This window comes from Cupressus sempervirens, chromosome 7, assembly GCF_028749045.1.
Source record: "Cupressus sempervirens isolate cs-2001-9-10 chromosome 7, ASM2874904v1, whole genome shotgun sequence".
NCBI classification, from domain to species: Eukaryota; Viridiplantae; Streptophyta; class Pinopsida; order Cupressales; family Cupressaceae; genus Cupressus; species Cupressus sempervirens.
Window position 1 is genome coordinate 262,388,707 of NC_143124.1, and position 72,089 is coordinate 262,460,795.

The window sequence follows — 72,089 nt, forward strand, 5'->3', positions numbered from 1 at the left end:
TAACCTGATCTTATTGATACCCAACCACGAGGCATCTTGAAGGAGAGCACACAAGAAAAATCAATAATTTTTTATATGTTTTCTAGAAAACATGTCTGAGAGCTATTTATAAACTCCAAACCTTTGGGTTGGATATCCAAGGCAAAACCAAGCCTTAGGCTTGGTTTTAATGTAAAAATTTTAGTAGCACGTGTGCCCTATAGTGTGTATGCACTATTAGAACCATTTGAATTCTTAGTAGTGCGTGTGTGCTATAGGGCACACACACTATTGAGGCCTAAATTGCAATGCAAGTGCAAGAGAGAGCTGGGGGGTGGGGGAATGGCTATGTGTGTGCGAGATAGAGAAAGAGATAGAGAGAAAGTAGGGGATGGGAGAGGGGAGAGAGTATGGGATGGGAGAGAGGGAGTGAGAATGAGTAGGGATAGTAGAGAGAGTACATGATGGGAGAGAGAGGAAGTGTGAGAGAGTAGGGGTGGTAGAGAGAGTACAAGATGGGAGCGAGAGGAAGTGTGAGAGAGAGTAGGGGTGGCAAAGAGAGAGTACAAGATGGGGGAGAGAGATTGAAAGTAGGGGATGAGAGAGAGAGGAAGTGAGAGAGAGAGAGAGTACAGGTTGGGAGAGAGAGATTGAGAGTAGGGGATCGAGGAGAGAGAGAGTAGGTGGTGGGAGACGAAGTGGGAGAGGGAGAGTGAGAGAAAGGATGATGGGAGTGCACATGTGTGAAAGAGAGTAGGGAATGGGAGAGGGGGGGACATAGTAGCTTGAGAGAGATTAGGGGATGGGAGAGAGAGTAGGTGATGGGAGAGGGAGTGGGAGAGGGGGAAATAGAGGGGATGGAAATGTGTGTAAGACAGAAAGAGAGAGAGAGTAGGGGGTAGAAGAGAGAGAGTAGAGAGGGAGAGAGTGAAAGTGTGAGAGAGAGTGATAATGAGAGAGAGTGAGAGAGAGAGAGAGTATGAGAGTGAGAGTGAGAGTGAGAGAGAGAGAGTGAGAGTTAGAGAGAGAGAGAGAGAGTAGGCTGTGGAGAGGGAGTGGGAGAGGGAGAGGGAGTGAGAGACAAAGTAGGGGATGGGAGAGGAGACAGGGGGGATGGGTGTGTGTGTGAAAGAGAGAGAGTAGGGAATGAGAGAGGGGAGAAAAAGATAAAGAGAGTAGGGGATGGGAGAGAAAGAGAGTAGGCAATGGTAGAGGAAGTGGGAGAGGGAGAGAGAGGGGGGATGGGATGTGTGTAAGAGTAAAGTTAGGGGATGGGAGAGAGTGTGAGAGTGTGAGAGAGAGTAGGAGTAGTAGAGAGAGAGTGAGAGTAGGGGATGGGAGAGAGAGGGAGAGAGTGTGTGTGAGAGAGAGAGAGAGAGAGAGAGAGAGAGAGAGAGAGAGAGAGAGAGTAGGTGGTGGGAGAGGGATTGGGAGGGAGAGAGAGGGGGAATGGAAGTGTGTAAGAGAGATAGAGTAGGGGATGGGAGAGAGTAGGGAGTGCGAGAGAGAGGGGGAATGGGAATGTGTATAAGAAAGATAGAGTAGGGGATGGAAGAGAGTGTGAGAGTTTGAGAGAGTAGGGGGTGGTTGAGAGAGCTTGTACAAGATGGGGGCAAGAGAGAGTAGGGGATGGGAGAGAGTGTGAGAGAGAGTAGGGTATGGAAGAGAGAGAGTGAGAGTAAGGGATGGGAGAGAGAAAATAGAGAGGGAGAGAGAGTACTTGAGAGAGAGAGATAGGAAGGGGTGCAAGAGGGAGTGGAAGAGGGAGAGGGAGGGAGGATGGGAGTGCGTGTGAAAAATCTAGAGAGTAGGGGATGGGAGAGGAGAGAGAGAGGGGGGGGGGATGGGAGTGTGTGTGTCTATTAAAGAGAGATAGTAGGGGATGGGAGAGGGGCAAGAGAGAATAGGATATGGGGGCGAGAGAGTAGGTGGTGGGAGAGGGAGTGGGAGAGGGAGAGAGAGAGGGGGAATGGGAATATGTGTAAGAGAGATAGAGTAGGGGATAGAAGAGAGCGTGAAAGTGTGAGAGAGAGTAGGTGGTGGCAGTGAGATCTTGTATGGGATGAGAGAGTGTGAGAGAGAGTAGGGGATGGGGGAGAGAGAGAGAGTGAGAGTAAGGGATGGGAGAGAGACTAGAGAGGGAGAGAGAGAACTTGAGAGAGAGAGATAGTAGGTGGTAGGAGAGGGAGAGAGAGGGGATGGGAGTGTTAGTGACAGATCTAGAGAGTAGGGGATGAGAGAGAAGAGTGTGGGGGGATAAGAGTGTGTGTGTGTGTGTGTGTCTATTAAAGAGAGAGAGTAGGTCATGGGAGAGGTCAGAGAGAGAGTAGGGGATGGAGGATAGAGAGTAGGCAGTGGGAGAGGGAGAGAGTGAGAGTAAAGGATGGGACAGAGTGAGAGAGAGAGTAGGGGATGGGAGAGAGTGAGAGAGAGTAGGGAGAGGGAGATAGAGAGAGGGGGATGTGAGTGTGTGTGATAGATCTAGAGAGTAGGGGATGGGAGGGAAGAGAGAGAGAGGGGAAAGGGAGTGTGTGTGTGTTTGTGAAAGAGAGAGAGTAGGGGATGGCAGAGAGAGAGAGAGTATGGGATGGGAGAGATAGAGTGAAAGTATTGGAGAGAGTGAGAGAGAGAGAGTAGGGAGTAGTAGAGAGAGAGTATGGGATGCGAGAGACAAAGTGAAAGGATGGGAGAGAATGAGAGAGAGAGCGTAGGGGGTGGCAAAGAGAGAGTATGAGATGGGAGAGATAGAGTGAAAGGATGGGAGAGAGTGTGAGAGAGGGTAGGGGATGGGAGAGAGTGTGAGAGAGAGTTGGGAATGGGAGAGAGAGAGTAAGAGTAGGGGATGGGAGAGAGAGAGTAAGAGTAGGGGATGGGAGAGAGAGAGTAGATAGGGAGAGAGGGATGGGAGTGTGTGTGAGAGATCTAGAGAGTAAGGGATGGGAGAGGGGAGAGAGAGGGGGGATGGGAGTGTGTATCTATAAAAGAGAGAGTTTAGGGGATGAGAGAGGGGAGAGAGAGTATAGCCTAAGAGAGAGAGAGAGTAGTAGATGGGAGAGAGAGACTAGTTAATGGGAGAGGGAGTGAGAGGGAGAGAGGGGGGGATGGGAGTGTGTGTAAGAGAGAGTAGGGGATGGGAGAGAGTGTGAGAGAGTAGGAGGTGGTAGAGAGAGAGAGAACGAGATGGGAGAGAGAGAGTGAGAGTAGGGGATGGGAGAGAGTGTGTGAGAGAGAGTAGGGGATGGGAGAGAGTGTGAGAGAGAGTAGGGAGAGGGAGATAAAGAGAGGGGGATGGGAGTGTGTGTGAAAAATATAGAGATTAGGGGATGGGAGAGAAGAGAGAGGGGGGATGGGAGTGTATGTGTGTGTTTCTATGAAAGAGAGAGAGAGTAAGGGATGGGAGAGAGTGTGTGAGAGAGTAGGGGGTGGTAGAGAGAGAATACAAGATGGGAGAGATAGAGTGAAAGGATGGGAAAGAGTGAGAGAGAGAGTAGGAGGTGGTAGAGAGAGAGAGAGTATAGGATGAGAGAGAGAGAGTGAAAGGATGGGAGAGAGTGTGAGAGAGAGTAGGGGAAGGGAGAGAGTGTGAGAGAGAGAGTTGGGGATTGGAGAGAGAGAGTAAGAGTAGGGGATGGTGGAGAGAGAGAGTAGAGAGGGAGAGAGAGAACTTGAGAGAGAGATAGTAGGTAGTGGGAGAGGGAGTGGGAGAGGGGGAGAGAGAGGGGGGATGGGAGTGTGTGAGAGATCTAGAAAGTAGGGGATGGGAGAGGAGAGAGAGAGGGGGGGATGGGAGTGAGTATCTATAAAAGAGAGAGTTTAGGGGATGGGAGAGGGGAGAGAGAGAGAGTAGTAGATGTGAGAGAGTGTGAGAGAGAGTAGGGGATGGAAGAGAGTAGGGGGTTGGGAGTCAGAGAGAGAGAGAGATAGTAGGAAGTGGAAGAGGGAGGATGGGTGTGTGTGTGTGAGAGATCTAAAGAGTAGGGGATGGGAGAGGAGAGAGGGGGAGAGAAGGAGAGAGAGTAGGCAGTGGGAAAGGGAGAGCGAGAGAGAAAGAGTGTAGGGGATGGGAGAGGGGAGAGAGAGTAGGGAGGATGGAGAGTGATATGTTTTCACATAGTGCGTACACACTATGTGAAATCACCTAAAAAGGTCAAAAAGCAACTTTGGGGCCCATTTCATCCATTCTTTGCTTTTAGTTTGTTATGCACTCTATTATTCTGATAGAAATCATGGGTTTTGTTACCACATTTTGTTCGCCTCGCCAAGTTTCAAAATTCAAATGTTACTCATCCAACGGCTAGTTCCCAAAGCTAATATTATTTTAATGCTGACCTTATAAAAGTTTCCATGGCCTGCAGGTTTTCTAGCCATCAGATCTGAGGAAGATCTACGGAGGGCACCATCTCGCTATGGTGAAGTTGTGCGAAAGTTATGTTAATGAAATCGCGCTCAGTTGACACATGTCCGGTGGGTCTAGTGGTAGGCAATCAGTTCACGAGTTGGAAAAGGTTTCACAGCAAAAAAAAGTTTCACGATGGACTGGAAAAGGTGTTTGGTGGGTGGTCAATTTTTGGGAAAGTTCATGATGGGCAGTCAGTTTTGTGGATCGGAAAATCAAAAAGGGGACATGGTGCCATGTCGCCATCAAAAAACTCATGAGTTTTTTGATAGTGAGATAGTGCCCAGCCGACCGAAAGATGTTTTACGGTGAGTCCCAATGGTGGCAGGGTTCGCAACGACAGAAAAAATCAGCAGCAGGAACTTTAGGCAAGCAGTTGGGTCCCAATTGTACTTCACCTGTACAGTCAGAAGCTCGGCACCATGGTGGTGAATCAGAAGGAGCCACGTGCAAATCAGAGGACATGTCATTGGCTGGGCACTAAAATCCTATGGGAATTTGACCTCAATTTTCTCATAGCGACATGGCACCTAGCCGACACATGGCCACTCCGTGGGGTCGAGTCTTGGATCTGCCAGGTCGATGTTTCAAATGACCAATAGGGGGGTGCCAAGTGTATGTGTCAGAATACAATGTTCATGGGCCCAACAGTTTTCAGAGGAGATGATGTGCAGAGTATGAGGTATTTCTCTACCATCAGATTTAAGTTGATTTACGATGGGCACCATCATGCTATGAGGAAGCTACGCGAGATTTACAACAGTGACATAGCGCCTGGGAGCCACGTGTCCCTCGATAGGGTCAAGCGATAAAAACCCTGTAGGTTGGTGCTTTGTCAGACCAAAGTTGTGCTTTGTTAGACCAATGAGAAACCACCACATATGCCAGGTCAGGACACAGTCAGCACATGGGACTAGATCTTCACCACCACTAGTAAAAGGAAAGGTTAATTTCTCTACCGTCAGATCTGAAGAGATCGACGGTCAACGCTATGTCGCTTATCCAAAATTGCACAAAGAATATGATGGTGACATAACACCCTTCGGTCACGTGTCCGGTGAATCTTAGATGTCAGTGCAGGAAATACAGATAGTTGGTACGTGGCCAGTTTCTATTTGTTGATGCACTGAGGGGCAGTATCCATCTTGCTTGCCGTTAGATTTAAGGCAAATCAATGGATGGTGCCATGTCACCATGGTGAAGTTGCACAATCTTTACCATAGTGACATGGCACCCTTTTGCCACGTGTCAGCGGGGCCTAATTGCAATAGGGTACACTAGTCAGTATCGCCAAGTGTCATTTGGGGTGGCACAGTCACTGAAGTGGTGCCAGATATGATGGCCCAAGGTGAAGGAAGTACGACACATGATGAGTCTTCGTGATCATTAGATCTGTAGAGATCGACGGCAGGCGTCATTTTGCTATGAAGAAGTTGCGTGATGTATGTGTTGGCGACATAGCAATTTGTCAACACGTGTCTCACTGGCCCAGTTAGGGTTGGTGGTTAGTGGCTGACCGTCATAGTTAGTGATAACAGATCAAAGGTGGTGCGGTTAGCCCAACATAAGGAAAGGTCAACCATGGAAGACTCCCTAGGTGGAAAAATGAAGAGAGATGATTGGCCCGCATGGCCCAGCTGGCTCGTATAGCCTATTTGACTTGCTTCGACCCTATTGATTCATGAACTAGGAAGCAAATGTAGTCAATTTTATCCTGCGATCCGATCTTCATGATCAATCTCGACCTACCCAAAATGAATGCAGGGCAAAAAAGAACACTCCACCATCTTAGTCAATCCATCTACTATGTCAAGATCATTCATTGGTGCCATTTTTGTCTACTCGAGGCATCTCTTCAGTCAAATATCTGATTTTGTACCTCAGAACCATACTCAAGTGTGATCTTTGATCAGACATTTTTGTATGGGAGCTTGATGGTAGTAGTTGAGCAGTTAATGCAGAGCCAATTTCCTCTGTTATGCCTGAACTATAAAGGCAATTTTGTAACCTTTTCTTAAGGTCGACTCTTTTCTGATTTCTCTAATATTGCTCTGCAACTCTCGGTGTAACATTCCCTGTGCCTCTGAACTGAATGATTCTCTACTTTATCTCCTTCAACCATTAATATGTATGTGCATCCCTTTTTCCTCTCATTAGTGTATTGTTGAGATCTATAGCCTACATACTGTATCTATTTTTGCCTACTGGGTAATATATGAGTGAGATTCCTCTTTCCTTGTGTTATTTAGTTTGGTTTCCTGATCTGCATGCGGTTATTAGATCAAAACAAGTCCGTATGTGTATATCCTTAGTTTCATTCTAGCTCAATAGCACATACATGGGCAGAAATGGGTCTGAACACTCTATTTTGGTGCATCACCTCCGTAGTTTAGGTAGGGTAGAGTTGTTTTCTGCATCTCCTTCTTCCCCTTTTTCTTCTGAGAGTAGTTAGGTGCGCCCTGATAGTAAGAGGAAGCTGGCCTTCTTTGGAGACTCAACCTCACAGTTCAAGTCCCACAGCTTGGAGGCATGTTTCACTAGGTTGTCCTCATGCATAGGCCTTGGACAAGGGTGAAAACTTAAGTGACAACAATTTTTGGCACGCCCAGTGGGACCACAACAAAAAGATCGAGAAAAGATTTAAAGTCTACTGGTGTCAAAGAGGAAAGAGTTTCAAGATTAATACTAAAGAGGTAGTGCTGGCTTCAGTATTCAAGCCTTCAAGAGGCTAATTCTTCAAAGTACTTGGCGAATCTGAACATCAACAAATCTGGTTCCAAGCCAAAGTTGCAGAAATTCATGCCCAGAGCTGAAACAAGGGTGTCTTCTAGAGGTAAATCTCAATATCAAGAGCTTTCTCTTTCAAATCCTAAAAGAAGGAGGACTAGAACTTCATTATCACCAGTTAGGGGTGTAATAATAGTTAATATACCTGTAAGGTCTATCTCTACTCCTCCTACTGTTTGAACTCAGCCTAGATTACCATCAACACTCATCAATAGAACACTTGTTTACATGGCACAACCAAGAGTTCATGCTTTTGCCACCTTGAATGGTGGGAGTCCTCTATTGTTAGCCCAAAAGCATGATATACCAGTATCTGCACTAAAAAGTATACCTAATTTTACTCATGAAACTTCGATCTCCCCTTTAGAGCATATCCAAGAAGAAGCAAATGTCTGTAATATTCATGGTATTATAGAGGATGATGTTGTTGTTAGACTTCTAGCCTCATCTTTAAAAGGAAAAGCATTACAGTGGTATAGAGGCTTAGCTCATGGTTCTATAACTAATTGGGATGAACTAGGAGCAGGATTATGCAAACATTTTGAGGATAGAAGTGACCATCTGTCACTATTAGAGTAGTTGACTACAATAAAAAGAGCCCCCCATGAGTGTATGACTGATTTTAATTATAGATTCCAAAAGACATGGGATAGAATACCTTTTGTAGTGAAACCTACGCTTGGTAATGCCTTCTTGCATTACCTTAGAGCTTTTAAAAATGATATTGCCACTACAATCCAAACTATGGGAGGAGATACCTTGCCTAATGCTTATGAGATAGCCATAAAAGCTAAGAACATCCTAATACAAGGAGGAAAATGGGCTCCAAGGCCCCCTATGCCTTTCTTTCCTGATGTTCCTAACCACCAACCAGCAATGGCCCCTCTTCCTACAACTTCTACATCACAAGCCCTTACTCCAATCCCTCAAGCTTCTACATCCTCAAATGGGATAGATGGGCTCAAAGAAATGCTCCAAGGTCTAGTGCTGAATATAGATAAAAGAGAGAAGACCCTGGATAAAAAATTGCAAGAGCAAGGGAGGGAGTTGAAGGACCAGGGGAAGAGATTAGAGGATAGTCTCAATATGATAAAAAAAATGAGTAACAAGGTGGTGGCCTTAGAAAGGTAGCAAACTCAAAGTGGCAAGCCTCCCCAACTACAATATCAAGCTCCAAGTGGTGGTAGGCTTCCTAATCAGTGGAATAGCTCCTTTGATTAGGGTAGGCAAAATAGTCATGCTTCTGCTTCAAGCTCAAATCAGAATAGAGCTATAGTCCCTCAAAATAAGTTGGCCTAAGATCAAGATTTCTATCCTTCTTGCAACTATTCTTATACCTATTGCATGTGCCAGAAGGAAGAATCTTATATGGCCCTAACTATCCAAGAACCTGCAACAAAGCAATCATACAAGGAGGATCATCCCAAGGAGGCCTCATATAATCAAGGATGTGATGATTGCTCTTTCATGAATCATCAGGTTGGGGAGCATTGTAATGTAAACCAAGATTCCGTTGCTCATAACACAAGAAGCAGGAAGAGAGCTATGGAACATGCTGCCCCTCATTCTTCTAAGCAGGCCTCAACTTCAAGTGCTACACCTCATATACAAGCAGCAAAGGAACAAACAAGTACTTCACAACAGCAAAAGCAAGATTCTAGAAAGAAAGATGCAAGTGATCCTTATGTTGCACCATCTCAACCTCTTATAAGTGCAGCTCCCAAAGTTTCTACCAAAGTTCCTAATGCACCTTTTAGTGTGGTAGAGAAAATGAAGAAGACCAATGTGAATATCTCCATGTGGGATGCTGTTGCTACCATACCAATGTAGAAGAGGATGCTGTAGCAAGAATTAGAGAAGATTGAACTCAAGGATCAGCCATCTATCATGGAGAATGCCACAAGTCTAGTACAACCAGCACGGGATGTGGAGACAAATAAAAAGGTTAGACCTCCTCCATTCTATGTTTCTTTGATTATAGGAGGCAAGTTAGTCCACAATTGCATGAGAGATTCAGGGGCTAGTAGCTCAGTAATTCCTAGGTGTGTTGTTGATGCTTTAGGAATGAAATATGAGCCCATTGTTAGGGATGTGTTACAATTAGATGGTAGTACTATCAAAACTGTAGGTATCCTTAAGAATGTGGAGGTGGCCCTACATGCATGCCCTAGTTGCATTGTGATTCAAGATATATTTGTTGCTAAAGTCAAGCCCTATTTTTCCACCTGTCTCTCAAGAGACTTCACTACTCAGATTGGTGGATTCATATCTGTTGATTGGTCATATATGTCATTTAAGACCAGATATGGAGCTAATGCCTCAATTAGAGCAGAACCTCAAGCCCTTCATCACACTAAATCTTACACCCCCAATTCCATCAACATGAATTGCCCTATTCTAGAGATGGATGAAAATGATATAGTAATTGAGCTTGTCACATCCATAGCAGAGATTCCTGATTTCTTCTTGGGTGAGTGGGAAAATGCATATCAGTTTGAGCCTATGTCAGAGACTCTTGAGACAGGCCTTAGTACACATTGCATAATAGAGAAAGATGACCAAGTTCTTGATCTTGTTGGGACTAATGATGATATAAATGGAATATGGAGTATGTACTTTGATGGCTCAAGGAATAGAAATAGGTCAGGGGCTGGTGTTATGTTGGTCTCTCTTGCACAAATAAGATACTACTTCTCCTTTAGGCTCCAATTCAGTTGCACCAATAATGTGGCCAAGTATGAATCCTTGATTCAAGGTCTCCTACTTTCCCAAAAGAGAGGAATTCAAGCCTTGAAAGTATATGGAGATAGTGAGTTGGTAGTCAGTTAGGTGAGGAATCAGAATATCACCAAAAATGGCTTGCTCAAGTCTTACAAACATAGAGCCTGGGATTTGCTTGAGGGTTTCAATGCATTCAATATTCAGAGCATTCCTAGGAAAGAAAATAAACATTTGATAGACTTGCAGCAATGGGTGCAACTTATGATGTATCAAGGAATCTTGAGGAGGAGAAGAAGCAAAAAATTAGGGTGGTAGTGAGGCTTGCCATCCCTGACAATAACACTCATTGGCAAGTGTTTGACTCTGATGAACAAATTGTGAGTTTCTTGCAGAATGAGGCAGAATTCTTAGATAGAAACCAGTCAAGGCTGCAAGATCAGTATGGTGATCAGATCATTCACCTTAGTTCTAACAAGTTGCCCAAGGGTCTCATTACCTTGGAGAGTGTCTTTAATCTTTATGATCAAACAAGAGGCAAAGGGATGAATCTAGCTACAGAGAAAGATGATTATGCCCCAGTTACAATTGCTGATGGAAAATCTCTGAATATGGGGAAGGTATGTTCTGAAACTGAGCAAGAAAAATTCATTCATTTATGTCAAGAATTTAATGATGTATTTTCTTGGACATATGATGACTTAAAAGGGGTTGACCCTAGTTTGTTTCAGCATACCATAAACCGGTAAGAGACAAATAGAGACCAGTGAATCCTAAGATTGAGACCCTAATGAGAAAAGAATTATCCATGTTGATAGAGACCAATATAATATTTCCTATCAAACACTCATCATGGGTAGCTAACCTTGTCCCTATAAGGAAGAAGAATGGGAAAATCAGATTGTGTGTGGACTTTAGGGATCTTAATCAGTCTTCTCTTAAAGATCACCATCCTCTCCCTTCCATGGAGAAAATTCTATCCAAGGTCAGTGGGTCAAGGAGATTCTCTTTTCTTGATGGATTCTCTGGTTACAACCAAGTGCTAGTTAAAGAATTTGATAGACATAAAACAACATTTACTACTAAATGGGGCACCTATGCTTATTGCAAGATGCCATTTGGACTAACAAATGTAGGTGCCACATTTCAGAAGGCAATGGAGATGGCCTTCAAAAAATTAATTGATAAGTTTGTCTTAGTATACCTTGATGATATAACTGTATACTCAAAAAATGTAGAAGATCATTTTGATCACTTAAGGTAGGTATTTCTAAGATGTAGAGAGTTTGGGGTTTCCTCAACCCAGCCAAGTGTGTCTTTGCTACATGCCAAGGAAAGTTATTAGGAAACATTGTATCTAAGGATGGGCTAACCATTGATCCAGAAAGAACAAAGGCAATACTTGCCCTTCCTCTTCCTAAACACAAGAAGGGGTTGCAAAGTTTCCTTGGTAGAATAAATTTTGTAAGAAGGTTTATTCTTAATCTTGCTACCATGGTGAAACCTCTTACAACCATGCTTAAGAAAGACACGGTCTTCTCATGGACCAAGGAGGGGAAGGAGAGTTTTGAAGAGATCAAGGCAGCCATAGCCTCAGCCCCTACTCTCATGAACCCAAATTTTGAGAAAGATTTAATCCTCTACACTTTAGGTGGTGAGTCAAGTATCTTTGCTATCTTGACTCAAACAAATGGCAAGGATGAGGAGTAGCCCATAGGCTTCTTTAGTGAAGGGCTCAAGGAATATGAAGATAAGTATAGCTTTGTTGAGAAGCAAGCCCTTGCAATCATCAGAGCCTTGATGAAATTCAAAAACCTCTTATCCCACAATAGGATCCATTTGTTGGTGCCCCATGCCAGTGTAAAAGACTTCCTGTTAAGCAAAGATATCAATGAAAGGAGAGCTGGATGGATCACTAGGGTAATGGAGTATGATGTTGATATTTAGATTACCAAGTTGGTAAGAGGGAGAGGATTGTACAAGGAAATGTTATCAGACCGAGACTCTGATGAAGAGACTACTATGGTATTAACAGAGCAACAGGAAGTAAGAAATGTTGATGGTCCAAAGAGCTGGATAAATGATATGAAGAGCTTCTTATCAGGGGATGGATACCCTCAAGGATTGGATAGAGCTAAAAGAAGACAATATAGACTGTAGTCCATTCCCTATGTTGTAATTGATGGTATCCTATTCAGGAGGGATTTTAATGGGACCCTGTTGAGATGCATTGAAGAGGATTAGGTTGAAAGGATGATTAAAGAACTTCATGATGGTCCTGATGGCGACCATTTCTCTGCAAGAACAAATGCCATGAAGATCATGAGGGCTGGTTATTATTGGCCATCTCTATTCCATGATTGTTATGGATATGTAAGAAAATGTGAGAAATGTGCTTTCTTTTCAGGCAAACAAAGGCTTGCAGCTCTCCCCCTTCATCCTATTCAGGTGGATCAGCTCTTTACCCAGTGGGGGTTGGATTTTATAGGCCCCATTAATCCTCCATCTAGTGCAGGTCATAAATGGATTTTGGTTGCTACTAATTATTTCACTAGGTGGACAAAGGCAGTTGCCTTGAAGGATGCCACAGAACCATCAGTTGTTGAATTCCTTGATGGGATTATATCTAGGTTTGGTGCTCCTTCTACTATCATCTCAGAAAATGCCAAGTCTTTTGTTGGAACCTAGATTTGTGCATGGGCAATGAATCACAATGTCTACCTAAGCACATCATCAAATTATTATCCCTAGGGTAATAGTTTGGCTAAGTCTTCCAACAAGAATCTAATCAGAATCATGAGGAAGACAATAGAAGACAATCAGAGGGTCTGGCATAAAAAAATAAGAACTGCTCTGTGGGCTGATAGGATAACACCCAAGAGATCTATTGGGAATTCACCTTTTCTGCTGGTATATGGTAGGGAGGCCAGACTCTCAATCTCATTGGAATTCCCATCCTTGGAGTTGGCTCATTAGCTGAAATTAATTGAAGATAGTGCCATGTCAGTAAGAATGGTAGAACTGATTGAACTAGAAGAAAAGAGAAACAAAGCCATGCAAACCTTGGAAATGCATTAGCAGTAGATGAAAAGGAGTTTTGATAAGAAGGCTAGGGTTAGAAACTTCAGAGAGGGAGATTTAGTTCTCAAGTGGGATTCAGACAGAGCAAAGCTAGGAAGACATTCTATGTTTGACCCACTATGGAGTGGCCCCTATCTAGTTGCCAGTTGCAAACAGGCTAATGCATTCCAATTGAGCAGACCCAACGGTGAAGTTCTGCCCATCCCAGTCAATGGGATTTATCTTAAAGTTTTCCTCTAATGAAGATTGTGAATCCATGTACATAGTTAGTCTAGTCGCTTCTCTGTTATTTCCTACTTTTCAAGAAGTGCGCATGCACAGGGTTCTCTTTTTTAGTTGCCATCTTCTAAAGTTTTGACAGTCTCAGGTTGCAGAGGAAGTTCTATTTTTGTTTCCAGTTGTAGTTGCAGAGCTAGGGTTTTCAATCTCTCATAGGATGGGTTAGGGTTTTACAATTCTCAGATTCACACTTTTTGACCCTGTAGCCCAATGGAATTTTTGTAGGCACTAGTCTTATGCATCAAGCAGGCTCGTGCCCCTTGTGAGTCGCCAAAAATGTTACCACATTTTGTTCACCCCGCCAAGTTTAAAAATTCAAATGTTACTTGTCCAATGGCTAGTTCCCAAAGCTAATATTATTTTAATGCCGACCTTATAAAATTTTCCATGACCGGTAGGTTTTCTGGCTGTCAGATCTGAGGAAGATCTACGGAGGGCGCCATCTCACTATGGTGAAGTTGTGCAAGAGTTACGTAATGAAATCACACCCAGTTGACGCGTGTCCGGTGGGTCCAGCGGTAGGCAATCAGTTCACGGGTCGAAAAAGGTTTCATAGCAGAAAAAAGTTTCACGATGGACCGAAAAAGGTGTTCGATGGGTGGTCAGTTGCTAGGAAAGTTCATGACGGGCAGTCAGTTTTGCGGATCGAAAAATCCAAAAGGGGACATGGCACCATGTTGCCATCAGAAAACTCACAAGTTTTTCGATAGTGACATAGCACCCGGCTAGCCGAAAGATGTTTTATGGTGAGTCCCAGTGGTGGTAGAGTTCGTGACGACAACAAAAATTAGCGATAGGAACTTCAGGCAAGTAGTTGGGTCCCAATTGTACTTCACCTGTACAGTCAGAAGCTCGGCACCATGGTGGCAAATCAGAAGGAGCCACATGCAAATCAGAGGACATGTCATCGGCTGGGTGCTATGGTGCTATGGGAATTTGACCTCGATTTTCTCATAGTGACATGGTGCCTAGCTGACACGTGGCCACTCTGTGGGGTCGAGTCTTGGATCTGCCAGGTCGACGTTTCAAATGACTAACAGGGGGTGCCAAGTGTACATGTCAAAATACAGCATTTCACAGGCCCAACAGTTTTCAGAGGAGATTATGTGCAGAGTACGAGGTATTTCTCTATCGTCAGATTTAAGTTGATCTACAATGGGCACCATCATGCTATGAGGAAGCTACACAAGATTTACAATAGTGACATAGCGCTTGGGCGCCACGTGTCCCTCGGTAGGGTCAAGCGGTACGAACCCTGTAGGTTGGTGCTTTGTCAGACCAAAGTTGTGCTTTGTTAGACCAATGAGGAACTACCACATATGCTAGGTTAGGATACAATCAGTGCATGGGACCAGATCTTCACCGCCACCAGTACAAGGAAAGGTTAATTTCTCTACCGTCAAATCTACAGAGATTGACGGTCAGCACTATGTCGCTTATTCGAAATTGCATGGAGAATATGATGGTGACATAATGCCCTTCGGCCACGTGTTTGGTGAATCTCAGATGTCAGCACAGGAAATACAGATAGTTGGTACATGGCCAATTTCTATTTGTCAATGCACTGAGGGGTAGTATCCATCTTGCTTACCATCAGATTTAAGGAAAATCAATGGATGGTGCCATGTCGCCATGGTGAAGTTGCACAATCTTTACCATAGCGACATGGCACCCTTTCGCCACATGTTAGCGGGGCTCGATTGCAACAGGATACATCGGTCAGTATCGCCAGGTGTCATTTGGGGTGGCGTAGTCACTGAAGTGGCGCCAGATATGATGGCTCGAGGTGAAGCAAGTATGACACATGACAAGTCTTCGCAATCATTAGATCTGCAGAGATCGACGGTAGGTGTCATCTCACTATGAAGAAGTTGCGTGATGTATATGTTGGCGACATAGCAATTTATCGACACGTGTCTCACTGGCCCGATCAGGGTTGGCGGTTAGCAGCTGACTATCACAGTTAATGATAACAGATCAAAGGTGGCACGGTTAGCCCGACGTAAGGAAAGGTCAACCACGAAAGACTCCCTAGGTGGAAAAATGAAGAGAGATGATTGGCCTGCATGGCCCAGCTGGCTCGTATAGCCTGTTTGACTTGCTTCGACCCTATTGATTCATGAACCAGGAAGCAAATGTAATCAATTTTATCCTGCGATCCAATCTTCATGATAATCCTGACCTACCCAAAATGAATGTAGGGAAAAAAAGAACACTCCACCATCTCAGTTGATCCATCTACTGTGTCAGGATCATTCATTGGCGCTGTTTCTGTCTACTCGAGGCATCTCTTTAGTCAAATATCTAATTTTGTACCTCAAAACCATACTCAAGTGTGATCTTTGATCGAATATTTTTGTATGGGAGCTTGATGGTAGTAGTTGAGCAGTTAATGCAGAGCCAATTTCCTCAGTTATGCCTGAACTATAAAGGCAATTTTGTAACCTTTTCTTAAGGTCAACTCTTTTCTGATTTCTCTGATATTGCTCTACAACTCTCGGTGTAACATTCCCTGTGCCTCTGAACTGAATGATTCTCTGTTTTATCTCCTTCAGCCATTAATGTGTATGTGCATCCCTTTTGCCTCTCATTGGTGTATTGTTGAGATCTATAGCCTACATATTGTATCTATTTTTACCTACTAGGTAATATATGAGTGAGATTCCTCTTTCCTTGTGTGATTTAGTTTGGTTTCCTGATTTGCATGCGGTTATTAGATCAAAACAAGTCTGTATGTGTATATCCTTAGTTTCATTCTGGACCAATAGCGCATACATGGGCAGAAATGGGTCTGAACACTCTATTTTGGTGCATCACCTCCGTAGTTTAGGTAGGGTAGAGTTGTTTTCAGCATCTCCTTCTTCCCCTTTTTCTTCTGAGAGTAGTTAGGTGCGCCCTGATAGTAAGAGGAAGCCGACCTTCTCTGGAGACTCAACCTCATAGTTCAAGTCCCACAACTTGGAGGTTGTTTCCATGTTTCACTAGGTTGTCCTCGCGCATAAGCATTGGACAGGGGTACAAACCTAAGTGACAATAGGTTTCAACATAGAAAACACTATTTCAACACTTTTCGAAGCTAGAAAACACCAAATTCAATCATTGGATCATGATTTGAAGATTTTTTGAAAATTCCTTGTATAGAAAAGGTTAGTGCAATCCATTTTAAATATTTTTTGCTAATATATAGATACAAATTTGATTATAATTTGACATGTTGTTTAATATATAGTGAATTCATTGAAAATTATATGTTTGAATAAAAAGTTATTTGAAAATGGTTAGAAATTTGACAAGTCATTTGATATATATTGTGTATTGATTCAAATAATTATAATTTTTATATGTATTTGAATAATTTTTAATTTACACATTTTAAGTAATTTAGATGTTTGAATAATTTGAAATGTAGAAATCATCATCATGCCAAGGAAGAAACCAAAAACTCAAACAAATGAAGATAGGGAGAGAGATTTGGCAATTAAAAGAGATAAAATAAAATTACTACGTGAACAACGAAAATTACAAAGAAATAATAAAGAATTTACTTTTGAAGAGGATCAAGAACCACTAGTACAAAGAAACAAAGAGGAAGAGTTAGAAAGACAAAGAGAATGAATGAGACTGTTACACTCAAGAAGACAATTGAATTGTGAAGCTACACCATCTTCCAATGTTGAAGTCATATCATCCGCTACACCATCTTCCAATGTTGAAGTCATATCATCCTCTCATGTTGAAGAGACACTTATTTGTAGATCTAATGATATATACACTCCATCATGTCATGTTGAAGGCACAACATCAACACATCAAGTAGGTGATATTCCATCTTTTGCATCTTATTGCCAAGGCACATCATCTTCGATTCAAGGTACGAAATACACTCAACCTTATGTTGATGTTCAAAATGTTGAGGGAATTGAAGAGATTATAACACCTTCTAGAATTCATTTTAGAAGACCAAAATATTTGATTGATATTGAGACTAACATTTTGAAATCAATGCCTAACAAGATTAGCAAGTGTACCTGTCAAAGAAAAGTTAATCGTATGTGGAGATTATTTTTTGAAGAATTAAATATTATAGGTCAATGCATTTTATTTATTGAAATGATGAGGAATTTGAAATTTAGGCCTATCATGGAGATTCTTGGACTAAGAATGATGGACGGTTCAAATGAAAAAAAGCGTTGTAAAGAATCTAATGAGTGCTTATGACAAAGTGGGTTCTAAATCATGCACCAAAGATAGTAATATCACAAGACAAGTACTTACATCACTAATAGTAATTAGCCAATTGATGAAATCTTGACTCATGGGAAAGACAACTAGAACATTAAAAATTGGTAGAGGTACTCTAAGGAGAGTCATGCTAAGGTGTGAGAGATTGGAAGATCCAAAAAAAAAAGAGTATTGGAAATTTAGTGGTAGACTACCACGAAAGGATAAAGAAATTAGTGAAGCTTTGAAATCATTGATCAAAGATTTTTGGAAAAATAACACGTGTTTTCCCTAATCAAAGAGATGTTGTAAGAAGGAGAATTGGTAGCCAAAATTGCGACCCACATGTGAAACATTTTTTGGACTCAACTCAAACACAATTTTTTGCAAAATTCATTGGTATGTATCCTCAAATTCAAATAAGTCAAAGCTTTTTTGAGATGGGTAAACCTTTTTATGTCAAGATAAATCACACATGCACAACTTGTTGTTGTAGGATAAATATTGAATTTTCTAACCATTTTGATGTTTTAAGGCATATATGTGTGTTTTTGCATTCTAAGTTTGTTTTTCAAGATTGTGACATGAATGAGCCACAAAGATCTTCAAGGGAATTCATATCCAGCATTTTATGTGAAATAAGGGATGGCCAAAAATTTTACAAGACATCATGCTTGGATGGTACGTGCTTATTTTGTGGTTCTTTACAACTTTTGTCAACTTGTCAACATATGGATAGTGCACATGCAATTGGAAATGTAATAGTAGATTATGGAAAATTTAAGACAGTGACATATGCTCTAAAAGATGGAAAATAGGGCAAAAGATGTGATTTAGTCATTGAAAAGATTCTAGTGTATGAGTTCATGAAGATTTTTCATGAAAAGATTATTTACGAGTATCCAAGGCATACACATAGAGCTCAATGGCTTGATTTTCAATTCAAGTTGTGCAAGGATATGTTTCCACTGGATACCATTGTTTTGGTTGTAGAGTTCGCAGAGAATTGTAGACTACAACCAAAAAATGAGGTGCAAGAAAAGTATTATACCTCTCAATAGGTTTCCATATTTGTTCACATAACATTCATGCATTCACCTACAAGTACAGAGGATGATAGGAAGATTTTGAGAGAGTACCATTTTTACATCAGTGATGATCGATCACATTCTATGAAGTTTGTACAGGGTTGTTTTCAACTATTTTATGGAGATTTGGCTAACATGGGCATCACATACCATCAACACATTATTTGGTCAGGCAATTACACATCTCAATTCAAGAATTCATGGATGTTCTATTGGTTAAGTAGGATGCACCGATTGTGTAGAGTTCTATATATGTGGAATTTCATAGAGGCTGGTCATGGAAAGGGAGAGCATGATGGTGTAGGCGAATGCATCAAAAGAGCCTTAGCTCATGAAGAACTAAAGTACAAAGATGGAGCAATATTGATAGAGGAAAAATTAATCATCTAGTGGTGTAACACTACAATGCGTCCAGGTAAGGAAGGTGAGTCTACGGTTCATAGATTTTTTTGGTTGATAGATAATACTAACATTGAACCATATCAGGATTTTTGCACACTAATAGGATCTAGTGAGTTGCATTCTTTTAGAAGCTTTGATATAGGTTTATGGAGTATCCACAAATAAAAAATGGCATGCTATTGTCCATCATGTGCAGAGGAAAATTGGGATGACTAAGAGTCGACTGAATGGGTGCACAAATGAGATATATAGGTTTTGGACCCAATTAACACCTATCGTCCCCCACAAGCATTGGAAATGGTAGAGATGGATTCTTCTATTGACTTTGACCACTTATCAGATCTAGTACAACCTAGTAACATATATATTTATGTATCTTTGTAATTTCAATATGTAACTTCATAACTTTTACCTAAGATTTTCTAAATTAATGACTGCATTTTGTACATTTGTCACTACAGGCCATGTTTTTATTGTTATTGCACTTGAAGATGATGAAGAAGGGACATATTATTATTTGTGTCATTGTGTCCAAGCCAAACAAAAATTGGATCACTTAGTTATAGATGGTGAAGGTTTAGAGTACCATGTCGGTGCAGTGGTTGTAACCAGCACATGGCTTAGATGATATTCTATGAAGAACCCTAACTTGTGGTTATTCAAGGATTGGGAAATAGAGAGGAAGATTCTTCATTATTCAAACCTTGTTGTCGCATCAAATGTCCACTTGATAAAATATGGTGGAAAACCACATAATAAGATTCTTTGGAAAGTTCGCAAGTTAGACCACAAGGCAATACTTGAGACATTAAAATGTCAAGTAGATCCAGTTGGCTCATTAGATTGAATAGGGAGAGAGGGAGAGAGAGATGATCAATTGGATCGAAATAAAATGTTGCAACCTCTTCCCTAAGACTGTCCACATTATTAAGGTGGACCATATTGTTATGATGTGTAAGTGAGGAGAATTAGTTTAAATCATAGATTTTATGTTTTGATTTGTTTAGAATCTAGATACATTATTTAAATTTATATTAGATTCTTTAATACGACCCATTTTTAGATTAGTCATTTGAATAAGTGAAAGTTTAGAATTTTTTGTTTAGATCAAAATATAATTAAAGAACATGAAAATTGTTAGAATGTGAATGCTTTGTGATGTAAAGTCATGATTGTGTGCATGTAACCAGAAACTTCAAACTGGTGAAAGCAAGGATACAATGGGAGAAGTTTTCAATACTCATCAAGAAAGGGTTATCATAAAACTCAGAAAGCAAGGATTTGTACAAATGGATAATTCTTAATCACAAGCCAAATTCAATTTTTGTCATTCTCTAATTTTAGTGGATTAATCTTATCTTAGATTTTTACTGTGCTAATTCTTCATTTGTAGGTCACCAAAGAAGAGGGCTAATAAAGTCAAAGCACTAGTGATAAAGGGTGAGAAGCCAAAATCATTTGCAAAACAATATTATCAATTCACATCCGCAATAATTATTAGTGCTTTTTGTTCAAGTACCATTGTGTGTTAATCATCTTATGCCTAGAATTATAGAGGATTTAGGTATAAAAAGGAAATGTGTTGAATTGGCAGTTGTTATATATATTCTTAGGTTCAACTTTGTTCACCTATTCATCATTTTCTATAGTAGCTCCCCCATTTACTTGAATAAACTATGTGCTTGAAGAATCACATGTTTAAGATTTTATTTTTTGAAGAGATGATCTTATAAAAATGACTAACAAAGTCATGTACTCTTGTTTCAAATGGCCCTCCATAAGATTTACATTCATGATGGTTGCATAACTATCTCCTATCATACAAACCACACCCTTCTAATACCCTAATTTTCCTAGTGTGAATAAAATATCTAATGAATAGCCAACATAGTGAAATAGAGGTTAGTTACATATTCTAGAGATACAAATATGATTATTTTGACACTAAAGAATATATATCATGATATAGATCTAATTTCTTTTATGTATACTTATCTTAAGAATCTGTTACTATGATGGAAAAAATTGTCATAAGAGAAGAAAATGGATAGTGTGGGTAGAGGAATGAACAAGTGAAGGAGACATTTTTAGAATATTTAGACATAAATCCAAAACTGTAGGAAGTCAATTGGGGCATACTTGAGCTATTAGATGGAGACTCCCCTAACTAAAGCTTGGAACTGTAAGAAAATAAATTTGAGGGAAAAAGCCACTCGTTATATGCCAAAGCTACATCCTTTGTTTTAAATATAGTTTCAATAAATCAAACATTGTAACTCCTCATTAAGTAGAAGACAAAAGATAAATAAAAAATGATCTAATATGGTCAATCTGGTCATGAACAAAATTCCTGAAACATTCTTCAAAAACCCTATTTACAATATTAAAACAGTGATCAAGCTGAAGAAAAATTGACTAAGAGTATACACAACTTGATCAAAAGATCTTGTGCCAAATCAATGATGGAGAAAAACAATTCCATGAATTTTTTCTTCTACACAAACTAATGATGGGAGGGATACATTATGAAGTGAAAATATATTTTTTGAAACAAGTCATTCCAAGATTTTGTATAGTGAATATTAAACCTAGTTATTATGCAAATTTTAAACATGTCATTCCAAGGTTTGAGTAAAGAAAATTGTATCTCGTCAGAAAAACCATAAACATAACAATATGATTTGAAAATTGACTATGCTTTTTGCATATATCTAATAAATCATATTAGATATTGCTAGCATATGTTTTCTATGTAACCCATGCTATTTTATATCGAAGAACAATATAAGATTTCTATGGTTATTGTAATTATTATAGATCATTCTTTAGACTAATCTATTACTATTGCTACATTAAATATTTTCCACCACTGTTATTTGTCCTTGGACAATCTATCAAATAAGACTTTATTCAAATTTTCTTGCATTTTGTAATGTTTGTTTTTCTATATTTCAAACTACATATATCAAGATACATGAAAAATTGATTAACAATTTCCAAAATGTTGTGCAAGTGAAGGGTCCAGATAAGTTCATCATTATTGGTGTTGGTTTGAAGAAAGAACCTTTAACATTGGATAGGTAATATTATAAATTTCATCTATAGAATCCTTTGTAAATTCATTTTTATATCTAAATCTTATGATAGGTTTGTTCAAGTGACATATGATGAGGTTTTCTGTATAATGTAATGATGGAGTTGAAGTAAGTTATGAAGTAAAGGGCTATTTAATGTAGCTATTTAAATCATGCATATTTGATGGCCATTTTCCTCTATTTTGTAGTCCTTTTTCACAACACTATTTCTAACATGGTGTTAGTTTTTCAAGTATATGAATGATCACAATATCTGTGACTATACCCAAGGAATCAAACTCTACTAGGGTTCAAGAGGAGGTGTCTAACTTAGTAACATCTTCCTACAACCATGTCTAAGAGGTTATAACCCAAATCTTCAGTTTGTCTTCTAAACACTCACATTGTTCACCATGCACCTAGTGTACCCTAGTGCCTCCAACATACCAAAAGTCATCCTTGGCTTCATACCATGAACCCAACACCTTGGATCATCTCAACACATCCCATATAACATGTTACAACTCCTTGCACACTCTTAGCAACTCATCTCTTACACTTTCTCAATTTTGCCTCTTCTAGGCTTGTTCCAACTAGCCCTTGCTAGTCACTAATTTGCTGTTTTATCCAAACTTTCCCATAGAAATTCCTAAAATATTGGGTGATTAAAATACCCTTTTCCTCACTCTAAAATATTCTCCAAATCCAACTACACTTGTTTAATAAAATATTTCTCAATACTGGCTATTTCAGTCTGCCAACTAGGCCTAGTTTAAGGTCATTTACAAAGAAACTCACAATCCCTTGACTCTTGGAACTCACATGACCCAAAAAAGTCTTAATAAATGACTCAAATGTAAGGATTCTTCTATTTTTTTTGTCTCATGATCAACTTTACAATGGTTTTTACAAAACCCTCCTTTTTAGCCCCTTTACCCTAGGGCTTTCTAGAAATCTTACTTCACAAGATCTCTAGAACCCCAAAATGGTTCAAACACCCTCAATTTGGTTATATTAGATGAATTCAAAAATAAAATTCAACTCTTTTTTGGAGAAAACACTAAATCAACCTTTGGAGTAGTCACATACCCCTTTTTATGCACCCTTTCTCACTCAACCCCATACCCTTGGGCATCAAAAATTCAACTCCAGGTTCTTCCCTACACATGAATGATTAAAAAAAATATTTTAAAATATTCTTGACCCATTCCACAAGCCCTAGTAATCACATAAAGTAGAATGGGTCAGATTCACAAAATGACTCTCAAACCCCTCTTAAACTGTCACCTACAGCAGATTTTAGGACAGTCAATATGAAAAATAAAAAATGATTGATTAAACCTTAATACCAATTCTAAATGAAAGTTAAAAAATTTCCCTATCACCTCCAAAAAGAATCAGATCAAAAGGTACTATGAAAATGAAATTACAATAGTTACAAGTTTAGATTTTTGATCAAAATTTTAGGGAAAACTATGCATTCATTGCTCAAACTTCAAAATTCTTACATTACCAATCAATTTTGACCATCCAAACTTGTCTCCCACATGTGGGAATGAGGTTTTAAACTCATTTAGACTTTCAAAACCAAATGAAACCTCTCTAACTGCCCCTCTAACCACCTTTGTACATTAATCACCTTATTTTGTTGTCAAATTGAGACTTTTAGTTGTCAATTGACAAGTTTTTGATCTTCCTTGCTACATGAATATCCCATTACATTACTATGGTCATTATAGACCTTATTAAACAAAAAAAATTAAAAAAAATTCATATCTACCCTTTGAACCCCTTAGATGACACCATTAAGCCCATTTTGGCTTATATTGCCAATGTTGGCAATTTTACAAAATATTGCACTTTTAGTGCCTTTTACATATTTTAGAGGCTTTGATAGCCTTATTACATTATTCAAGACCTTTATAGGTCTTTTATATCCACACCTAACCTAGGATGAATCCAAATCCATTCCTAGTGACCCCTAGGTACCTTGTAGGCTCAATAATGCCATTAAGGCTTACATTACAATATGATCAATCTATGATCAAAACAAGATAACATGTCCATGATTAAACTCATTACAAGTTTTAATGACCTTAGAAGGCCATTTTTCTTCCAATCCACCTAAGGATCCATCAATGTCCCAACTGCTCATCTTGCCTCCCGCTTGTGTCCTTGGTGCTCTTGCATCAGTGTTGGCCAACAATTGGAAAATTTGTGTTATTGATTGAGCTACTAGATCTTGTCATTTTCATTTTTTTCCTTGAGAAAATTCTTACACTTAACATAGTTACTATCTTTCAAAAGTTATTCCTTATCCTTATAAATATTGGATTTGAGTGTAGTTTCAATATTTGGTAGCTTATTACCAAGAGTAGTCATCTCAAAGAAAAAAGCTCTTCTAGCCTAAGCTTCTCTTGAAACTTGTTTTATAGTTCTTAATTTCAAAATAGATTGAATTTTTCATTGTAACATGTAGGAAAATATCTCATAATTTTACTCATGTTCATCATCATCGCTTAATGGTGTAGGGGCACCAAGGTCATTCTATGAAGATACATTAATTGAAGACACCAAGGACTAAGGAGGAGATCTTGACAACAAAGCCAATAAATTGGAATATTTTGAAAACTATTTCTTTGAATGATTTCATTGTATCTTCATTGACTATAGCATTTAACTCTTTTAGGGATGAATTAAGACTTTCATACAGTCATTTCATGGTTGTTTAAAGTGATCTTGAAGCATTAAAAGTCTCATTGTCTTGTTATTTACACTAACAGTGCTGTAATAGTCCCAAAAAATTAACTATTTTGAGGGGTTTTATGATGATCTGATGCATTCTTTGGGTATTTTCTTGTTGTTTCTTGGGTTATGGATCTATTATAACATGTTTCAAGTGCTAATAACTGATTTGAGTGTAGGAAGAAACATTTTATGGATCTCTACAATACATGTCACTATCTCTTGAAAAAATTTAAGTTATCCATGAAAAATAAGGCCCATCCTCCTATTCCATATTTCTCTAAGACAATGCTAATGGATCTACATTAATTCATACAACCAGACACTTAGCAAAGGGCCACACTATCTTTTCACCTCTTTAGACACCCTTTAACCACTTCTTATAGATTCCAAAAGATCAAACTCTGACTCTGTTCCAGCACCAACTAACACCCATGTTGAGTCACATACCTAATTGGATAGATTAGGTTGGGTTACAAAGGAAGTATGAGTACTACCAATCCATACATACCAACCATACCAAAATTTCACTACTACTAATCTGTACAAGCCATACAAAATTGAAACAACAGAGAAAAAGGTAGAAATTATAAGTTTTATTTAATGTTTGTATCTAGTATGGTTGGATAGCTTTGTGAATCTTCTTTTTGTTGCAATTGGAATGAGGTTCTAATTCACTCAACAACTCAAGATATTCCCATTTTAATAATTGTTGTCCCCATTTTGTGCCATTACCTAGGGTTTCATCTATTTTCCCTCATATCTTGAGATTCCATCATGGGAAATTAATGACCCTTGGTGGAATCTAAGTTAGGAAATTTTTTTTAATGTTCCTTTTGGTTTTAGGTAAAAATAATGAGGGTGGAGAGAAAAACATGATGCCCTAGGCATGCAAGGTCCATGTGCATGCTAGAAATTCATAGCAACATCTTCCATAACTTACTACAGAGAAGGTTTTGAGGCTTGAAAATTAGTATGTGATCATTTTACATGATCCCCCTCATGTTCCAATTTCTAGTTTTAATTTTTTCTCAAGGGGTAGGGTACTTCCTTTGTTAATGGATGCCTAATTGCCTACATTCCTAAGTGAACCTTAAAAAACTTAGTTGCTACATACTTCTCTTGGGATCCCAAGGCTTTAGTATGTTGTATAAAACCCAAAAGGGTATCCAAATTCATGATTATTTTCTTTGGGTTGTGAGGAGATGTTTTCAATTTTCCATGTTCAAGGCTAGAATCCTAGTCTTGAGTTTGTGAAGCAACTAGCCAATGAAAGTTGCATAGTTTGAATCTAATGTTGGAATCATGTTAGTTTTGACCTAAATAGACCCTTTCCATGCTTCGAAGTCACCCCTAGTCATTATTTGTATTTGTGGGGTTTTGTGTCAAATATGCCTATGGAACACTTTTTAGGCATAAAAAGGAGCAATATAGGTGATTTTCAAGGTAAAAAAGAACTTTATGTTTCTTAGAAGGTTATAAATGTCCTTAGGGTCATTAGGTTAAGTTTTAGGTATATAGGAGTTAAGATGTCAAAAATTGCAAAAAATTGCAAAAGTTGTCAAAGCAAAATTGCAAAAATGCTGACAACTTTGTCGAATTTTGGGAATTGGTTAAGGGATGAGCATTTGGAAATAATTTATTTTACTATTTCCAAACCTTTTCTAAGTCATAGAATTGGAATCAAGTGAAAAATGCAAAAATTGCACTTTTTGTGCAAAGTTGCATTGTTAAAAGTTGTAAAAGTTGCTCAAATTTGCAACTTAGTGGAAAAAGGGTTATGGGATCAAACTATTTGATCCATTAGCTCCGGGTGGCCAAATAAACCCTATCCCCAACCTTGTCCTATCCCCTTCAATGCTTGAACATTCTCAGGCATGCTGAACCAAAATGTCCCTAAGGGTCACTAAATGCCATAGGGCTATAATATTTGATGGGGCCTATCTCGAAGCTCGTGCGAGGTATGGATGTGATTCTAATTCCTACAAGACCATGTTGTAGAGACCTACAATAATCTTTCTCACTTTTTGGAGATCACACTCCATTTTCATTTTACGATGCCATCTCGGGTGATGCTGAAACTTGTAGTGTTGGCCAAGTACAAAGTTGCCAACTGCCAAATCTCTCTCACCTTTTGTCATGGGATCAAACTGTCTACTCTGTTAGCTCTAGGTGGTCAGGTAAGCCCTATCCCCAAGCTTATCTTGTCCCCTTCATTGCTCAAATGTTCTCAGGCATGCCGAACTGGAACGTCCCTAAGGGTCACTAAATGCCATAGGGCTGCGATCTTTGATGGGGCATATCTTAGAGCTTGTGTGAGGTATGGATGCAATTTTAGTTCCTATAGGACTATGTTGCAGAGAAATACAATAACCTCTCTCTCTTTTTGGAGATCACACTCTATTTTCATTTTATGATGCCATCTCGGATGATGTTGAAACTTGTAGTGTTGGCCAGTACAAACTTGCCAATTGCCAAATCTCTCTCACCTTTCATTATGGATTCAAACTATCTACTTTATTAGCTCTAGGTGGTTGGGTAAACCCTATCCCCAACCTTATCCTATCTCCTTTAGTGCTCAAACATTCTCAGGCACGCCGAACCGAAATGTCCCTAAGGGTCACTAAATGCCATAGGGCTACGATCTTTGACGGGGCATATCTCAGAGCTCATGTGAGGTATGGATGTGATTCTAGTTCCTATAGGACCATGTTGTAGAGACCTACAATAACCTCTCTCACTTTTTGGATAATTAGACTCCCTTTTCATTTTATGAAGCCATCTCGGGTGATGCTGAAACTTGTGTTGACCAGTGCAAAGTCGCCAACTGCCAAATCTCTCTCACCTTTCATCGTGGGATCAAACTGTTTGCATTGTTAGTTTTGGGTGTCTGGGTAAACCCTATCCCCAACCTTGTCCTATCCCCTTCAACACTTGAATGATCTTGGGCACATCAAACCGAAATATCCCTAAGGGTCACTAAATGCCATCAGGCTATAATATTTGAAGGGGCATATATTGGAGCTCATGTGAGGTATATATGCAATTCTAGTTCCTATAGGACCATGTTGTAGAGACCTACAATAACCTGTCTCACTTTTTGGAGATCACAAGTTCTGTTTTCATTTTACGATGCCATCTTAGTTGATGTTGAAACTTGTAGTGTTGGCCAGTACAAAGTTGTCAACTGCCAAATCTCTCTCACCTTTTGTTGTGGGATCAAATTGTCTACTTTGTTAGCTCTAGGTGGTTAGGTAAACCTTATCCCCAACCTCTTCCTATCTCCTTCAGTGCTCGAATGTTCTCAGGCATGCTAAACCGAAACATCCCTAAGGGTCACTAAATACCATAGGCCTGTGATCTTTGATGGGGCATATCTTAGAGCTTGTGCAAGGTATGGATGTGATTCTAGTTCCTACAAGACTATGTTATGAAGACCTACAATAACTTCTCACTTTTTGGAGATCACACTCCATTTTCATTTTATGACACCATCTCGAGTGATGCTGAAACTTGTAGTGTTGGCCAGTACAAAGTTGCCAACTACCAAATCTCTCTCACCTTTCGTCATGGGATCAAACTGTCTACACTGTTAGCTCTGGGTGGCCGATTAAAACCTATCCCAAACCTCATCATATCCCCTTTAGTGCTTGAATGATCTTGGGCATGCCAAATTGAAACATCCCTAAGGGTCATTTAATGCCATAGGGCTGTGATCTTTGATGAGTCATATCTTAGAGCTCATGTGAGGTATGGATGTGATTCTAGTTCCTACTAGACTATGTTGTAGAGACTTACAATAGACTCTCTTTCTTTTTAAAGATCACACTCCATTTTCATTTTACAATGCCATCTTGGGTGATGCTAAAACTTGTAGTGTTGGCCAGTACAAACTTGTTAACTGCCAAATCTCTCTCACCTTTCATTGTGGGATCAAACTATCTACTCCATTAGCTCTGACTAGCTAGGTAAACCCTATCCACAACCTCATCCTATCCCCTTCAGTGCTCAAACATTCTCGAGAAAGCCGAACTGAAACGTCCCTAAGTGTCACTAAATGCCATAGGGATGTGATCTTTGACAAGGAATATTTCAGAGCTCGTGCAAGGTATGGATGCGATTCTAGTTCCTATAGGACTATGTTGTAGAGACCTACAATAAAATCTCTCACTTTTTGGAGGTCACACTCTATTTTTATTTTACGATGCCATCTTAGGTGATGCTAAAACTTGTAGTGTTGGCTAGTACAAAGTTACAAACTACCAAATCTCTCTCACCTTTTGTCATCAGATCAAACTGTCTACACTGTTAGCTCTGGGTGGCTAGGTTAAACCCTATCCCCAACCTCATACTATCTCCTTTAGTGCTTGAATGATCTTGGGCACATCAAACTTGAATGTCCCTAAGGGTCACTAAATGCCATAGGGCTGTGATCTTTGACAGGGTATATCTTGGAGCTCATGTGAGATATGGATGCAATTCTAGTTCCTACAGGACCATGTTGTGGAGAGTTACAATAACCTCTCTAACTTCTTAGAGATCACACTCCATTTTTATTTTATGACGCCATCTTGAGTGATGTTGAAACTTGTAGTGTTGGCTAGTACAAAGTTGCCAACTACCAAATCTCTCTCACCTTTCCTTGTGGGATCAAATTATCTACTTTTTTAGCTTTGGGTGGTTGAGTAAACACTATCCCCAACCTCATCCTATCCCCTTCAGTGCTCAAACATTCTCGAGCATGCCGAACTAAAATGTCCTTAAGGGTCACTAAATGCCATAAGGCTGTGATCTTTGATGGGGTATATCTTGGAGCTCATCCAAGTTATGGATGCAATTCTAGTTTTGACAAGACCACGTTGCAGATTGTCATGTCCCCTTTTCAAATAATAAAAAAAAAAAACTTTGCTAAGGTAGGCAGGCCCCTAAAAGGTGAAGTTTCAGAAAAAGGGGCTAATCTTTGGAAACCAATGGACTAATAAATAAAAATTATTATTAAATTATATTTTATTAACCCCTCTTGGACGTGAGTTAGGGTTATGCCCTCTTTTAAGGGGTTTGGAGGCATTTTGGGCTCATTCTAGAACTTGATTTTTGCTCATTTCTTTGTTGTTCTTCAGAGGCTGCCAAACCTGTAGAGAAGGAGACCCAAGAATAAGATTTTGAAGGTTTATAGGAAGGATAAGGATGGTAGTTTGAAGCCATTCCATGTGCATGCTCATGCAGAGTTTGCCTTTGTGCTGAACAGTGCAGATTTGTGGGTTTTTGGATGTGTTTTTTTGTAAGAGTTTAGTGTTTCTGGTTGAGTATTTCATATCAGTCTGGGTTGATGCTGTACAGAAGACTTTAAAATGTTAAAATAGAGTTGAATATATTTATTTGGATATTATTATACTTCTATGATAGATTATTAAGTTTTTATTGGTGATTCCGAGCTATTTTGTGCTATTTTCGGGAGCCTGATGAGCATTGTTTTTGTCCTCCGTTTGGGAGCTATTGTGTGCATGTTATAAAGATTTGTAAATATCATTTTATAGGCTATTATTCTACTCAAATTTCTATAAAAATTTCCAATTTCAAATTTATTAATAATAGGTGAAGCTGTGAAGCTTTTGACACTATTTCTGGCATACTCGATTTGGGGTTTATTGAGAAATTGGTGGATCTTTGAAATATTGGTTGCTTGATTTTAAAGATCTGATTTGAGGCTTGAAATATCATATAAAATTAGAGAAAGGGACATTTCAGTGGTATTAGAGCTATGATCTTGCTAGCCTGAGGGATTGTAGAAGTTTGCATGTCAGTTTTGACAACTACCCAGATCTTACATGTCATAATTTATGGTTGCATGTTGCTTCTAATCAGTTGCATATCAAAATTTATGGTCGCATGCAACTAAGTGAAAGAGAAAAAAGATATTTTCAGTGAGAAAAGAATAAAGAAATTTTGATCAAACCTCTAGTTGAAAGTAAAAGTACAAAATCCAAGGAAGGGAAAAGTATGGCTGATCTAGATGAGATGGCAAAGAAATTCTTCCAAGACATCCAAAATACTCAGAAGAAAATAGCGGATAGTTTGGCAAAAACTAGAGAGGCTTTGCGAATATTGACAAAAAAACTACAAGGAGTTGCATCTATTAATGAGAAAGGGAGCACTTCAGAGAAGCCAAGAAATCTGAAATCCACACCATCTAAATCAACCAAAACTATTTTCTTGCCTGCAGATGAGCCACCAGTACCAAATCTAGCCATTAATCCTGTGGAAGAGGTTACAGGTAACTTGATTGCATTAAGAGCTACTTACAATGGCTTAGATGATGACTTTTGTAGTTCGGTTCCTTTTAGAGAATATGTGGATATGATGAACACTTTGATGCCCAAGAAAGAGAATAGGAGGGAGCATGACATAAGTGGAAGAGAGCTCAAAAATAAAATAAGCAAGTTTACAACACCTACTTTTGATGGAACAAATAAAATTTCAGCTAGAGCATGGCTACAAAAATAACAGACTTTCTTCACACTTAACCCCATGAAGGAGAGTGATACTGTTCAATTTGCAAGTCTACACTTGGAAGATGCAGCGTATGAATGGTGGTATCATGGAATAACTACTCAAGGTCATGATCAAGTAACTACATTTTATGATTTTAGTCAAAGAGTGATAGATAGATTTGACCTCAAGGATGATGAAGAGTACTTTAAAGAATTGTCAAAGTTGAAGCAAACCAAATCAGTTAATGAGTATATAGAAGAGTTTCAAAAAGTGGCTATTATGGTACCTGATATGAGTGAAAAGAGGATTGTTTATCTTTTTCTTGATGGTTTAGAAGCTTCTGTTAAGGGTTTGGTTAAGGCTTGCTCACCCTCAACCTTACAGGAAGCTATCAAAAGAAGCTTGCAACTTGAAACTTGCGTGCCTATGAAATCAGTCACTAATCAAAAACCCCCAAATCTTTGGCAACATAAGAGAAATTTTCAAAAACAGACTTTCCCAACACTACCACCAAAAGATGTGATAAATGTGGCAAAAAAGAACGTAGATGAAGAGACTAGGAGTGAATTATGAAGGAAAAAGCTTTGTTTTACTTGTAGAGAACCATGGGTTCCAGGACACAGATGTTTGGGGAAAGATCAAGTGCACTATATTGAAGTTGCTTCAGAATCTGATTCAGATGAGCATGAGGAATTCAATGACACTAAGGAGGAGGTAGAAGAAGAGAAATAAAAAGCAATCAGCAAGGATGGCACTTTAGCAGCATTATCAGGAGTCCCAAGATACCATCCCTTTCGAATTCGAGGGGTACTAGCAGGGCAAAGGTTGACAGTTCTTCTTGATAGTGGGGCAACTCACAATTTTATTGATGAGGGATTTTTCATGAAAAGAGGGCTTAAAGAAGAAGATTTTGAGGGATTCAATGTTACTATAGCTAATGGATTCAGTATGCCTTGCACACGAGTGGTGAAACAACTCAAGATGACCTTAGGAGATTATGAGTTATGTGATGACTTCTATATGGTTGGTATTGGGGAGACAGATCTTGTATTGGGTGTTCAATGGTTGCACTCTATTGGAGGCTATTACATGAACCATCAAACTATGGAGTTTAAATTTCATTCCAATGGGAAAGAAGTCATATTGAGAGGCTTATCGAATGGAGCACCTAAGGCGGTCTCTGCAAAGAGGATGGAGAGGATTTTTCAAAGAGGACAAGTAGCATGGGCAGCAGGAGTCATAATCCATCCAATAAGCTCTCCTAAGAATCAAGGTAATTTTCATTTTGAAATTCAAAATATTTTTGATAAGCATAGTATAGTTTTCAATGACTTGCCTCCAAGATTACCACCAGATAGAGGTTTTGAGCATGTTATAGAGTCAGAACAGGGTGCCAAACCAGTTATAACAACCCCATATTGCCATCCAAGAGGTTATAAGGAAGAAATTGAAAAAACTATTAAAGAACTCCTGGACATGGGATTCATAAGGCCTAGCTCTAGTCCATTTGCATCATCTATGGTACTTGTCAAGAAAAATGATGGTATAATGAGAATGTGTATAGACTACAGGGCTCTAAACAAGAAGACCATAAAAAATAGGTATCCTATACCACGCATAAATGAACTCATTGATGAGTTACATGGTGCTGTATACTTGTTAAAAATTGACTTAAGATCAGGGTACCATCAAATTCGAATGAGGAGTGAAGATTTGGAAAAGACTACTTTTAGATGTCACTATGGGCACTTTGAATTTCTTGTTATGCTATTTGGTCTCACTAATGCACCTGCAACATTCCAATCTTGTATGAATAAGGTATTCAGCCAGCATCTTCAAAAATTTGTTTTGGTATTTTTTGATGATATCTTGATTTATAGTAAAACATGGGAAGAGCATCTAAAGCATAGACACTGTTTTGGGAATCTTGGAGCAGCAATCCTTCTATGCTAATCTATCTAAATGTGAGTTTGGTTTGACAGAGATCTTATATTTGGGACATATTATAAGTTCTAAAGGAGTACACATTGATCAACAAAAAATCCAAGCAATTTTGGATTGGCCTCCACCCACTAATCTTACACAGTTGAGAGGTTTCTTCGGGTTGTGTAGCTACTATAGGAGATTTTCCAAGGGATTTTCTCAGCTTGCTTCCCCCTTGACTGATTTGACAAAGAAAGGAGCTTTTTTTTGGATAGAAGAGGCACAAAAAACATTTGATAAGATTAAGGAGGTAATGAGTTCATGCCTTGTGCTTGCAATTCCAGATTTCTCTTTACCTTTTGTTGTTGAATGTGATGCTTCTGGAGAAGGTATATGGGCTGTCCTATCTCAAAGGGGACATCCAATAGCATTTAAGAGTAGAAAATTAAATCAATTAGAGAAAGGTTACTCCATCTATGATAAGGAAATGTTGGCAATCATGCATGCACTTCATAAGTTTAGACAATATTTGGTATATGGGAGATTCATTGTAAAGACAGACCATAATAGCCTTAGGTTCTTCTTGAACCAAAGGGATTTGAATGATCGTCAACAAAAATGGGTAAGAAAATTGCAAGCTTATGAATTTGATATTGAATACATGAAAGAAAAGAATAATGTGGTTGTTGATGCTCTCTCAAGAAAGCCCACTTTGTGTTCCTTACCATCTATCTCTACTGATTGGAAAGTCTCCATAATTTCAGAGTATGCTAAAGATTCCTTTGCCACCACAATTTTGGATAAGTTAGTGGATGATAATAGGTACAAGGTTGTTGATGAATTGATTTATTACAAGAATAGGATCTTCCTAGTGCCACGATCAAAAACTAAGGAGAGGATATTGAGGGCCTTTCATGACACACCTTTGGCTGGTCATCAGGGATACTTCAAGACATACAGGAAAATTCAAGAGTGATTTTCATGGAAGGGTATGAAGGAGGATTTCCTTAAACACATTAGGGAATGTATGGTATGCCAACAAAGCAAGAGTGAGCAAAATTTTCCTACAGGGTTGTTGCAGCTACTTCCTATTCCTAAACAAAAATGGAAAAATATTTCCATGAACTTCATCACTGGGTTGCCCAAGGTTCAAGGTAAGGATTTCATATATGTGGTGGTAGATAGACTAACTAAGTATGCACATTTCTTTCCTATCACATCTGATTTCAAGGCATCACAAGTGGCCAAATTGTTCTTCAAGGAAATTTTTAGATTACATGGCTTGCCTAGAAACATTCTTAGTGATCGGGACAGTAGATTCCTCAGCTCTTTTTGGAAGGAGCTCTTTCATTTGGTAGGAATTGAACTCATTCCCAGTACTAGCTATCACCCTCAAACAGATGGACAAATAGAGATAGTTAATAAATGGATAGAGGGATATTTGAGGAACTATGTTTCAAATCAACAACATGCTTGGGTGAAATGGTTACACCTAGGGGAGTATTGTTACAATACATCTCATCACATGTCTATTGGTATGCCTCCTTTTCATGCTCTTTATGGTTATGATTCCCTTTCCTTTGTTGATCTAATACTCTTTGATAGCAGAGTACCTGCAGCAAGTGATTTCGTCAAGCAAAGCCAAGACATAATAAGGTCCCTCAAGGATAATCTACAACATGCACAAAACCAAAAAAAGTTATATGCTGATAGGGAAAGGATTGAAAGATATTTTGAGGTGGGAGATTTGGTATTTGTTAGGTTGCAGCCATATAAGAAAAGCACCTTGAAGAGGAGTGGGGCAGAGAAACTCAAGCCAAGGTTCTATGGGCCTTATAAGATCATCAAGAAGGTAGGAGAGGTAGCTTATGAATTGAAGCTCACACCAAACAGAAAAATACATAATATTTTTCATGTATCTTGCCTGAAGAAGGTTTTAGGCCAGAAAACCATAGTATCTACAGAATTACAACCTCTTGATGATGAAGGGAAATTAGTTTTGATACCAGAAGAGATTTTGGATACAAGAGAGAAAAGATTGAGAAACAGGAGCGTCATAGAGCATTTGGTCAAATGGAAAGGATTACCACTATAGGATGCAACTTGGGAAGGAGCACATATTCTTGAGAATTCAAATCTTCATTTCTTTAGGACAAGAAATATTTGGGAGGGGAGGACTTGTCATGTCCCCTTTTCAAATAATTAAAAAAAATAAACTTTGCCAAGGCAGGCAGGACCCAAAAAGGTGAAGTTTTAGCAAAAGGGGCTAATCTTTGGAACACAATGAAATAATAAATAAAAATTATTATTAAATTATATTTTATTAACCCCTCTTGGACGTGAGTTAGGGTTATGCCCTCTTTTAAGAGGTTTGGAGGCATTTTGGGCTCATTCCAGAACTTGATTTTTGCTCATTTCTTTGTTGTTCTTCAGAGGCTGCCAAACCTATGGAGAAGGAGACCAAAGAATGGGAGTTTTCAGGTTTCTAGGAAGGCTAAGGATGGGAGTTTGAAGCCATTCCATGTGCATGCTCATGCAGAGTTTGCCTTTGTGCTGAACAGTGCAGATTTGTGAGTTTTCGGGTGTGTTTTTTTGTAAGAGTTTGGTGTTTCTGGTTGAGTATTTCATATCAGTTTTGGTTGCTGCTGTATATCAGAATTTAAAATGTTAAAATAGAGTTTAATATATGTATTTGGCTATGATTATACTTTTGTGATAGATTACTAAGTTTTTTGTGGTGATTCCGGGCTATTTTGTGCTATTTTTGGGAGCTCGATGAGCATTGTTTTTGTCCTCCGTTTGGGAGCTATTGTGTGCATGTTATAAAGATCTGGAAATATCATTTTATAGGCTGTTATTCTGCTCAAATTTTTATAAAAATTTCCACTTTCAGATTTATTAATAATAGGTGAAGCTGTGAAGCTTTTGGCACTATTTCTGGCATACCCGATTTGGGGTTTATTGAGAAATTGGTGGATCTTTAAAATATTGGTTGCTTGATCTTAAAGATCTGATTTGAGGCTTGAAATATCATATAAAATCAGAGAAAGGGACATTTCACAGAAACCTACAATAACCTCTCTCACTTTTTGGAGACCACACTCTATTTTCATTTTACGACACCATCTCTGGTGATGTTGAAACTTGTAGTGTTTGCCAATACAAAGTTGCCAACTACCAAATCTCTCTCACCTTTCATTATTAGATTGAACTATCTACTCTGTCAGATCTAGGTGTCTAGGTAAACATGGCTAAATTAATTTGGTCGGGTAATCATGCCAAATCTCTCTCACCTTTTATATGTCTTTCTTGATGTGTTCCTAGATTCTAAATATTAATTTAACTTAGTTGACATGGCTGTAATGATATGTAGGCAGTACTTTACAAAGTATTTAATGGTTATCTAATTTCAACTTATTATATGATATAGCTGGACTATATGAATATAAAGGTCTTATTACTGGTATCACCATTATAGGTAATGAAGATCTACCATAAGACAAGGAGCTACAAGACCTCCCTCAACCACCAGTATAAGAAATTGAATGCATTCTAGACAAGAGGGTAGCCAAACAAACCAAGAGGTCTACTTACTATGAATACCTAGTAAAATGGAAACACCATTTATTAGAGGATTCTACTTGATTGACACTTAAAAACATTAGAAGACTACTTTCAATTTAGAAGAACTCCTAACTAAAGAGACTTAAGTTATTTGGTCTTAGGCAGTATGGTTTTAGTTGTGTGATCATATCTGTGGTGATTCTTACAAACTAAGTTGATTTTTTGAAGATCCTTGGTGTTATTGTGATATTTTAAATTGGTTTGAGATAGTTTAGTTTTGATTTAAAGTGTTTAAGGAAAGTTTTCTAGAAACAGTCTAGGAAAAGGCTTATTAAGAGCTCATTCCATAGATGAAGCCCTAACTTGTATTTGAACTAGTCAAATTCAAGTAAGGAGGGTATAATTATAGATTCCTAGAGCTCAAGAATTGTCTCAATGGAAAAACCATGTTTGCATTAGTCCCTAAGTTGAATAGCTTAGTGTATTTAGGTAGGATTGAGACCAAAAAGATTTTAAAATGTTGAATTGAATTGATGGGTGTAGTTTAGTGGTGGATTTGAGTTATTTTTGGTTAGTAGAGGAGGTCTAAGGCCATGCACCAATTCATGCACCAATTATCTAGTAATTAATTTGAAAACCAACCCTAGTGTGACCTTATTAGGTCTATTTACTTTGCATGGGTTAGGTGCTACAGGAATGGAATTGGGAATCTAGGCTTTGGAGTCTTAAATAAATTCCAAAAGGGTGTCTAAATCTACCCATAGAATAGTTAGATTTCAACCTAAGAGGAATTTAAGTCCAAAAAATCAAAGTACGAGACTTACAAGGAATTCTATGATAGTCAACATTTTTTACTGTATGATAATTGGAGGGTTAAACCAAGAGTTGATTCTTGATCAATTCAACATAAGGAAGGTGTCCCAATAGAAACTTGGGGTTGGTGAAGCCATTGGTGAAGACTTATAGTTATTGGCTTGCAATAGGGCTAGTGTCCCTAAAAAAAAAAGGTGCAAGATCTTGATTGGAGAAGTACTCACCTTGGAGGAGTTCACAAATGACCCTATCACTTTCAATAGGCCACAAAAATGATAGCCTAAAGGAGTAAGATATTAGGAAGGCCACAAGTTTAGTTTGGTAGATTAGGAAGAAGAAAGTGCTTAAACCTCACTTCTTGTTCAACATCTCTGCATTAGTGAGGGAGAGATAAAGAGGATAGATGGCTACATAGATATGAAAAAAAATAGACATGGAAAAAATAGAAATATAAAGAGGGAGGGAATAAGAGAGAGTGAGATACAAGGATAGAGAGATATGAATTTTTTATATATAGAGAGATAGAGATAGAGAAGTAGGGAAATATAATTATAAAGGGAGAAGGAGAGAGGGAGAGAAGGAAAGATGCATAGAGATAGAGGGAAAAAAAAGAAGGTGTAGGTAGACATTAAGATTAAAGGAAATTAAAAGATAGTGATAAATGAATAGAGATATAATAAGAGGATGAATGTGAGATAGAATAGAGAGAGCTAGGGAGACATACAGAGACATCTAGATGGTGATATAGATTCATAGAGATCATCATATTAATACTTAGTTTTCTCTAATTCAAAAAATATTGAAGATATCATGTTAGAACTCTCTTATTGATTTTGTATCGACTTCATACTTAATTTGTCTTCTTTAGGTCATCCTTTTTAAGTTTAAGTGTATGTGCATACATTAATGATTATTGGCAATTGTAAAACTTGATCTTCTTCTTATGTAACAATATTTAAGATTAACTTGAATAATTAAATTAAAATTTTTTTTACATAGAAAGAATCATTTATAACCATTGCATTGTACTAAAATGAATCTAATCTACACATTAATCTAGGACACCTGCATGGTTGATTATTGTTTGTATGAATACAACATTGGTGTAGTTGAAGAATTTGACCTTGGATAACACAAGATAACACAACTCTTGTGATATAGTGATCCCTCCCAAGGTATTTTCCATACTACTAATCTTGACAGAAAACTTAAGACATAAAATATATGGGTGAAATAGAGGGTAGGAGCATAGTTATAATATCACTTTGTGCATTGGGTTAATACTATAAAGGGAAGGATTAGTGCAATGTTGATTTGTAGGTAATACCATTACAGGTCTTGCATTGTTACTATGCTTATTGGGACCTATATTATATTATCAACTATTTTATCTAATGCTTAGTTTATTTTGAATTTGATTGCTTTGATTTGGAATAAATTGGTAGCAGATATTATTTTTGTTAAGGGAAGTGTTAGGTATATTATAGTAATGGATTTCTTTCTAGGGCATTTGATCCTTTTGTGACTACCTCAAAAACAAGTCAAGCTATCAAGCAACACCTCTTAAACTTTGTGAGAATGATTTTGATTGATAAAGTTTATTGCCAATTAATATTGTATCAAAAATTCAAACTAATTAGGTATTGAATTAAACTTGATAAACAAATGACAGAGAAGGAAAAATTTAAACATGAACAAGATCATAAATCATATGATGATGACATATTGGAAATGATTAATTTATGCTTAAATAGTGATAAAATTGATTGTTATTCAATATTCTATCAAAGTTTTGAACATATTAGGTATTGAATTTAATGTCACATACATGCACATATCTAATTTAATGTCATACACGAACATATCTAATTTAATGTCATACATGAACAAACATATAATATAAAATGATAACCAATAATGTCATGTACATTAATAAACACATAATATATTATGACAACCAATAATGTCATATATGAACAAACATATCATATATTAACCAATAATTTCATAAGTCGAATAATGTCATAAATCAAATAAATGTCATACATCAATTATGGAATGTCATATACATCAAATGTGTATCAAATATGTCCACTGATGCCTATATATATACATGCCTAGATCAACTATATCTTTTCTTTCCCATGAGGGGAAGGAAACAAATCTCTCAAGGTCTTTTATTGTCATGTGGAGGGAGACGGTGGAGATGATGGGGTCCTCCTAACACGCTACCTTATCCTCTTGTTGAGGCTTTTCTCTATCACAAGCTGATACAAACAAAGTAGATATGAATCAATATTTATTATACATTGAAATCAAATATATGTGCACACAAAATTAATTATTTTCTTACCACCATCAAACAGTCACTCTGTAAGTCCACCTCGAAGGCTTGTGGATGATCAGGCATAACAAAACCCTACAAAAATTCAATAAATATAATCACTTATAGATAGAGGGAGAGGTCAGGAGAGTGGACGAGAAGCATCTGTTCAAAATTCAAACCAGGTTTTGGACAGGAGTTCTCAGGGAGGAGGATCTCAAAGACTAGGTACGAAGGAGGGTTTTCAAGAAAAGTGTGGAGAGGTGGAAAATGGGGATGGGGACCCACATGCTAATGTTGAAATCTAGATCAAGCAAAAAATGCAACCCAATGTGGTCAAGGCAGGGAATCTTCCAATGAAATGGGCCTCACTTTTTGGTGTCAAACCATCTGGTAAGTCATCTTTCCCTCTGATTAAGATTGTATCAAGCCTAGAAAAGAGATTGTGCATGATTGCTATTCTAGATGAATTAGTTGATCATAGCATAGCTTCGATGGCATCCACGATGGTTGCTAAGTTTATTAGTCAGAGACCAAACATCGATGTGGTGTGATCCTTCACCTTGAAGAAATGGCATCTTAAAGGTTAGGTCAGTGTTATAGCGATGGCTAAGGGGTTTCTCTCTTTTGACTTTACCTGTAAAGAGGACATGGCTAATATTCTGTGTGAAGGGCCCTAGAGTATAGGATGGGTAACTTTGGTGCTGCAGAAATGGTCTTCAAATTTGGACTTAAATGAAACTTTTTTTCAGCAAGCTCCAGTATGGGTTAGACTCCTTGAGCTGCCCTTGAATTCTAGAATGAGGATGTTTTTATGGGTGTGGACAGTTCCTTTGGAGAACTATTATCAATTGATCCTATTATAGCTTCTAAGAGCAAACTTACCTATGCAAGGATATGTATAGGAGTAAGGGAAGGGGATGATATGCTAGAAGTGGTGTGCTTCGAGTCTAAGATCGACACTCACATACATAAGTTGGACTATGAGAGCATACCTTTTGGTTGCAATCATTGTTTTAAGACTAGACATAAGGCTTTTCAATGTTTGGAAATGAAGATGGAAAAGAAGAAGAAGTCTTCCTCTTATCTCAATATGGACAAGAAAATTTGGAAGAGGAAGACCACTAGCATAGGCCAAAAGGCTGATCCTATTATGGTTGGTCAGAAGGTTGGAGAAGTCAAGAAGGATGTTATACATAAGCCATCACCTTCTGCTGCAATAGCTCAGACCAAAGATAAGAAGGATTTTCCCCATTCTGAAGAGCATGCATAGAAAACTTCAAATGGTGAAGTATCTGTAGATCTAAAGGAAAAGCTAGAGGCAAATGCCCTAGAAGGAAACTAGGTTGACTTTCATGAGTTAGAAGACTCTCAGATTGTGGAAGGGGTAGCAGATTTGCAATAGGTAAAGCCTGTGGTTAAAGATTGCAAGGGAGCTCCTTAGCAGATTATCAAGGAAGCAGATTCAGAAGGTATCCCTAAGTCTGAAGGGAGAAGTATTTTGGCTACCAAAGATGAAGAAAAGGATAAAGTCAATAAGGATATAATTATCTATCAAAGCCTAGAGGATAATTTTTTTCCCTTTAAAGTAGGAGCTAAAAGTGTTGTGGAGAATGAGAAAGAAGTTTTGGTGAGGGTGCTCGATGATTGGGAGGATCCTCCTAGAACTCCAAAGAAAGCTCAAATAGTATCTAGGTCTTTGGAAACTATTTTGGAAGGAGAAGCTTTTCTTTCCCCTAAGCCTAGGAAGAATTTTTTTAGAGAACCCTCTTTGGCCTCTTCGGTGGAGACTAGAAGCAGCTAAAAATTGGATGTGGGAATAGAGGCTAGAAAAGATAGAAAAATAGAGAAGCAAACCAGAGAGGAGGAGACTAGAAGATGCTTGGTGAATGGGCACCAGAGAACTCTTTAGGAGTTTTCCAAGAATGGAAAATGAAGATAATATCATGGAATATAAGGGGCTTAAATAGAGCCCACAAATAGGAAATTATTAGGAATTTGATTAGAGATTAAAGACCTGATATTTTGATGATCCAAGAAACGAAGATGAAAAATGAATCTCTAAGGAAAATTAAGTTTAGTAGCATGATGAGTGGGGAGGATTCAAATGCAAAGGGTGCCTCTAGTGGTTTGCTAACACTATTTAATACCAAGAATTTTATAGTTGAAGTAGTGTTTAATGAAGGTAATATTCTTCTCAGTCATGTTCATCATATTCAATCCAATTAAAATTGGTTTTTGCTGAAATTATATGCTCCTAACAATAAAAGAGATAGAAAAAATCACTACACTAAAGTAGGAAACCTGGTGCAAAGTAGTAATTTAAAGAAAGACATCATTATGGGAGATTTCAAAACTCCTCTTATGGATGGGGAGAAGATAGGTGGTCTGATCTCGGACTGGGAAAGTAAACAAGACCTCTTTAGCTTCATCAATGGTTTGGATTTTATGGATCTGGATCTTATGGGAGGTGCCTTTACTTGGTCAAACAAAAATTTGGGGAAGGGATGCATCTAGGTCAGATTGGACAGAGCTTTAATCTCCCTTGATTGGTTGAAGTCTTGCTCTTGTAGGTTAGCTCTCCTACCTAGAGTGGGATCTGATCATTTTCCTATCTCCCTATTGGTTGCTCCTATAGAACCTAGAAGGAACCCCCCCTTCAGATTTGAAAAAATGTGGAGTTCTCATCCTGATCTTTTGGATAAAGTCAAATTTTGGTGGAGTTTAGAAGTGGAAGACACTACTATGTTTAGAGTTTCTAGGAAACTGAGCAATGTTAAGAGAATGGTTAAAGTTTGGAATAAGATTGATTTTGGCCATATCTTTCATGAGAAAGATGCCTTGTCTGACAAACATATTTCTGTTCAAGCCTCTATTCAACAGGATGGGTATGATGAGCTTAGTAGGGAGGCTGAGTTGTCTATTCTTATAGACTTACATAATATCATCAGCAAAGAGGAGAAGATCTAGAGGCAACAATCTAGGGTCAACTGGCTTAAAGATGGTGATCATAATTCAAAGTTCTTTCATCTAACCACCCTCAAGCATATAGATAATAACAGAATTGTTGGCATCATGAAAGGGTAGGATCTGATGACTAAGGAAAAGGAAATATTAGGTAAAGTTGTCTTCTTCTTCTCTTCTCTCTTGTCTTGGGATCCTGTTCTATCAAAGGTGGACCAGGAAGACTTGGTTGTTTCTATTCCTTAGATAATCCAACCTCATCATAACTTAATGCTTTGACCCATCCCTTCTGCTATCTAAGTTTGTAAAGCTCTCTTTACCTTGCCTATGGATAAATCTCCTAGCCCTAATGGGTTTCCTACCTTCTTTTGTATTGGCAGGTGGTGATGGATGATGTGGTGAAGGCAGTTCAAGAATTCTTTGGAGCCATGAGCATTCTTAAGGAGATTAACTCCACTTTCCTAGTCCTCATCCCTAAGGTGCTTGGGGCTAACTCTTTGGACAAGTTTAGACCTGTTAGCTTGTGCAATTCCTTTTACAAGATTATCTCAAAGGTTCTTACCTCTGGGTTGTTCAAGCTCCTCCCTTTGATTATATTGCAGCAACAAATGGGTTTTGTCCCAAACAGACAGATTTTAGACTCGGTCATGATGGTGTACAAAGTGATCCACTCTTTACAAGCTAGAAAATGAGGAGGGATGCTTCTCAAACTGGACCTATCTAAAGCCTATGACCGAGTTGACTGGACTTTTCTTGATATGGTGCTCAAGGCTTTTGGGTTTAATTTAAAAGTTTGCATATTGATATCTTAGCTTGTCTCTACTTCTTGTCTTGCTGTGTTGGTTAATGGAGCTCCTTCAAATTTTTTCAAACCCTTAAGAGGGCTACGGTAGGGGGATCCTCTCTTGCCTATACTCTTCATTATCCTAGTTGAATTTATGTGAAGGCTTATTGAGAGAAAGAAGAAAGAAGGCATAATCAAAGGGATAAAACCTTCCTCTAAAAGTGATCCTTCTTCACATCAGCATTTTGTTGATGATACTATCATGGGGGGGGAGGTTTCTGTGAAGGAGGCAAAAGCCATGAAGGATGTCCTGGATATCTACTCTAGAGGGTCAGACCAACTAATTAACTAGGAAAAGAGCTCTTTATATTTTATTAATACTCTAGAGGATAGATAGAGGAAAATTTCTAGGATTTTGGGTTGTAATGTGGGAATGTTTCCCTCTACCTACCTTGGGCTTCCTTTAGGTCTGATTCCTCCCAAATCCTTTGAGAACAACATTATGGATAGGTTCAGCAAAAAGCTTGTTGGCTAGAAAGGAGCTATTCTCAGTCAAGTTGGCAAATGTCATCTAGTTAAATCCACCCTTAAAAATTTTCCACTTTATGCTTTAATCCTCTTTGTGATACCAGTTAAATTCAAGGAGAGGATGGAGAAAATTTAGAGGGATTTCTTATGGATTTGAAGGGAAAAAAAGATACCCACTAGTTGCCTAGGACAAAGTCTGTCTTCCTAAGAATTATGGAGGTCTTGGCATAAGGAAGTTTACCCATCTTAACAAGGCTCTTTTGGCAAAGAAATTACGGCACATCTTCAATGGCATTGGGGAATGGAGAGACACATTGGTCAACAAGTACATTAAGAGTTCTTCTATTTAGTTCACCCTTTTTAGTGAGGACATTCCTAGAGGATCAGCTATTTGGAATGGTTTTCTTAAAGCCAAGGACCTGGCAAAGGCTAAAGTTTCTTGGAAATTGGGGAATGGGGAGGATATCCAATTTTGGTCTAATAGTTGGCTTATTAAGGCCCCCCTAATGAATAATCCTGTCTATGATGTTTGGGTGAACCATTGTATTCAACTTTTTAGGCTGAAAGTCTAAAACTATAGGAATGACCAGGATTGGATATATCTATCTATAATATTTGATGATCTAAATCCAATCATGTTAATATTAAATTCAATGGTTCTTAGCAACAAGAGGGATGAAATGATCTGGGGGGAAAACTCTAGTGGAAATTACTCTGTTGCTTCTAGGTATATGGCTCTTTGGAGCTTAAAAGAGAAGCCTCCTTGGTCAAAAGCTTGGATAACAGGTCTCACCCCTAAAATCAATATATTTTATTAGCTAGCCTTATAGAACAAAATTCTCACTCAGGATAACCTTACAACAAGAGGATAGATTTTTCCAAGTAGATGTAGTTTATGTAAGAACCAACTAGAAATAGGCAACCACTTGTTCATTCATTGTTCCTTCTCTATGGAGGTCTGGGACTTCCTGACCCAAGACTTAGGGATTAGCTAGTGCATGCCATATAATCTCCTAGATTTTTTTTGCCAATAGAAATTCTTGTTCAAATCCCCTATTTTGTAGGAATTAGGAACCTGGATCTTACCCCACTACTACTGGAGCATATGGAAGGAGAGAAACAATGGATTCTTTAGAGACAAAGAGGAGCTAGCGATTGTTCTTAGGAAGAAGATTCACAAAAATATAAAGGAAAACTACCTAGTAAGGAAGGGGGGAGATATTGAAGTGGGCAGTAGGAAAATGGAGAAGGAAAAAGAAAGAATGTTAAAAAGATAGGAAGCCAAGTGGCTTCTCCCCCTAGAAGGATCGCATAAAGCCAATTTTGACGTGGCCTCTAAGGGAAATCTCGGCTCCTTGGGATGTGGAGGCATAATTAGGAATGAATTTGGGGACATAGTAGCGGCCTTTTCTCTCTCACTGGGATTCCAAACTAATCACTTTGTGGAAGCAAGTGCGGCCTGCCATGTGGTGAAACTGGCTTTTGAAGTTGGAGTTACTAATCTATGACTTGAAGGGGACTCAAATATCATTATTGAATGTTTAAATGGAAAATCTCATTATTCATGGTCGATTGCAAATCTTATTGATGAGACACATGAGACTCTTGCTAAATTTGATAGAGTCCATGTCACTCACTTTTTTCGAGAAGCAAATCTGGTGGTAGATTGGTTTGCTAATAATGGTGTCCAATCTTACCAAAAAATGACCTAGCAGCCAGGAAAGAGTTTTTTGGTGGATGTTAAGATCCTAATCAAGCTGGATAAGATCCAAGGGAGTACAAAGGAGATCAATCTGCAATTATGAATAGGAGAGGCTTATGGGGAAAGGGTACGACTCTTAAAGGCTACATTGGTAAATGCAAGAAGTGGGAATTATTATAGTTTATTTGACATGCTTCATGGGTCTTTTTTTGCATTTGTAACCTGAGCAATGACAAGACTTATCTCTTCAGTCTCTCTCTAAAACAGAGAGAACCCTATCAGGTGGTGAGGTTTTAGAGAGCTACGCTTATGAGAATTGTGGGAGAGAAAAGTGCTGATATGGTGGGGGAAAGGTGTAGAAAAGAACTGGTGGGAAAAAAGGAGAAATGGATAAGCATGGATAAAGTGTGGGAGAAGCTGGTTCAGGGTGGGATTTTTAGGTATATCATGAAGCTGCATGGTTATGACCAAAATGTGACTAACAACATGGTCAAATCATGGAAGGATGGTAGAGTAAAGGTGAATGGGAAAGCTTTTTTGATAATGGAGGAGGTGATTTTGGCTGTTACTAAGATTTTGATGGTGGGCTTTAAGTTCTTTAGGGACAAAAAGCTTTTAGCCAGTGTAGTGAAGGACTTTGCTGACAACCCCAAGGAGCTAAATGCCTTGATAAAGAGTGATACATTTTATGATCCTAATTCTATAATGAGGATTTGGAGGTATCTTTTGTGTGTTGTCATTGTGTACATTACTCTTGACCCTAGGTTTGATCGTGTTCGCACCCACCATTTCATTCTATTGAATCATTTCAGCATGATAGCAAAGTTTCTTTCCCTTTCTATTTGTTGAACTCTATGAGCAAGGCAGTATCAAGCTTCAAAAAGAAACCCTCTGCTAATCCAACTTTGCATGAGAGGCTGTTACTACTCATCTATGAGCACTTCAAGGCTCAGATGATAAGTAACATGCCTTCATAGGCTGGGAAGGAGGAAATTGAAAGCTCTAGCTACTCCTCTGACTCAGATGAAATATAGAGCATTAGTTCTGAGGAAGGGGGGCTTACCTTCTTGGGTAAAAAAGCTACATCTAATGTAAAGAAGTTGCCCACCCCCATTACCACTAGAAGAAAAAGCCCTAGGGATCATGGTCAGAAGAAGCTTGAGAAGGAGGAGCAGGACACCTGTGATGAAGAGGAGGCTATGGAATCTAAAGATTAAGAAAAGAAGAGGTAGCAGGAAAAAAAGGAAACCTAGGGTGGGAAGAAACACAAGAGGGTGGGCACATAGGATGAGAGGTTGCAGTTGGAGCCAAACTCTTCTCTGCTCCCTCTCTCCCCTATCCATCCCCAATCCCACTCGAAGGAGCAGATAAAGGATAGTTTTGGATTTGAGAAGGGGGAGGTGCTGGCCAAAGATAGGAGGAAAGCCTAGAGAAATTTTAATGTGAGGACTTCAAAAATGGGTATTTTTAGAGAAGTGATGAACCCCTAGATCCTGGTGGAAAATCAAGAGGAACCACATCTTGAAGAGCTCATTAACCCTACAATTGTGGCTATCTTTGATAATGCCAGGGAATTTGGGATGAACCTCTTAAACAATGACCGCAACAACATGATAGATAATTAAAGGTCAATCAAGTGGATTTTTCATGGGCTAGAGGAGGTTAAGGAGAAGGTGGTTCAAATGGAAAGAGCCAGGAATCTTAAGGGCTTGGAGAAAGGGATAGATTATGATGATAGGCATAGGATGGTGGAAAGGAGGATCCAAAATCTAGAAAATTACAATCACAATCTGTCAAGCTAGATGATCTCACTGCTCAACTTGATTAATAACAATATTCTATCTTTAACTGATTGGCTTAGGGATAGAGGCATGCAGGGGGATGTGGATAGAAAAGAAAGGGGTAAAGCTAGATCTAATGAAGATAATACCCCTATTAACACTTTTTCTACTCTAGACCAGGAAGATCATAGGACTCACCAGCAGGAGGTTGAGGAGAACTAGATGGCCTAGTAGGTGGCCCAAGCCATGCAGGAGCTGGAAAGAAAGATCGATGATTAGTTCCAATCTTTCTCCTTTTTGGCTAGCTTTTCATTCTAGCTTTTGACTATTTTGTTTGTCTTGTCTTTTCTATTTGGCCTTTTTTTTCTTGGTTGGGCCTAGTTCTTATTATCAGCCTTTAGACTTGTTACTTTTGTGGCTAGGATTCTAATGCTTATTTTCAACTTGTTTTGTTTTAACTTTCAGGTTTTAGGATACCTGTAAAACCTATTTATCTAATAAAAAACATTAGAAATTTTGATACTAACTATTATAAAAAACAACTAAAACCAAGAAAATTCTTTCATACCTTTGTTAATGGCTGTGAGCTAGCCATAGTTGTGGCTACTCCATGATCGACATATAGTTGAAGATGAGGATGAGTGTCTGACATAATGAGCTGCATGCCATACAATACACATTACATGTAACATGAAACATGAAACAAATATAATCAAATGAATTAAATAAACATGAAACAAATGTACCTATACATAGCTCGTATGATTTCTATGCTCCATGTTTGTACTAAAGGTTGATGGTCTCATAAAGAACTGATGCACATGCATAATTTTTGTCATCAATCCTTAATATGATTACTTAATAAATATATGTATTAATTTAAATGATTAAATCCATACATAGCTCTAGACTCTTGGATGGGACAAAAAATGGGGCCAGAGGATTGCTGTTAGGCTCGCCAACACTCTGACCCTAAATTTTGAACAATGTCAATAGATGTTGATTAATTAATCATTCACTATACATATGAAATATGATCAAATTAGTAACTTATAATTATAATTTACCTGTGTCTCAATGCCAAATGTCTCATTTAGGAATTAATCAGTGACGAGCTCATCATCCGCACCATCTCTAGCATGAGTGCCAAATGCACATAAGGATTCTCATGAAGTGCACAAGTGACCACAATGCGTAGAAGGCTCCCCCTCAAATAATGGGCTTGTGCAATGGATGAGGGTCTATGTCAAAGTATTAACAGTCCCTAGAGTGGTGGCTTCTTCATGTTCCTTCACAACTGAAGGAATAGTCACATGCTCACACTATGGCTTGACCACAGGTGCCCTAACTACATTAGGGCCATGACATGCTCTTGACCTCTCAAATGATGATCCCCCACCTCTACCTGGGAGTCTAATATATCAAAATAATTGGGGATCTCCCCAAGGAAAAACTCACAATACAATTTCTTCAAAAAATACATAGGGACCTCATGATTATTGCAAGCAGGGGCATCAAAAACCATCCACCACCTATCCCAAAAATTATTTCTAATAGCATCATGTTTTCACCAATGGATGGGGAACCATTTAGTACCCTCTCTAATAGTATATTGCTCACTTGGTTTTCTAAATAATGCACATATTCTACCTTTTGGTGTTTCTTTTTTTTTTAACATCTTCATATGACAATTTATTTGCAAAAAATATTTTTTCTTCATCCCTCTTAACCCACCAAATATCTAACTGACCACTAACTAAGGCTATCTGGGTCTTCATGGATTCAAGGGTTGATGCCAATTGAGCCCTCATTGGATTGGTTTGTCCAAATTCTTTCAACCGACCAATGAATCCTTCTAATTTAGTTTTGCTTCTTTCTATTTCATTTAGTATATTTTCTTGTGTGCCAGGTGGAGGTCTTGCAATTGGTTCAAGTCGCAAAATTTGTTGTTCTTCTTAGGGAGGGTTTTGGTTTTGAGGTTCTTGTGGATTTTCTAGTTGATTATTGATATTTTCTGATAAAAAAATTAATTGAAATCTAAATAAATAAACATTTATCTAAATAAAAATTATAAAAGACCTACAAAAAAATATAAAAAAACTATAAAACAATGTGAAAAATGTATCAAAAATTGCAAAATGAAGTTTAGATCACATACAGTGTGGGCATGGGCATGCTTGTGATCTTGAATTTCACCGGTGAGGAGGCATATCAGCAAGGCAGGTGGTGAAAGGTTTTGTTTTATCCAACTTGCATACTCACTACTGTTGGAAGAAGCTAAAAAATTGAGATAAAATGGATGGGCTATGGGTATGTAGTCCATTTATCTAATTTCACTTTTTTTAAAGTGCATACATGCTATAATGCATATGCACTATTCAAAAAATGAAAAAAAAAGGTTGTCACCTTTTTGGCACCACAACTCAGTGCATAAATCCAAAAAGCTTTGTAAAATTCACAAGGGAAGCCATCACAACCAAGGGCCTTATCATCCACCATGGAGAAAATAGCTTCCTTAAGGTCTTCTAGAGTGAGCTTCTACTCGTAGATCACATATTGTTCTGGAGTGAGTCTTTTAGGTGTGACAGCCAAACAAGCCTGCAAAGCTTGGTTCTGGACCATCGAGGGACCTTGCACTATGAAATTTTTTTCATAATGGTGAATGAAACCTTGAAGAATGTTAGGAAGCTCACAGAGGGTATTCTAACCCTCTTGGATGCATTTGATCCCCACCATAGAGTGGTGTGCCCTCAACACATTGAATAATTCCTTAAAAGCTTGATCACCAACCTCTAGCCAGTGAAGGTAGGCTTTGAGTTGAGCTCCTTGGGTAGTATAATTGTTTGCAAGTCACTTCTGATGGTTAAGGTTGGCAAGTAGAACCTAGAGATCTATGTCAAATGGGTTCATGGCAAGAGTTTCAGTGGTCATATGGAGATCTTTGATAGTGGCCTCATAGGATCTCTTGTGGTACATGGCCAATTGCCTCCCATAAATGTGAAGAAACCTCACAGTATGGGTGATGGTGTCAGTTCACCACTAAATCCACCCAGAGGAAGAGTGGGGACTAGGTTCAAGGTTCCAAGTTTGTAAAATATGAGTTGCAGTGGGTAGATGAGACAACACTGAAGTATTAAAGTAAAACTTGGTTTTACATTTACAAGGAGGGGTAGAATGCTAGGTAATAGAGAAAGGGATTAGAAAATGATGCAAAAGAGTCACGTTAGGGAGCAGAGTGATAGGTAGTAGACTCTTGTGAGAAAAAGGAAAAAAAAGGACTAAGTAGAAACCATAGCACGGTCTAACCTTTTATGGACCCTCTTAGCTCCCTCTCAAAATTTGGACCATGTGTACTAGATGCCATCAGTCTAGTAGTGATGAATAATTGGGATAAAAAAGACCCAACTTATTCTTCTTGTAGAACTAGGCTTATTGCTCACCAGCTAACCATAAAAAAGGTAGAAGGCCCACTTTATCAACAACTAGCTCAACCATATTAAAATCCCCATAGAATATCTAGGTGGTAGGTGACAAAGAATCAGCTAGCCACCTCCACAAGTGTGAGGACTCAATCACATCATTAGGGGCATAGATATTGGCAATGACAAAAGAATGATTTTGAAAAGATAACAAAATCCAAACTACTCTTTTCATGGGGTTAGAACCATAGGAAATAACAAAAGGGAAAAGCTGAGGGGAGAGGAGAATGATTACACCACCTCAATCGGCTTCATGTTGAGAAGCAAAGCTAATACCATCTGACCATATCACACAACACGCTGAGTTGAGAAGGAACCTAGAGACGTTGACTTCTTGCAAACATAGAACATCAATATTGCCAAGCCTATTCTTGGTATCACAAAAAAAAAAACTTTCTAGGGAGGTCTGTGAGCCCCCACACATTCCATGAGAGAAAATTCATCATAAACTATCTTGGATATTCTCGTCATCCTCAAGTGAGGAAAAAATATTATGCAAGAAACTAGAGGATTCAAACAAGGGGTCACCCAAAGTGATGGCTCTTCATTTATCCCCAATAATAGTGACTACATTCTGACCTTTAGGGCTGCAAGAGTGATAGAGAGATAAAGAGGAAATCATAGAAGCTACTTGAGGCACACAAACCCAAGTAGCTCGTACCTCTAGCTTAGCTTTTGCTTGCAATGTAGGGTTTGAAATAGGAAATGATACAACCATAGGAGCCTTTGGTGTTGAGGGCACAAGAGGAGCCACAATAGAGCTAGGGTGGTTAGGTTCTTGAGAAATAGGGTTTGGCTTAGCAGTACCCTTTCCTTTCTTGACAATGGTTGTCCACTCATCTTTTTTAACGGCTGGAGCCAGCTTGGGTTCCTGCACCAAAGAGTGATTGTGCTCGAGAAGAGGGTAATCCTTTATCTTGTGACTAGCAGATTGATAGTGAAAAAAAGTATTTGGGAGATTCAAGTAAAGCACCTTTTGAGTAAAGGTGTTAGCACCAATCTAAATTTCCATGGACTCTTTAAATTCTCTAGAAAGGTCAACCTCAACATAGACCCTTCACTGAGGATGGGCATTAAAAAATTTGTTTAGTTCCATGTAAATGACTTTGCCCATAGTTTGGGAAATTTTAGCGAGAAAAGACTAGCAAGGGATGGGCAGCCCAGGGAACTCTACCCAAATTGGAACCCTAAGTTTGCGGTCATTTGAGATGCAAAAGTCTTGATACCATCTCTATAAAACAAGTAGAGATGAGCGAACTGTCCACAACCCATGGCTGAAAATAATCTCAGCCTAGGAGGGGTTGCCAAAATGAAACAAAAAAAAAAACCCTTGGTGAGGTTTTGAATCTCTTCAGGGAAAATCCCTTGGGGGGACCACGCCTTGGATACCCATTCACACAATATGTTTTTAGATGGGGTGCCACCCACAAAATACCCAATAAGGGTTTGGGTTTCTAGCCATTGACAAGTAGATTCAAAAGTAGAAATATTTAGAACCAAGTCGAGAGAGGAATTACCTCATGAAATATATTGGACACAAATTTGTGTGAACATTTTCTCAGCAGGGCTATTTTTGCATGCAACAGTAACTCCAACATCTGTAGTAACTACTAGGCTAGAGAGGGTTGAGGCCATTATATTCTAAAATAATTTCCTGTACTAAATGTAGAATGATAGATAGTAATGCAGAAAGGGCTGAGACACAAACTGTACAAATCCTAGCAAAGCTCATTGTCGTCAAAACATCTATCTTTCATACCTTTTACTTTAGGTTCACATCATAAACCCAAATTTTAATGACAACCTCCATAAAGATAACTTTAATCACAAATTAATGTAGAGTTAAATTATAAAGAAAAAATAATACCAAATTATATCCTTGATCAAGAATCAAATATGACAAAAAATAACATATTGATGTCTAATTTGATTAGGAACTGAGATAGTTATGAATTTATTAATCTATTTAAATCCATTAATATAGCTATAAAATCCTCTAACATCTCTAATATCAATAATTAGGAGGAAAAGAGCATTAAAAATTTAATAGATCAGAGTGTTACAAAATCAATAGATGAACAATTAAATTCACCAGACCTTGAAGTGAATGATAATGTATTTGTGTCCAAATAATTTAATTCATAAGTTTGATCCTCTAATAAATTTGAAGATGAATTGAATACCATTTTAAGAATCCATGAAAAGTGAGATAAGTAAGATAAAAATTATAGAATAAACTCTGAATTCACCTTGGACTTGTATGCCTAAAATGTGAGCATACTTCTATGAGTCATTATATCAAAGATTTCTCAAGAATGAGGTCTTGAATGGTGGCTCATAGTTCTCTATTCATGGACTACAAGGGTTTAAGATGGAGGCCCTCAGTTTGACTTAGTTTGTGTCCATGCAAGTACACCATAAAATGAGAGATTCAAACATCAAAATATGTTTGCAAATGGAGATGCAAACTAATCTAAATGATGACGATGCAAAACAATGCAAGAAAGGAAATCTAATCTATGAAAGGAAATACTGATGCAATATCAAACTATGAAAACAAACATGGATCTAAGATAATATAAAAATGCAAGGATGGATCATGATGATAAAAGCCATGTATGCATGAGAGAAGAAGACAAGAAGATATAAGTTCTCCACAAAAAGCTTTAATGCTTAAACTCCAAAAATTTCTCTCCAAACTTGAAGCATAACAATAGCATAATCGCGAATGTCAAAAATGAGGAGAGGGTTCTCCCTTATAAAGAAGAATAGATGATTAAGATTAAGAGCCAATAAGATTTAATTAAAGGTGGAGAAAGAATGATCCATCCGAGATAAAATTCCACAAATGAGAAAAGAGGAGGAAAATTAAATGGAATCCCACTTAGAAATTGTGCATTTAAGTGTACAGAAAATATTAAAATTTTATTTAATTTATTTTCTTTTTTTCAGGTGGAATTTTATTTATTTAATTAAAGGAGGGGTCTTCTTTTAATTCAAAGGGGATTTTATTTAATTAAAGAGAGTAAGTTCTTTTAATTAAATAGGAAATATTTAATTAAATCAAAATAGGGGTTTTTCTCTTAACTAATTAAATGTGGATTAATTATTTAATTCAAAGAGAGGTTTTCTTTTAATTAAATAAGACTTAGGATGAAAATGATCAAACCTTAGGAAATGTTGAAATAATCGAATTAATTACAATTTGATCAAAGAAATTGATTTGAATTGATTTAATAAAATATTACAAACCATTGATTAGGAAATTTAAGAAATTGAATAATGGGGGCCCATAGTCTAGGTGACCATTTTAGGGTGCATACGTTTGCCCTTCTTTGGTTAATGTGTGATCAATTTGGGAACACATGCAGTCAAAGAAAGAAATTGAAGTGTGAGATCAATTTGGGATCACAAAACAACCCAGATGTGTGGTCCATTAAAAAACACATCAAGACAAAGAATAAAAATAAATTTTGACTTAAAAAAGTCAAGGATAAAATTGATAAAACTAAATCAAGGATTGAAGTTGATAGGTACTACCCCCCTTGTGAATGAAATCGAAATGAGATAGAGCAGAAACAACAAATTGATAAATTTGATCATATTGAAAAAAAGATAAAATTCTTGATGTAAGATGAAAGATATAAGAATCACAGAACCAAGGTAGATCATAAAGAATGAAATATTATGCCCTAAAGGGGAATTAGAATAAAAGAACTAGGGTGAAAGAAAATGTAAGGTAGAAATTTGGAAGATATGGAAAGAAATAGAAAGAAGAAAATAAAATTTTCCATAAGAAATAGAATGCCCCAAAATCAATCAACTATTTAAGATAAATTTTTTGATTGAGATCAATAAGGAAATGAAGATCAAAACATGACCACAATTGATTAAAATTCCACAAGAAAGATGAAGGGAAAACCCTCTCAAACTCATAATGTGGCCTAAAAATGCAAACTAACATGAAGTCTAATAATGCAAGCTACATGAAAATGCAAAGGTGTACTTGCAAAAGAGCAACTGTAGCATAGGATTTTGTGGTCATCCTTCATTAGAGAGTGTTAAAGAACTTATTTTCATCATTTGACCATTATTAATGGACATCAGATAATAACACAATCATGACTAGTCACAAGCGCAACTATGAAGATATGAATGTGATTTATTTTGGATTGGAATGTGGAAAGATTCTAACATAAGCATCAAAGACATAAAGGTCAAGATGACTTCACTGTTATCTTATGCAATTTAATGTAGCAAAACCATGCTCGCATCAAGGCATAGATGCCAAGATGAGTGTAAGAATGGTTGCACAAAAAATAGTCAAGTATGATGCCTCAAATATCTTGAGCATTTCAAAGGGACAACAAGAGACACTCTAGAGTTTCAAGACCACAATCACAACTAGAAAACAAATAAAAAAATGCCCCATGTCCCAAGTCCCCTAGCTATGCATCTAGGAGAGACTTATCAGACAAGGAAACTCAACAAAAATTAGTAACATTTAGTGCACAAAGAAAAAAATCATGAGATAAGTCAAGCATTAACTGTTTGTGTTTAAAAATGTAAGTGTGTTAACTGATACTGAGTTATGAGGATACAGATCGAATGCTTGTAAGAAGGTAAGATCACATGACAAAATTGGGTAAGACCAAATTGATAAGTGTTGAAAAAAACTTGATGTCAGGGGTTGTATTGAAAAATATAGTTGGGGTGGTATTAAAAGACACCATTTGTGAGGTGTCCTAAGGACTAACGTAACCAAGAGACCAAAGAAAACATAGTTATGTCCCCTAGATAAAAACCAATTCAAACTAAGGCAACAAGGACAAGGCATGATGGAGAAAGGCCAAGTGTCACGGACACACACTAAGAATAAGAGGTGCAAAGGCCTCAAGTAGTGCCTGTTTCTAGGTTTTCACCACTTGGATTTTTTTTTTGGAATTTATATATTTTTTGGAGATACATCAAAGTGCTTATTACAAAGATGGTCATTTTTTTAGGACATTTTCCAATTTTTAGAATTTTGATAGTATATCATATTTTGGATTTTTGAGATAAATCATTTTTTTGTATTTTTGAAATATATCATTTAAAAAATAATGATTTTAGGATCAATAAATATGTACAAAGGTGCCCCAGAAAGAATAGGCATCATGGATGGAACTTCTTCAGGTGCAAGACATTGATAAGATCAGGGAGCTTCTCTCCCTCTACTATAGACAGTAAATAGGCACCAGACCCAAAAGTTGTTGTAATAATGTAAGGTCCAAGAAAATTAGGTTCAAATTTACCCTTTTGATCTCTATTCTATTGATTCTTAGGATTTTCACATAGGACAAGATCTCCCAATTGGAATTCTCTAGGGTGAACTTTTTTGTTGAATGCTTTTGACATGCACTTTTGATAGACCCTCATATGATCAAATGATGCTTTGAATTTCTCATCTAGAAGTTCTAGAAGTATCATGGCATGGTAATATTCATCTGTAACTAGACCTTTGAGGGAAACTTTTAGTGAAGGAATCTCAACCTCTAAAGTAACATTGCTTTAGCACCATATGTAAGGGCAAAAGGAGTGGCCCCAGTAGGAGTATGAATACTCATTCTATAGGCCCACAAAGCCAAATTTATCTATAAGTGCCAATATCTACCATTCTTATGAAATTTTCTATGTAATGTTTTGATAATAGTTTTAATTGATGCTTTTGCTTGATGATTTCCTTGTAGGAAGTAAATGGAGGACCAATGTTGTTTTATCTGATTTTCTTACAAAGTTGTTTAAGGTCCTTATTTTAAAACTATCCTCTATTGTTAATGATAATCTCAGAAGGAACTCCATATCTATAGATAATATGATTTAGAATAAATAGAGAAACTGTCTTGCCCAAGGCAACAAAAAGTGGGACAACTTCTACCCATTTAGTGAAGTAATTAGTAGTAATGATAATAAACTTGTGTCCACATGATGAGTTGGCATGAATCTACCCAACAAGATTGAAGGTCCAACACTAAAATGACCAATGAGAGATAGAAGGAATGCGTTCCTTGCCTAGAGCATGCATTAGGTTGCCATGTTTTTGACACTTTTCACATGGCTTGTAAAAGCTACTGTATTAATCTGCATCATGGGCCAATAGTACCTCTCCCTAAGAAACCATTGAGCCATGGAAAAACCATTGGAATGTCCCAAATAGATGCCCTCATGGATGCCAACTAATTATTGATAGGACTCTTCCTTTTCTGAGCATCTAAGAAGTGTTCCATCTATACCCTTCCTATACAAATCTCTAGAGATAAGGGAATGGCGAGAGGCATTTTGAATAAGGTTTCTATGTTTAGATTGGTTAAAGGTGTTAGGTATAATTCCATCATGAAGGTATGAATAAATGACACCATAACATGATGAATCATGACCAATAGGGGTACAAATAACATGAATTTCTTGGGAATCATAGATAGGGTGGTGTAGCTCTTCCACCAGGAATTCAAATCCTAATTCATGTTGCTCTAATTGAAGAAGTGAAGCACGTGTAGCCATAGCATCAACTACTTTATTTTCCACTCTAGGGATTTGCTGAAATGAGAAAAATATAAAGTAATATCTCAAGGAATCAACCATTTGTTTGTGAGGTACCAATTTGTTATTTTTTGTTAAATAATTGTCATTGACTTGGTTGATTATTAGGTTTGAATCCCTGTAGATGTGTAACTTTGTAATTCTCCATTCCATAGCCATCTTGAGTCCATTTGTTAAAGCTTCATACTCAACAATGTTATTTGTACATGGAATAATAACTTGTAAGATTTAGGAGTCAGGTACCCATGAGGAGAGACAAAAAAAAACACCAGCTTCAAAACCATTTTCGATAAAGGATCCATCAAAGAACATCTTCCATGTTCTTTCAGTCATATACATGAGGTGCTTGTCTGGGAAATCAAATTGAATAGGTGCATTATCTTGTAGTGGGAAATCAGCCAATTAATCTACTATGGCTTGACCTTCATTTTTTTTATGCTCAATGTAATCTATGTCAAACTTTGAAAAGATCATCATCCATTTAGAAAGTCTACCTATAAGGGCAGCCTTACCTAGTAAATACTTGAGTGGATCAATTTTTGCTATGAGGTGTACAGTGTGCACAAGCATATAGTGTCGCAACTTTTGGGAAGCAAACACAATTGTGAGGCAAGGTTTCTCAATATTGGTGTAATTAAAGTCATATGAAAGAAGAGTATGACTAATGTAGTATATTGCTTTTTCTTTCCCATGTTCATCTAGTTGAGCTAATAATGCTCCCAAGGAATACTTTGTTGCTGAAATGTATAGAATAATTGGTTTCCCTGGGGTAGGAGGCATTAAAATAAGAGGATTTTCCAAGTATTTCTTGATTTGATCTATGTTCTTTTGATACTCTTCATTCCATACACATTTGACTCCTTTATGTAAGTTCTTGTCGAAAGGTTGAGCTCTATCTGCCAATTGTGAAATAAGCCTCCTTATAGATTGAAGACGCCCTTGAAGACTCCTCATTTGACTAATGTTTTTAGGAGGTGGCATATCCATGATTGCTAGAACTTTTCTAGGGTCCATCTCTATTCCTTTTGCTGAAATAATGAATCCTAGTAATTTTCTAGAGATGACTCCAAATACACACTTTTTAGGATTTAACGTTAGTTAAAATTGTTCCATGTGATCTAGAATGACTTCTAAATCATTTAATTGTGTATCTCTTTTCTTAGACTTAGCTAAAGTGTCATCCGCATGATCTTCCATGTTTTTATGCATCATATCATGAAAAATAGTTGTCATAGCTTCTTTATAGGTGGCTCTTGCATTTTTTAATCCAAAAGGAATAACATTCCAACAATATGTACCCCATGCACAAGTGAATGCAATATTTTCTTGATCTTTAGGAGCTATCTTAATATGATTATATCCAGAATGACCATCCGCTAAGGAATAAATCTCATAATGCATAGTCATATCCACTATGATGTCTACATTAGGAAGTGAAGATTCATCCTTTGGTCATGATCTATTAACATATCTGAAATCTATGCAAACTTAAATGGTTTTGTCATGTTTTGAAACTAGTAAAATGTTTGATATCCATTCAGCATAATCAATAGATCTTATTAATTTTGCACCAAGGAGTTTCTCTAATTCTACCTTGACTAGGAGAGCTATGTGAGGATGCATCTTTTTCAATTTTTTCTTAACTGGTTTAACACCTGGAGCTATGGATAAGTGATGCATAAAAAGATTAGTGTCCAACCCTGGCATATATGAATAAGTCCATGAAAAATTAATCATCTTTTATCATAAGAACTTAGTGTAGGATTCTTTTTCTTGTGATGACAAAGACTGAGCCAAATGTACCATTTGTGGAGCTTCATCTGTACCCAAATTGACTACATGTGTTGGTTCTATCTTAAAAATAACTACAAAGATGATCAAGTGCCTCATCCTTAGGCACCTTATAGAGGTTTTCACCCTTGGATACATCCTTTCATTTTAATTTGTATTATTCTGACATCGCCAAATAGTGGTTTTTGCCATTAGAACTCCTATTCTTTTTATTTTGTGACTAAGGTACTTGATGTCTGGCTCTATCATTTTGGTAGCTAGTTCACTGGTGGAAGAGACTATGGGTTCAATAGCATTCAAATAGCAAGGTATCTCATAATCATTTTGAAACATTAAAAGCTCATGTTCGTGATTACATTGGGACCAATCAATCAAATTAGGATGAACAAGGGGTAAATCAATGACTAGTTCAAGGTTATGAATATGAATAATATCTCCGGTGACCAAAGAGTCAGTTTGTCAAGTACATTCCTAAGCTACCCAAATCAGGATTTGTCTGAACAAGCAAAGAATCATCCACTAAGGTAACATGTGAGTTCAAATCATCTGATCCTACACATGAATCATCGACTAATGTGAGTTGAGAAGTATATGTATGAACAATATCAATGTCCATATCAATTGTAGAAGTCTCTGAGAGGGAGTCTCATTCATACTCATTGGAATCTATTTTTGAATCTTGACTAGGATGCTTACACCATGAAGGCTTGGGATGCCTAGATGTAGAAGCCTCAATATCATCAAGGGTCACACTCTCTTGTTCTAAATTTGCAACTATCTTAGGAGATACTAGACGATTTGGATCTTCCCAAAGGAGATTAGTAGAAGGGACCCAATCTTCACACATATCTTGTTGATTTTAAAATTAGGTATTTACTCTTGGTCTTCTTCACTATCCAACTTATAAATGATAGGAGCAACATTATTGTGATTTGCATATCCTAGGCCAACTGGCTTCATAGACTTGCATTCAAAAAGAACATGATCAAGAGGTTTGACTCGATCATCTAATCTATTACTGAGAGGGCCATGTCTAAGATAGCCCATCTTCTTGACAAAATTATACCCTCTTTAAAAAGCATTAGGAGAGGGAGTGAAGTTCTCATTGTGCATATACTTCTCTTCTCCATATATCTAATCTTTGATAGCCACATCTTCTTTCTCTTCTTGAATAGGCACTGGCAACTATACAAATGTGTCAAATCATGTCATAGCTAAAGAGGAATGTTTTATCTCTTGTGAAGGTTTACCATAAGACCTAAGTGAAATTGGTAATGCTATGAGGGAGTTGAGTTGATATCCACCCATGCCAAGGTCTATGGATTTGAAATTTTATTTACATTTAGCTAAAGTTGCATCAAAATCAAAATCTTTGTTCCTTTGTAAGGGAACTTAACACACTAATGATAGGTAGATGGCACTACTTGCATATCATGAATCCATGGTCTACCAAGTAAAATATTGTTTTCAAGGGGGCCAACATCAACTATTTGGAATGAAATATCTTTTTCAATAGGACCAACCCTAGTAGGAAGGACGGCCAACCCCTTTGAACTTCTCTCTATCTCATCATAGGTTTTGATAATAATCTTTTATCTGGTATCAATAACTTGTTTAGAATAACCTGATGTCTTCAAAAGACTCAAAGAACAAATATTAAGCCCAACACCCCCATTTATCAACATACATCGATCATAGGTTCAATGGATCATAACCTTAATATGAAGGGCAAGATTGTGCCGTTGGCTCAAAGATTTATCATCTTCCTCTAAAAAGGAAAGGTAATGAGAGCTAGCAATATGATTAACCATGTTCTCGAATTGATCAACATCCAAATTTTTGGGGACATTTCCCATGTGCAAAGCATCCTTAAGGAATTTTTTGTATCTTGGAGACAGCTCCAAAAGCTCAAAGATTGAAATTTGAGCAGGGGTTCCTTGTAATTGGTCAACAAGATTATAATTTGACCTAGGATTGACCACTAGTTTTGAAGGAACATACTTGAATTGCACTTATTTTGGCTTACTTGGTTTGTTTGAACTAGGTCTTTTGACAATAAGAGGACCTTGACTTCATGTAACAACATTGAGACTTTGGGAAGACACTTGCTTAGGTTTACTTGACTGGTTTGAATTAGGTCCTCTAATGATATAGGGACCTTGAGATGACTCTCTAAAGTGAGCACCCCTTAACACCAAAATAGGTTTTTCACCAAGGATAGGAGAGCTCAAATTTAAATCATAACTACTAGTATCTCTATCTTCCATCATGTTGACACTTTCTTCTACAACCTCAAGCATATTGACAACATGTTTTGCATTTATATAAGTTGAATTGATTGTAGCTTTTCCATTCTTAGGTTGGGAAGCTTCCGCTTTCTCATACTTTGGAAAAGGCTCTTTTAATGTTGTGTGATCAGCATTGGTATTTAATCCATCCATTTCAAGTTTTCCATTCTCAATACAATCTTGAACCATATGCTTAAATCCCCCATAGTTTTCAATATTATGTCCAATGCCATTGTGAAGCTTGCAATAGGCCTTCTCATTCCCCCACCATGGCTTAACTTTAGGTATGTGGAACTTTGCGGCAACATAAGGGCACACAAGAGTTTTTTTATTATTGACAATGCAAGGTTTGAACTAATGACCTCCCCAAAGGAAACCATGCCAATTCACTACTGTATTGTGGGTGACTCTTAGGGCACACAAGATTACTAGTAAGGAGCTTCATGAATATCTTTTCATATGACTCACTGAATTGTATAAAGTTACGTTTCTCTCCTTTACGCTTTTCTTGATATCTTCACCTATTACTTTGTTGATTGGCACAAGCCAAATGGAGAACAATTTGGTCTTTAGGCTTAGAGGAATCCACAACTCCATCATTAACCACTTTTTTTTTATTATTCCAATATGTGTTTTTTCCTTTATCCTTATTATTTTTGTTATTCTGACCATTGTTGTTGTTGTTTCCATTTTTTGTCAAAATAACTTTCTCTCTCAAAACATCCTCAATTCTAAATGTAGCTTCAACCATGGTATTAAAGGACTCAAAAATGATCTTCTTAACTTCATACTTCATCTCAAGATCCATGTTGCTGATGAGGATTTCAATCTTTTCTTTCTTAGGAATAGTCCTAGAATAGGGAGAGCATTTTTGTGTCCATCTTTGCAAGAAAGTACCGAAGGATTCTCCTTGATTTTGTTTTTTGTGACATAAGTCCAATAGAGAGGAAAATCATGAAAGATTGTATGCAAAGTTTTGAACAAATCTTTGAATTAAATTTGAGAATGTCTTAATAGGAGGAGTTATATTGGTAAACCATTTCATTTCTTGATCCTTAAGACTCCTTGGAAATAGTCTCATAAGGTATGAGTACTCATGATGAAACTCAAAACTCATAGTAGAGAATTGACACACATGATCATTTTCAGATCCCTATTTCCATCATATTTGTCATATTAGGGGATCTCAATTTTTAAAGGAAAATATTTCATGTCAACAATCTTATCAAAAGGATTAGGACAAATTGAATCAAGTGAAAAAGAACTCTTGGGTGCCAATATTTTCTTTAGTTATTTCTTCAATTAGTCAATTTCTTCTTTCATAGAGGGATCATGCTTTTGAAGCTTTTTGTCTACATCAAAGTTGTAAGGGACCTTAGCACCCATGATGATTAAATGTTAAAAGAATGCATCTCTATTTTGGTTGATATATGTTTCCATATGTTGCTGAAAATGTGGGTTTGGTTGCATAGTTAGGAAATCATAAGAATTATAATCAAAGTTTGAGCTACCACCTCCATATTGTGAACCATGATGAGCTTGTTATGAAGGTTGTCTTAAAAATCTAGGAGGTGTTGGTCTCCTATAATAATCATGTCTTCAAGCTCTCCTTCCTCTAGGGCTAGGAGATCATGAAGGTGTTCTTGAGTGTCTTCCAATCCATGAAGTCTTAGGAGGAGTGGATGGAGGAGAGTTGTTTCCACCACCAATGTGCACATTGTTGAATTTATTATCAAGTTGCAAAGTGACAAGGAGGTCTTATGCTTCTTGACAAGAATTCCTTTCTATCTCAATCATAACTTGTCTTTCTTCCTCTAGGCATGTAAATTGTTCTTCCTTCTTAGCTTATTCTTCTAGAAGGGATTTTCTCTCACACTCAAGTACTTTGAGTCTGCCACTCACATAACCTAAAGGTGTCATGAGTGCTGTACATGGTCTTGATTTTCTAAACTGATTATGAGTAAATTTTGCATTCATACAAGCAATAGAAGGCTCACTAATTTGATAATCATATAGGGAATTATCTTCTTGATAGGTATAATGCTTATCTTTCTTAGCCCTTTGGTGTGCATCCAAATATCTATCCTCAATATGGGGTGAGGTTGGTCTACATTCATGAGTGAGACCACCACTCAAAAGGTCAACATAGTATTTACCACTTTGATTCTTCTTTTGTGAAGCCACTGTAAAATTTGTATCCATATCTAAGTGAGGTGATGCTAAGGATGTATTCAACTCAATAAGGTCAATACTAGGGCCAAAAAAACTTCTAGAATATTCTCATGCAATCGAGCAAACATAGGTTCTTTTCCCTTACGTCTTTGATGAGCTTTAACTAAAGGTAATTATTTAGAGACAACTTGAGGTCTCTTTCCTTCATCAACTTGATATCTTGCTATAAGTAGCATGAAAGAAAAGGTACTAGGTGATAAGAAAACCCTAAGAAATATTGGTACCAAACTAGGATAGTAAAAGAACTCACTTGTCAAAAAGAGATGTGATAAAATACAATTTTGCAATAGGCATAAACCAAAACTACCACAAAGGTGCCCAAAAATTTGGGTTAATACCCTAGCACATATGGACCAGGAGGATGATTTACCCAAATTATAAATAATTAAAATTGTTTTTTTATGAAGGTGGATGGACAAGAAATTACTAAGACTCTCCAAGCATAATACCAAAGAATCCAAATGTATATCTTTCTCAACAAGGATGGTCTCTAACTCACTGACTCTAATCAAGGTCACTTGTGAAATCAAAGATCACTAATTCAAGGGGTCAAAGTACAATAACCCAAGGTGCAAACAATTTTCTAACAATGGGGTAAGTAGCCTAATTTGAACTAGATCAACCTAGGGAGACAAAAAATAATAGGATAGCAAAGTAGTTTGATCATAAAGTTTCAACTCAAGAATTCAGATTTTATTTGTTTTAAATATCCAACTTGGTGTGATAAATTTTGAATGATAAACCAGGCACAAAGGATAGAAATCAATAATTTCAAGAAAACATCTTCAAAAATGAGCAAGGGGCAAAGCAACCTTGTAGATAGACAAGAATATTGTTGTAGTATTAGTCTAATCCCTAGAACCATTGCTATGTATGTTTTCAAAATTTTTTCCAATCACACACATAGTCCTAGAAAAGTGAATTTGGAAACACTATGGTTCATAGTAATGTTCAACTCTGTAGCTTTTACAATCTAGAGTGGGTGAAATCCAATCCTAGCACACTAGGGCTTTGACATATTTAGAGAATTTAATCAATTAGAGATATTGAGGAGATCTGAGAACCCCAAAAAAGGCTACACCTATGAGGATTCCCCCCAAAAGGACATTTATATAGTAGTTGCTATTACCACGTCAAAAATGTCTATTACCACTTGAGGTTTTGTGCACGTGGTTGAACCAATAAAAGGAATGTCCACTATACTTAACCCTCTCTAATCAAGGAAGACTCACAAAGTTGTACCACATGGGGACTTGGTTTGGATTCAAGGGTTACAAGTTTCTAATGTGCCCAAAAGGGAACAAAGCATACTCCTCTAGCCTCTTCTCCTTACCCAAACATAGAAAAGAAAATTTTTGACATGCTAATTTGAAATCACCTAACCAATATTTTTGAAAAAGCCAACAACAAATAAAACTAATCTCAAAAGAGAAAGTACTAATGGACATTGAGGACAAACACAAGTGCAATAATGAGATGATAACAAATATCCTCTATCATCAAGGGGATCTATCATGAAGAAGAGATTTGCATGTAAGGAAAGTGAATGAAGTACATTCCCTCAAGAACTCCACAAATAGTGTTCATAGAGCCTAATTACAATGTGAAACACATATACGTGAAAAATAAATCTAGATCCAATTTTAGAGCACCAAATGAAGTGTGAATCTATGAAAGCATATAAAAACACTCAAGCCAAACACATGAGAGGGTTCATTTCATTTCCAAATCCAAATGTTACAGAGATCCAAAAAAATACATGGTAATCCTTACAACACATATTTTCTCTATTGTACCTTTCGCTTACACTTCAAGACTCACTCACAATGAACAAAGCAATAAGAAAAACAAGAAAACATAAGATATGCAATATATATCCAACTTATGCAAACTAGGTTTAGATATAAAAAACTAATTTTTACAAGTGATAATAACTAGCAAATGACCCAAATGAAATCTCACATCATGCATTGATCCATGTGAAAATTAAATGCAAGCTATTCATTAAATGTCCCTTTTTTTAATATTGACTTTTGACTTAGTCAAAAGGATTGGACCTATATGATATGAATTAGGATCCAAAATTCTGAATACAAAAAAGAGACACATATAAAAAATTAGAGAGCCTTCCAAAAATGTCAAAGTTTTGAAAAGATCTTTTCATGTGTGCCCTAGAGAGCCATTTTGTCAAAATAGACTACTTTTTGCAAATTGATTTATTTAGCCCTAATATGATCTCTAAAATCAGAGCACAAATAACCAACCCTATTTAGAATTCAAAAACCTTTCCAAAAGTGTATACATTTCTAAATTTTTTTCTACTTTGTGGCCTAAACTTTTTTTGGATGAAAAATCAAGAATAAACTATATATAAAAAAAAAAATGTCAAAAAAATTTGAAACTTTTATTGAAGCTTCACTGATATGTCACCACCATACAAACAAAAATATAGATAAAACACTAAGTCATTTGGGATATATGATCAAATCTTTAAGATCTATGGTTTTTTGTCTCCAAACAAATTTTCATAAGGGGGTTAGCTCCAAAAATATCTAAAACCAGTAAGTACCGGTGAGTTGCCACATGGGTGCCAAAAATGTATGCCTAAAATGTGATCACACTTCTATGAGTCATTATATCCAAGATTTCTCAAGAATGAGGTCTTGAATGGTGGCTCATAGCTCTCTATTCATGGAGTGCAACAATTTGTGATGGAGGCCTTGAGTTTGACCTAGTTTGTGTCCATGCAAGTACACCATAAAATGAGAGATTTAAAGATCAAAATATGAATGCAAATGAAGATGCAAACTAATCTAAATGATGAAAATTTAAAGCAACGCAAGAAAATAAATCTAATCTATGAAAGGAAATAACAATGCAATATTAATCTATGAAAACAGACATGGATTGAAGCTAATATGAAAATGCAAGGATGGATCATGATGGTGGAAGCCTTGGATGCATGAGAAAAGAAGACAAGAAGATAGAAGTTCTCCACAAAAAGCTTTAATGCTCAATTTTCTCCAGAAATTGCTCTCCAAACTTGTAGCATAATGTGAATGTCAAAAATGAGGAGAGGGCTCTAACTTATAAAGAAGAATAGGTGATTAAGATTAAAAGGCAATAAGATTTAATCAAGGGTGGAGAAAGAATGATCCATGTGAGACAAAATTCCACCAATGAGAAAAGGGGAGGAAAATTAAATAGAACCCCACTTAGAAATATGTGCATTTAAGTGTAGAGAAAATATTTAATTTTTATTTAATTTATTCCCTTTTTTCAAGTGGGATTTTATTTATTTAATTAAAAGAGGGATCTTCTTTTTAATTCAAATAGGATTTTATTTAATTAAAAGAGAGCAAGTTCTTTTAATTAACTACGAACTATTTAATTAAATTAAAATAGGGGCTTTTCTCTTAATTAAGTAAATGTGGATTAATTATTTAAATAAAAAAGAGGTTTTCTATCAATTAAAGAAGACTTAGGATAAAAATGATTAAACCTTAGGAAATGTTGAAATAATTGAATTAATTAGAATTTGATCAAAGAAATTGATTTAATAAAATATTGCAAACCATTGATTTAGGAAATTTGATAAATTTAATAATGGGGGCCCATAGTCTAGGCAACCATTTTAGGGTGCATACATGACCTAGCTTCAAAATAAACTTTCAATAAGGAGGTCTTATATGAAGAAGGTATTTTTGAGGATTTTGATTCTGAAGATAAAAACAATGAAGATGCAATATTGAAAAAGATATGGCTAATAGAAAAAACCTTAGAAATGAATGATTCAGAATGAGAAGATGACTAATCCAAGAAGCATGTAAATCAATTTTTAATAAAAAATATATCTAGAATACTATTAAATCATAATAATAAAATACTATTAGATATTAAGAATAAGGTAAATTATTCTTGATTAGATGTTATTTAAATAAATTTTAAAGATAGTTTTTTATGCGGCCAAATAATTGAATTCCAATGGCTCAAATCTCAGGTTTAAAAATTAACTCATCAATTATCAGTATAAGGATAAAAATTCTTTATTGTAATTGAGTAACTCTTTTCACCCAAAATAACAAATTCACCTTTAACACTTATAACCTCATTAACAATAAAGGGACTTTGAAAAAACTAATAACCCATTTAATATTATGACAATCATTAATTTAGAAAATCAAACCAAATTATCTAACCTCCTTTGTTAATTTGACTAAAATAATTATGATTTCTTCTTTATGAATATGATATGTATTTCATCTAAAAATGATCTTGAGAAAGATGTGTTAAGTTTTGCAGCTACAAGCAAATTAGGTGGGGGAATGACTCTTACTCACAATGAAGCAACCTATTTCTATCAAATGAATGATCTAGGCACAAAAGATCTTTAATAATATGAATACATTAAAATATTTAAAATTCTTTGATAATGAAAGGGTACACCCTAAGAAATTTCTATAAAAAGAGGTATACCTCCTTAATCCTTGTGTATTCTATATTCTAGACTCTAGTTTTTGAACTATATCCTAGGCAAGACTAGAGGTTTTCTTATCCTTTCTCACTTTCTAGTGAAGGCACTAAATAGACGTTGTATAATATTATATAATTTATAAAAAATATTTAGTTTCAGCCTTTTATTGATAATAAATAAATAAATTCAGCCATTGTTTCTCTCTACAAAAGATTGAATAGATTATTAAAATCAATAATTGATGTATATAAATATAGATTAAAAAAATTACTTTAAAATACAAACCTATATGTTTTTTAATCTAAACATTATTTCCAATACTCGATTTTATATGATTTCCAATTTTCCATCTTATAGGTGTTTCATACACAAGTGATATAAAAAAATGCAATCACATAAATCAAATTTGATAAAAACAAAATTTTAAGTGGTTGGATATGTTTTGGGAAGTTGTGGAATCCCTACTATCAAAACACTTTCTTGTGGTTGAACACTTCATAATGGAAATTTGTGAAAGATTTACAACCTCTTAGTGACAACAATGAATATAACTTATTGGAGCCTTTCTTTTTGTATTTCTTTGCTAGATATTTAGGATTCATCTTCCATTCAAGAATATTAGAAATGTTAACTTTTGGAGAAAAATCATTAGTAGTAGAGGTTTGATAAAAAACTTAACATCTCTCTTAAACTATAGGCAATTTGTATGATGCTCAAATACAATATTAGAGCCAATTAGCATTTTAGAAGCACGAGTTATGAATTTTTTTTTCTTTTTTCTAAATGATTAATTTAACTTTTGGAAAATTTCTCGCCATTTTTGTATGCTATCATTGCTATTAAATGGTCAGTTACATAGAATTTTCCATTATTTCTTTTTTCCATTTCATTTAATGTTTTTCCAATTAAGCAATGTTGGTGCAAAAAAAATTAAATTCAAATTAAATATAAGATTTTAATTTTAATTTTATTAGCTATCAATATATAAAACTTGTAAGAATTTGTCATTTTTTTCAAAATATCAAATTATTTATAACTAAAATTGATGTCACTATAGAAAGCCTGACTTTAATTAAAATATAAGACAAAGTACTATTATTATTATTATTATTATCATAGATACATCTTTCTACTATTATTTTATAAAAATATTATTAATAGTGAGTATGGTTTTTACATTAATTCCACTTAAACCCTATTTAATCATTCTAGATGTAAATACTTTTATAGTTGGATAGTAGAGTATAACATACATGGTATACTTATCACTGAGAAAATATTTTTTCAATTAAGAAAATGAGATATGATAGAGTGGCATACTTATCGTGAATAAATTATAAGCAATTTTAATGGAAGTATTTTTTTTACATGCTTGTGTAAGTTTAGGAAATGTTACATTGAGTGATAAGGTTGGTTCCTATGCTTAAATGAAAAACCTTTCCTATTAGAAATGGGTTTTTAATAATAGTAAATATATATCAATTCGACGCATAAATAACTTTAAGGAAATCTTTGTAGTTCACATTACCAAATATCATAAAAATTCCCTATTTCTATTAATCACTAATGACATTTGGGGATCAGACAATGAAACTATTTTGGTGGAAACATCTTTATATCTATATAATTTGAGAGATTGTTAGAAAAAATTTGTGTACCTTTGACCTATTTAAAAGTTGTAACATAGGTGTCACAAGGTCAAGGATACCGATGGAACCTCAAGGTCAAGAGACAATTGTCTATGAGATGTAACCCAAGGTATTAATCTTATATAAATTTATATTGACCTTCTTAGCTTTGTATAATTAAAATACATCATTTTACATTTTTTTTAGTTTGTGAAGATTAATCTGTAAATTAAAGCAACTTATCTATACACTCCTAAAATTGTATATTGTAGTATATTTGTCCATTTCTTGAGCATTACAATTATTTCTAGAAACAAGTAACCATAAAAAGTATAAAAACATAGGATGTTTGTGTTGTGACACGTATTCATTAGATCATTAAAATTAATAATATTTGGGCGATTGAAAGGGATTAGTTGAAAAGGTCACCTACTTGACAAAGGTAAATTTGCTAAGAATACCTTTGATATGACACAATCATAGTTAGAATTTTTTTATTGGAATATGCCTATATAAGGTAACTATAACTAAAATTATAAATTTTGGATTATCTTACATTTTAAAAGTTCATAAGGTTGTATAATTTCTAAAGGTTTTCAAACATCTGATAAGTTTATAGTTGCATATGTAGTTTCTTTACCATGCAAGTAGTGGTAATTACACATGAGCCTTGTATGATAAGGATCATCATACAATCCTTTAGAACATGTATTGATAAATGAAAGGTAACCATGTATTATAAGTAAGGTATATAGATATGTAACTAATATCATTAAATTGCATGTGGCAAAATCTACTTCCTCCTAGTTGGATGAGTTTATCACTAGAGACCTATAAGAAACAACCTAAGAAACAAATAAACACAAACAATGGAAATTTATATTACTTAAAAATTGAACTTATTACATTTATTACAATCTAAACAAGCCCAAATACATGCCATATGGCCTACAATATTATTAGATTTTGGAGAAAACTCCTTGTTATAGTACCTTCTCCAAAAAATTCCTTGAAAATGCATTTTCAGAGTAACAATGGGCCTTAAATAGAAAAGTTTAAAATTAGGGATAAGAATAAAAGATATACTTTCAAATTTGTTGATTGGGTAAGAAAAAAAAGGATCTAAATTCTAAAGTAGAAGTTAGTGCAAGAGTAAAATCATAAACCTATATTGTGATTTGGGATATCTTGGAGGGCTATAGCAGAAAGTGTTAGGTCCAAACCTATATGGTGTCAAGCAGTATCAATGTGGTAAAATAGTTATGGCTGAAACAATTTTGGCTGTAAAACTTTCAGCCGAAATAGTTATATGAAATTAATGAAGAAAATTATTTCTTTTTTATGAGGTTGCGTAAGTGGGTATAAAAAGTAACCATGGATTTTGGCCAAAACCATCCACGTGTCATCCTATGTGGCAACCACACAAGAAAAAAAAAAGTTTTTAAAAACTTCTCACTTCTAAGGCTAATTTATCTATTACAAATAAAGTTTATTCAAAAACTAAAAATACCCTTTTGTAGATCACAAAGTCAAGATTATGGTCATATAAATTTTATAGTGTTTTGAGTACTTAAAATATGTTATGCTTCTAAAATATTACAAGTAGGTATTTTAAGATTGAAGAAAGTGCCACTTCAAAAAAGGAAAAAAAAATAGTAATTAATGTTCAAAAAATTAAAATTCTATATGTACCTGAGAGAGTCCTCTTCTATGTAACATTTTTTTCAAAAATATGTAGATTTGGTAGGAAAAGTTTGGTCGGAAAAAAAAACTATCAATTTTTGATAAGTTCTACTTTGAACACTTATAACTTAAAAAATATAAATCAAAAATCAAAATTTATTTTTTTGTCCACTAGATACATTTTTTTTTGTGGGAACAAAACTCTATGTTTTCAGCATTTAAAAAAAATTGGAAAATAGACATTAAAAATTAAAAAGTGCAAAACAACTCTCTGATTTTTTTAAAAACAAT